The sequence below is a fragment of the Primulina tabacum genome, chromosome 2, assembly GCF_025594145.1.
Source record: "Primulina tabacum isolate GXHZ01 chromosome 2, ASM2559414v2, whole genome shotgun sequence".
In the NCBI taxonomy this organism is placed as follows: Eukaryota; Viridiplantae; Streptophyta; class Magnoliopsida; order Lamiales; family Gesneriaceae; genus Primulina; species Primulina tabacum.
The window spans coordinates 1,564,337-1,625,284 of NC_134551.1; the positions used below are offsets into that span (position 1 = coordinate 1,564,337).

The 60,948-nt window shown below is 34.2% G+C and overlaps 8 protein-coding genes across 18 annotated transcripts in view; 2 read left to right on the top strand and 6 right to left on the bottom strand.

Annotated features, from left to right (window-relative positions):
• Positions 1-1,751, bottom strand: part of LOC142537232 (putative indole-3-pyruvate monooxygenase YUCCA10) — a 2,740-nt gene extending 989 nt beyond the window's left edge. The window contains exon 1 of the mRNA XM_075642781.1: positions 1,088-1,751. Coding sequence (XP_075498896.1) covers positions 1,088-1,516 — 429 coding nt within the window. The 5' untranslated portion in view covers positions 1,517-1,751. The remainder of the gene's footprint in view (positions 1-1,087) is intronic.
• Positions 1,752-17,299: 15,548 nt separating this feature from the next.
• On the top strand, positions 17,300-20,661 carry LOC142523547 (protein TRANSPORT INHIBITOR RESPONSE 1-like). Its single transcript, XM_075627300.1, has 3 exons — positions 17,300-17,858; positions 18,839-19,331; positions 19,597-20,661. Exons 1-3 carry the CDS (start codon positions 17,404-17,406, stop codon positions 20,383-20,385), a joined length of 1,737 nt encoding a protein of 578 aa, XP_075483415.1. The 5' UTR covers positions 17,300-17,403; the 3' UTR covers positions 20,386-20,661.
• Positions 20,662-23,928: 3,267 nt separating this feature from the next.
• Positions 23,929-26,231, bottom strand: LOC142523563 (uncharacterized). Its single transcript, XM_075627301.1, has 3 exons — positions 25,898-26,231; positions 24,632-24,741; positions 23,929-24,391 (listed from the first exon to the last, which is right to left on the bottom strand). Exons 1-3 carry the CDS (start codon positions 26,085-26,087, stop codon positions 24,104-24,106), a joined length of 588 nt encoding a protein of 195 aa, XP_075483416.1. The 5' UTR covers positions 26,088-26,231; the 3' UTR covers positions 23,929-24,103.
• Positions 26,232-29,309: 3,078 nt separating this feature from the next.
• LOC142537233 (bidirectional sugar transporter NEC1-like) lies at positions 29,310-30,781 on the bottom strand. The gene is made up of 6 exons (XM_075642783.1): positions 30,651-30,781; positions 30,507-30,543; positions 30,191-30,401; positions 29,962-30,123; positions 29,745-29,864; positions 29,310-29,622 (listed from the first exon to the last, which is right to left on the bottom strand). Exons 1-6 carry the CDS (start codon positions 30,697-30,699, stop codon positions 29,356-29,358), a joined length of 846 nt encoding a protein of 281 aa, XP_075498898.1. The 5' UTR covers positions 30,700-30,781; the 3' UTR covers positions 29,310-29,355.
• A 2,739-nt stretch (positions 30,782-33,520) lies between these two features.
• On the bottom strand, positions 33,521-36,870 carry LOC142523579 (BTB/POZ domain-containing protein At1g03010-like). The gene is made up of 4 exons (XM_075627302.1): positions 36,506-36,870; positions 35,791-35,857; positions 34,498-35,688; positions 33,521-34,396 (listed from the first exon to the last, which is right to left on the bottom strand). The coding sequence occupies exons 1-4, from the start codon at positions 36,595-36,597 to the stop codon at positions 33,860-33,862; spliced, it is 1,887 nt and encodes a 628-aa protein (XP_075483417.1). The 5' UTR covers positions 36,598-36,870; the 3' UTR covers positions 33,521-33,859.
• Positions 36,871-40,812: 3,942 nt separating this feature from the next.
• LOC142523595 (cysteine-tryptophan domain-containing zinc finger protein 3-like) lies at positions 40,813-49,080 on the top strand. Of its 9 annotated transcripts, none has more exons than XM_075627321.1 (15): positions 40,813-41,388; positions 41,838-41,910; positions 42,013-42,143; positions 42,273-42,641; positions 42,724-43,856; positions 44,139-44,554; positions 44,644-46,112; positions 46,191-46,348; positions 46,555-46,715; positions 47,048-47,208; positions 47,387-47,576; positions 47,743-47,870; positions 47,954-48,020; positions 48,119-48,418; positions 48,870-49,080. In XM_075627321.1, the coding sequence occupies exons 1-11, from the start codon at positions 41,293-41,295 to the stop codon at positions 47,567-47,569; spliced, it is 4,350 nt and encodes a 1,449-aa protein (XP_075483436.1). In that variant the 5' UTR covers positions 40,813-41,292; the 3' UTR covers positions 47,570-47,576; positions 47,743-47,870; positions 47,954-48,020; positions 48,119-48,418; positions 48,870-49,080. The 9 variants fall into 9 exon arrangements, with proteins under 9 accessions (XP_075483436.1, XP_075483448.1, XP_075483429.1 ...); XM_075627333.1 differs by having other exon boundaries at positions 48,257-48,418; XM_075627314.1 differs by having other exon boundaries at positions 47,743-48,020.
• A 1,106-nt stretch (positions 49,081-50,186) lies between these two features.
• On the bottom strand, positions 50,187-56,413 carry LOC142523648 (cullin-1-like). 3 transcript variants are annotated; one of them, XM_075627368.1, is made up of 20 exons: positions 56,230-56,409; positions 55,725-55,876; positions 55,333-55,432; positions 54,662-54,847; positions 54,461-54,508; positions 54,180-54,383; positions 54,020-54,097; positions 53,292-53,381; positions 53,111-53,191; positions 52,961-53,020; positions 52,598-52,627; positions 52,435-52,521; positions 52,188-52,337; positions 52,052-52,107; positions 51,833-51,953; positions 51,598-51,759; positions 51,344-51,487; positions 51,008-51,226; positions 50,748-50,915; positions 50,187-50,555 (listed from the first exon to the last, which is right to left on the bottom strand). In XM_075627368.1, the coding sequence occupies exons 2-20, from the start codon at positions 55,856-55,858 to the stop codon at positions 50,454-50,456; spliced, it is 2,220 nt and encodes a 739-aa protein (XP_075483483.1). In that variant the 5' UTR covers positions 55,859-55,876; positions 56,230-56,409; the 3' UTR covers positions 50,187-50,453. The 3 variants fall into 3 exon arrangements, with proteins under 3 accessions (XP_075483483.1, XP_075483477.1, XP_075483491.1); XM_075627362.1 differs by having other exon boundaries at positions 55,725-55,887; positions 56,246-56,408; XM_075627376.1 differs by lacking the exons at positions 50,187-50,555; positions 50,748-50,915 and having other exon boundaries at positions 51,090-51,226; positions 51,387-51,487; positions 55,725-55,887; positions 56,246-56,413.
• A 481-nt stretch (positions 56,414-56,894) lies between these two features.
• LOC142523663 (zinc finger protein GAI-ASSOCIATED FACTOR 1-like) lies at positions 56,895-60,370 on the bottom strand. Its single transcript, XM_075627388.1, has 3 exons — positions 59,992-60,370; positions 58,503-58,899; positions 56,895-58,102 (listed from the first exon to the last, which is right to left on the bottom strand). Exons 1-3 carry the CDS (start codon positions 60,158-60,160, stop codon positions 57,067-57,069), a joined length of 1,602 nt encoding a protein of 533 aa, XP_075483503.1. The 5' UTR covers positions 60,161-60,370; the 3' UTR covers positions 56,895-57,066.
• Between the last annotated feature and the right edge of the window lie 578 nt (positions 60,371-60,948).

Consider the following 60,948-nt stretch of genomic DNA (forward strand, 5'->3'; position numbering starts at 1 on the left):
ATGCTAGATAAATATATAATAATGTTGTTGGATCTCACACACACATGTAACGTATTGCCTACTCAAATAGTCAAAAAATTTATGCGAGAATATACATCATATCCCATATTCTTGTGAATTAAAAAAAGTATTTTGGTCTAGATATATATAATTTATCAATACTACGAGCATTCATTCTTATAGACTATCTCAGGATACAAGGAAATCAAATTTCCTTCCAATACAAACTGACATAATCAAGGATGACAATGAGTCAGCGAAATAAAAGGACATCGTACGTGGTGGCATCAGATTTTCTGACACAAGAAATGCAAAAATAAAGGTTGTTTTCTGCTGCCTATCTCCAAGTCTTGGCATTTTATGATGTGGAAGCACAAGAATATGTAAAGATAAATAAGTGAAAAATAGTCTCAGATAATATATCAAATTTTGGTGTATATTTTACACTAAAATAATGTGATTTTTGCACCAAATACAACGTACATTTTCATCTCATTTACTTCAAATTTTATACTAATTTTTTTATATTATTTATGAATCATTAAATCAAATTATTATTTAATTAATAATAATTAACATAAATAAATATTTAAAAAATCAATAGTTATTATTTTAACTTTTTATGGTTAGTATCTCAATAAATATTTTATTATTATTTAAATACTATTTATATTTAAAAATAAATAATAAAATTAGTACGTTCTATAATAATGGTAAAAACTTGTGTGAGACGATCTCACATGTTATATTTTGTGGAACAGATCTCTTGTTTGGGTCATCTATGAAAAAATATTACTTTTTATGCTAAGAGTATTACTTTTTATCGTGAGCATCGATAAGATTGACTTGTCTCATAGATAAAGATTCGTGAAACCGTCTCATAAAATATCCACTATGTAATAATTAAAACAAAAAAATAATAAATAAAAAAATAGGTGGAGGCTACGCTATTTTTGCCTCCGTTGGAGCCAATGTTTGCACCCAAAGATTGGAGATGCCTAAAGAGGACATCCCGTTTATACACGTGGATTGCGTAGCAGTATCAAAATGAACAAAGATGAGTAAAATTAATAAGCATTGATCTCACCGGGCTTCGGACAACGATGGAGGTTGTCGCTCCAGAGTTAGCAAGATCCAAGGAAATCTCCATGCCAGAGTTTCCACTCCCCACAACCAAGACACTTTTATCCTTAAACTTCTTCCCGTTCTTATACTGCGTCGAATGCAAAACCTCACCATTAAAGCTCCGCAAACCCTCGATCTCAGGCCAGGAAGCGTCGCAGGATTCACCAGTGGCCACAACAAGAAACCTGGACCTGTACTCCTTTACTTCAGCGGACCCCATGCCACAATCTCTGGCCTTCACTTTCCACTTTCCCGCAACTTCATCGTACGCCGCCGCTTCCACCGCATGGTGGAGAATGGGGAGGATCCCGAAATGCGAAGCGTAGTCGTTCAAGTACTGTATGAACTCCGCTTTTGATAAGTAGGCGGAGTAAGCTTTGGGGATGGGCATCAGGGGCAGCTCGGAGTAGGCTTTTCGCAGGTGCAGGTGGACACGGTCGTAGGTGTATTTCTTTCAGAGTGAAGCCACACAGTCTTCTCTTTCCAGAAGTATGTATGGGATTGAGAGTTGGCTTAAACACGCCGCCGTGGCCAGGCCGGATGGGCCGCCGCCGACTACTATCACCGCCGTTTCTTCCGCTTTCTGCTCCGCCATGTGATAGCATAAAACTTTGTCCTGATCGATTGATCTATGTTTATATATATATATATATATATATATATATATAACACGACTGGTTCACGCATTTCTTGAATTATTGTTATTATATATAGAGAATGACCCTTCGCCATTTCCTTTTTTTCCTTATTTTTTTATTTATTTATTATGAATTAGATATGTTACAATTGTTTTTTTAAATTATATATGTTAAATTTTGTTATATTAGTTTATATTTTATTGTATGTGCTGCAAATGCCCCCGACACTTATTGAATATCACCGGACCTCAGCGTAAAACTGTAAATGCTATTGTATATTTCGTTTTCGGAACGAGAGAATAATTTATTTGATAAGTTCGGTTTAAATTGAATTTTTTAAAAATTTATAACTGGCTGCCTTTATTTTTATGGTATACTTAAGATAAACTCAAATAACAATACAATAATATGTAAATCACGCTCATCAGATATAACACACTGGACAAGTCTTGTGTGACAAGTCTGGTGTGATAAGTTCAAATTAAGAAGTCAAAAAACAACGAAGAATTGAAGATATTCGTTATACTCTATCATTTTATCGTTACGACGTGACGACTAAATTGGATCTTGATCATTAACTAATCAAGAAACATTTGTGTAATAATTTGCTTCCTTTGACTTTTTTATTGAGGTGCTATGTGACACGAAATATTGTTAACTAACATTTTTTTTTGGGTTAGGGTGCTTAAGTGAATCGAAACTTTTTCGCCAAGATAATTAAAACATGTTAAAATACTGTAAAACAATATTGACACGCATATCGTTTACCAAGTTTTGTTGTCGGTTTCGTTGAATATCCCAAATTTTCAAATAAATTTGACGAAAATTGTTTGTTACCAAATTAAAAAATATGTCATTTAACATTATTATATAATCGCTAATTTTTATGATTTTAAAAATAACCTGTTTGTATCCTTATAGTTTTAATTGACTGGTACGAGTAGATATGACCGACAAGTTTCCATAAAAAAAAATGTCGGGTAGGTGGTAGTCTAACTGAAGCATATTAATAATAGAACTATGTCTTTTGTGAGACGATCTCACGAATCTTTATTTTTGAGACGGATCAACTGTGAGAACCCGAAATTCCAGCAGTAGCTAACAAAATTCAGCAGCAAGACAAAGAGTTCAGCAGAAGCTTCCAGCAGCAACTGATATTTCAGAAGCTGGTATTTTTCCAGCAGATATAATACAGCAGCAGAAGAATTCAGTAGCGTGAAATTCCAGCAGACAGCTACTGATTCTGCTTATGACTTGTAACTGAAGCATTTATCATGGATTAAAGGCAAGTAATGACACATAATGGCAGATTATGACCATTAGTTGGGAGGCTACCAGTCAGAATTTTACCTATAAATAACACCCTCAAATCTCTGAATTGGTGTTATACAAATCTTGAGTTATCACTTGAAAATTCGAGTTAAGAGAGTGTCTTTGTTCAAGCAGTAAAATCCAGTAGCGAGAGCAAACATATTTCCAGACTTCGACCAAAACTTCTAGCAAATACAGTAAGTGACTTTACGTATAAATATCTTGAAATCAGTTTGATAATTCCTGTTTTGAATCAAAGTATATGTATTTTTGATTTCTGATATCTAATTTTTGAAGTACTGAAACCTAGTGAACTAATGGTAGGAATATATTCTGAACATTACTGAATTCTGATTACTGATTACTGGCCTCACACCTTAGAGTAAAGAACATATAGGGGACTGATATCAGTTTAGCCATGAAATTCACAAACGTGCTCAGTGCTTACTTGCTAAATTTTAAGTTCTGATTTTTGTCCTGAATACTGATTTCTGTTCTGAAAATAAGAATTTCTGTATATCATTTGTATTACTGTTTCTGTTGAAAATGATTTCGAAAACTTGGAATTATTCTCACTCCCGCTTATTGAGTGACGATCATATCACTCACCCACCACACCCATCTCAGATAAAAACGAGGAAGAAATGTTAGAAGAAGAAGAGCAGATTCAGTTTTGGGGCTAGTGAAGAAGACTGTTATTTCTCAGTTCTGATTTATGTTTCCCGCTGCATCTGTTAAGACGTTATTATATTTGGTTTTACATTTTCGCTGTAAACCAATAGTCATTTGACTTTGTATCAGACAATCAATATTCAGTATTTTGAATAAAAGATTGGTTTATGAATTTTAGTACTTCTGAGGCTTGTTGTTTTCGAATGTAAATCTGAAAGCAACGTCGGTGTCGACCAACCCCGTCCCTGGGACGTGACATCAACCCTATCGATATTCACAATAAAAAGTAATATTCTTATCATAAAAAGTAATATTTTTGCAATAGATGACACAAATAAGATATGTGTCTCACAAGTGAGACCGTCTCATGCAAGTTTTTGCTTTAATTTAACAAAAACAAATTCAATTGAGAATATTAACTTATTATTTATCATTTATTGTGAAATTTTATGCAATATTTGATAAAATCTTTACTTTCTTCATATATAGTCTTAATCAATTAACTTAGTATTTATCAAGGTAATGTTAGGTAAGCCTAATTAGTTCTCGTATCTCATGTCCCGCGTTTTATCTCATCCCCTAATTAAATGGTGTGGTAACCTTGCCAAATTTTATTAGATTTAGCATCGACAATTATAAATGTTAATTTATTTTTAAAAATATCATGCTAGCTACTAAATTTTGTCACATTTAAATTTCGTGGAATATCGATAAAATATTTTAAAAAAAATATCGTCTTTTATTATATTACTTACAAGTTACAAATAGTGTGAATTGGTCAACAATGTATATAATGAAATGTTATAATATTTACGAGATTTGGCCTAATAATATAATAAAGGGAAATTACAATTATTCGACTTTCCATTTATAAGCGACCATATCTTATTATTCTGATTATGTAATTGCCACATTTAATTTACGAAATCAAGAAATTTTGACCATGCTCCAAGCGGATGCTAGTCCTTTACAATTCCTATATAAAGAGACCTTCTGTAAGGGCTAATGAACAACAATGGCGACTTGAGAACACTGTATCATATGTAGCCGGGATGGAGACTTTCCGGTCCAGACTCCGGCCGACCTGGAAACAAATATATCCAAGTTACTACAATCTGGTCTTGTTCATGGCATTTTGTCATTAAGTTTAGTGTAAAACTTTAGTGAAAAAATGTCATGAACAAAGACTTGTTTGTAAAAACTTTCACTTGAAGATTACCCGCTGCAACACATGGAAGTGTTCGTAGAGGGCCAAAAAACATCGATGACACATATATCAATCAAATCACAAATAGTTAATTACAGGTACGCTTCGAAGCTCCCAATCCATCTGCCAGCATCAACGTCGGTGGATCTAATGCGGTTGAATACGGAAGCAAAGATTGAAAAAAGCTATTTCCAGAGCCGAGCAGGATTTTATTTGTAAACATACACAACTTTAATTGTTTCTAATGGAAATTTGTATGTTAAATAGACAAACACCGTATGTGTCTCATTGCAATGCATGTGTTTCCTGAACAGATACCCTCGGACAATTCTTGTCCCTTAGTTCAACAAATCATATCTGTTTACTCATATCACAGTCCAATCACTCACTTCCACCTTCTCCCACAACATGACACGATGGCTCCATTTCATAAATTATTCATTCATCCATCATCAATCCAATATCAAGTGAACTGCATTTATTTTAGTACCCAATTAATCCGATTTTCGGCCCAAAAATATCAGCAAAACTTTGCATTAATGGGTCTCTCAACAAGTAAAATATTCTTGCTGTTGAGCGTGACAATCTTTATGGAATTGTCATCTGCGTTTGGAAAGAATCAGCCTGTGTCTGCTGCGCCTACTTTGTTACCTGGTTCAGGTTCTCAACTCTCTACTCCTGTCGTGGCGGCGCCACCTGCACTGTCTCCGGATATCTATCCACTTCTGCCTTCACCTGGTGGCTCTGGCTTTTCTCCGAGCGAATCCTCGCTGCCCATTATTCCTTCTAATCGTAGCCCGCCAAATCCCGGTCCAGTGGCGCTTCCGCCAGCCCCTGGCACAGCCTTTGCGCAGCTGGAATCTTCTTCTCTGAGGTTGAGCGTGCCTGGATTCTTAGGTTCGATTCTGGTTTCCGGTTTGGTGGTGTTGATGTATTAGGGATAATGCAGATGTATTTGGTTAATTTGTGTGTGCTGCTCAATTTATATGTCAAGACTTTCCAATTTTTTTCTATGTTGTGATGTTTATTATAATATAATTTGTTGTTTTTATGTTGAGCACAGGTTGCCTGTAAGAATTGATTTACTGGTGTTTACGCAATTATTCTTGTTTCTTGTTCTTCTGAGTTTGCGCGGTTCTTGTTTAACCCACAAACGCAAGTTCCTGTCACTTTGATATATATTCGGTTGCTGATGTGGAATTTTGACTTTTTACTCATTTGTAATCAAATTTGATTTTGGATAGAGTATTTATGTCATCTATTTGTACAATTACCTATAAAATATATGATTTTGCGGATCTGAGACGTGGCCTAAGATGTCTTTGGCTCTTTGCCCCAGGCCAGACGGTCTAGAGGCACTGAAATAAAATTTAAGAATTAATTTTGGCTTTTCACAAGCCCAAAATAGTTATTTTCAATGTCATAAACTTTATTCCAAAACATATACAAAGGCCCAAAACAATTATTTTTAATGTGATAAACAAACACCCTTTCCACCGATAATACAAAAGAGAGACAACAGTGCATAAGTGCTTTCATTTAGGAGTGTAATTTAGGTTATGGAGGAGCAAATTTAAGAGAGGGTTTGGTTTTTGGATAAAGGTTGTCTCATCATACAGTCGAGGATACGACTAGTGAATCCCTTGGATGGTCTAAAGGTAGAGTTGTTGGTTGAATACGAACTCTTAAGAGACTTCCTAGTCGAGATCGACCAGCTCTGGTTTTCTTTAATTGGTATTTCCTTTGTGTTGTGTTTTCTCAGATGACTTTTAGGGATCAAGGTCGAATTATGACTTGTGGTTGTGTTTTAACTATAAAATGTGAAGTTCGCAAAAATAACAAAAAGCATAATAAATATCTGAGTTCCATTCCGTTGGCAAAAAACCAAGATACCGTCTATCAGCAAAGTGACCAAGAGCGGTCTGACCGGGGATTAAAACTTCCAATTCATGCATTATTATTGAATTGTTTGTCAAAGAACAACATAATACAGCATAAAACATATTCAAGTAAAATTTATCAACTAGAACAATAAGATACAGATTGACAGTCCTGGGTTCCATATTAAAGAGGAGGTGGAATGGGAGGTCCGCAAGTATGAGGTCCACCGAAACAGCAAGTCAGCAGCCAACAACAGCTGAGACAGGATAAGCTGCAAAATTAAACTCAGAGTCATTGACCAGAAATGATCGATAAAAAGAGAAATGATCAGGATATGTGCACGCGCATAGAAACATTGTGGACGGTAGCCATTCTTGATAATGTATCTACACAAGTAAAGGGGTTAATACATCCAATGATGCCAAGAATTCATGAATTTGCTTACCATGAAGTAACGATGTTGCAAATTCCATTAAAGCATCCACCGAAGAATCCCCAGCCCGGTCCTCCAGGTCCAGGACCCCAGCCTGGTCCCCCAGGCCCCAATCCCCAGCCAGGTCCAGGAGGCCCCCCTGGTCTCATTGCCCGATCTCAATCAAGTTTGTTATGAACAATTTGTAGATTGCACAGATAAAGTGATATTGATAGAGAATACAAATTCAAGCAGCCAAACAATTCTCAAAAATCGCATAATGCTTAACATTAGAGTTTGGTACGCATATATAAGAAGCCAGTAGGCATGGTGTAACCAGAATTAGCTGGGAAATAGTAGTGCACAAACGACTGACCTATAAACCATTCGGTCAAGCTTCACACTATACCTAACGTTCCAAGGATCTGCACCTCTCCAAAACCAAACTTTCAAACAACATTACTCTAGTGTAAAAACCTGAGAAATAAAGAAAAACAGAAAGTGTATGCCACTAGTATAAAATGCGACAATATGAATAAAATATAAACCTGATCGCAATTTTAATTAGATGCACAAACAATGCAATTAAGATCAGGCCTCTGTGTTACCAATACAAGCAAATGTAAGATAATGCCACTCTTGAAGTAATTTTCCATAATCTCCAAAGGAAGTTCAATCAAAACTTTGAACCCGAAACAATTCCTTTCATCCAGACTCGAATTAAGTGTTATAGACGCTATCAAAGTCGGAAAATTGGAGACCAGTGAATTAAGACAATATAGTTATTTAAAAAATATCGGGATCTACAGATCGAGTCACGACGCCTCCCGAAAAAATTGGGACGAAAATCACAAAAATTCGAAACCACGAATCTCAAATGATAAGTTAATTCGAACACAACTCCATAAAGATGTAATGATAGGTAATTTTATCGTCAAAAAAACAACCTTTTTCCCGTATTTCATAAAACAGCATCAAATATAATAAAAAGCCCATCACAATTTCCACATGCAAGATTAAAAATAAACTATAACTGGCCTCAGATTAGCATATTGGCACATTCACCATAGCCACAACGACCCCACGGAAAAGTACCGTGATTGCGCAGTTAGGTCATTGTAGCTTCTGCCAATAATCTTGTCATCGCCGGCGGTAGTTTAATTTCAACCCAATAAATAAAAAATCGCAATCTCGGAGTTGCAGAAAACTCCATAAACACTCGGCGATTCCAATATGTAAACTAAGATTGCGTGAAAATAATAAGGGCAGCACCCCAGTTTGAAATCAGGGTTTCGTTAACCACGCGATCTTGAAAGGACATTGCTAAATTGGGCTGGGGTCAATGGAAGAAAGCCCATCTTGTCTAAATATTCGGTCCATAAAACATTTTCTAAAATTCTCAACAACTATTTGAAATTCACTCGACTTTATATAAACATATAATTTATAATATTTTTAAAATATAATAAATTATTTAAAAATAATCTATTAAAATATTTAATTAAACGTGTTAAGTAGGAGCAAAAACTTTAATAATAGTAATGACAGTATTTTTATTTTCATGCGTTCTTTAATTTGTTGGGCCATAGTGCAGATTTTAATGAAATAATCTATAAAATTTTATTTAATTTTTGATTTATATATCGAAATTATATTGTAGTTCATCGCTATTTATTATAATTATATTTTGATTCTCATTTAAATATAAATCAAACGAATTATAAAAAATATTATACAAGCACGCAACAGGTGAGTCGGTGCACTAGTATACACATATGTGTGTATATATATGTAAATATATAAAAGTGACGAGCTTGGAACTCAATGATTGAATTAGGGAGGTGGATTTTGATTTAGGACCACTCTATTGCTTAATTAAAAAGTATTTATTTTTTAGAAAAGAAAAAGATATAAAATATTTAGGCCCATCGTCATTACCCGTCAAACTTTCTAATATAACTCATCGTAACAATTTGTTCCTGTTTTTCCTCAAGAGCTAAATAATTAATTTTATGTTTATTATTATTCCCTTTACTACGATTTGTACTCATTAAACTAATTGATTCTTGTCAGGTTACGAGTGGAAATTTAATTCTGGGATTTAATTTTTCCTAAATTTCTTGTATATATTTTGATTCAATATTAAATATATCATATATAACACACACACACACAAATATATAAAAATAGAAACATATATTATAACAGTTAGTGATCTATCAATGTCGCTTATCTTATACGACATCGTGAAATCACATGGCAACTTCTTTTGACTTTGGGAATTTCCAATGGTCGTCACACATTTGATACATAGGACAAAGTTTACTAACATTGGGGTTTTCTTCCCCACATTAAACACTGTTTTTTAAGTGTGAAACATGTTTTTTTTTTAAAATGTGTAATTTTATATGACAAAAACTTGTGTGAGACGGTCTAATGTGTCGTATTTTGTAAGACGGGTTTCTTATTTGGGTCATCTATGAAAAAGTATTACTTTTATGCTAAAAGTATTATTTTTTATTGTGAATTTTGGCGGGTTGACACGTCTCACAGATAAAGATTCGTGAGAACGTCTCAGAAGAAACATACTCATCTTAGATAAGTGATTATCCAAATTCTCAAGATTATGATATTCTCACTCTGTGTTCACGTATATTTTATTAAATGATTTCGAATAATAAACACATAAATTTCATATTTATTTATCACATTCAAGTGGATCTTAATGAGTAAATTTAAGAAATAATTATTGATGTTGGTGAAATCCGAGATGGTAGATGAGATGTTAGATCTTCATTTGAGAAGCTTGGATCAGACCTTCGAAATCCGCAAGCACGAACAAGAACGTTAGAATGAGATCGGAAGGTTGTTCCGGCGTAGTCCATCCGATGCTCAAGTCAAAGAATAGAAAACTGATAGAGTAATGTGTGCTGATAAAATGTGAATATATGAATGAATAAACAATGAATGAAACATGATATTTATATGAGAAAAATAGAGTCCTTATTTAGTAGATTTAGATCCTTGGAATCTTGTGCAAGATTTGGTTATATCTTGATGGACTTTTACCTCATTGAGCTTGATTTCTGTGGACTATTCATTAATATCTATGTAAGGGCTCTCATAGGCATGAACCCTGCCTATCATCTTGGTCTCATGAGAGCTCGGCTCGGGAGGTCGGCCCATACATTACCAATCGGCGCGATAACCCCATCTGGGAGGTCGGCTAAGGGAGGTCGACCCAGTCTTTTCTGTCACGATTACGGACGTTTGGGAGGTCGGTCGAGAGGACCTCCCGCCAACTTCGCGGTAGATGACCTCCCAGATGTTTTTGAACGCTGGGCCACTAACTATCTAGAATATCGAGAGTGGGCTGAACCCATCCTTGGTTTGAGGTATCAATTATCATTATATTTTAATATCATCATATCACGTAGATTTCTCACATTTTAATAGAAATAGATATCATATGTCGATAATCAAAACGTTAAAATTTCATCACTGTCACAAGGAATAAACATTTAAGGCCATAGTATATAAAAATCGATTTTTAACAAATTATATGACGAATACTTCGGGAAATTAGTATATAGATAGTTATATCATAAAATCTAAGTGATATTTATATTTTCGTTGACACGTTCCCATGCGCATAACAACTCCAAATAAAGACGAAGAAGATCGTGTCTATCTATTATGTATGAAATCGAACTATCTTATTTGTCCGATGATTTTATCAATAAATCTGGTCTATTCATTGTGAAATCTGTTCAATAAAAGTTGAATTTAGGTTGAGAAGTGTGAAAAGACAACGGCCCATGAATCTCTCAAGTTATGCATTTTTTTTTTAAATAATTAATCTCTATATTTAATGTGTAAAAGAGATGTATTCGAGTCATTGGAGATCAATATTAAGTTGTTTGAGATATGGGATTGAATTATATTTGATTATTTCGATAAATTTAATTAGAAAATCGTCTAATTACGATATATTTCAAATATACTAGATATTGAAATCGTCTTAAATCCATACTTCGAAATAAACATTATGGTAAAAAATTAACTGATAGAATACTTGTAAGGCCCGAGATTTTATTATCGTAATCCGAAATTAATCTGAAATGATTTATTTATTAATTGAGATGATTATGGAGGAAACGGATCAGACCGAGAGAGCCGAAAGAAGATTTGACATTTTGTGCAAGAAAAGTCCCCGCGCACATGCGCGACATGTATAGGCGCACATGCGCGAGGAAGACAGAACCATGCGCGCACATGCGCGGCGGAATGCGCGCACATGCGCGGAACGTCCAGAGAGTTTGGCGCACATGCGCGGCAGAAGGCGCGCATATGCGCGAATGGTGAAGGCACGAGACAATAGGTCTCGCGCATTTGCGCGACTTATGTGCGCGCATATGCGCGAGCAGTCCGGTAGTACGGATAAGGCTTCCGACGCATATGCGCGCGACGTGCAGAACATGCAACAAGCCACTTGCCTTACATGCGTGAACGTGTATATATATATATATATATATATATATATATATATATATATATATGTACAAGCAATTGTTCTTCAGAAATGAAATAGGAGAGAAACCGAAGCTCCAATTCCTGATGTGCGAAAATTGAACGTCACGCAAAATCCGTCTGTCTGTTTTTGAATCCGAGTATAGTACCGAGTTCCTATCAACGCAGGCTACAACTGGACGTAAGTTTTGTTATGTTTAGACATGATTTGAATTATGATATTGTCAGAATTGAATATGAATCAGATATAGTGTTTCTGCTACAGTAGGCATTGTATAACTGAAGTCAGATTAAAGAATAGACTGTTTATGCAATTGTTATGATTTTTGAAAGATATTGATTGGGATTTGATATCAGAGTTCGTGTTGTTACTGATCTTAAGTGTACAGATATGGAGATTATGAATTGTACTGATACTGATTATGAATTCTGATATTATATCTGTGATGTTGAGATTGACGGGGATATCGAGATCGTATTGTTATGCCGTCGAAACATCAGTTGATTTAGAGTGATCAGATTCAGTAATGATTTCGATGATATCGTTGATATGAATTAGATTGTACCTTGTTCAGATATGGATCAGATTATATACTGATTTGAGTATTGATCAGAACAAGTCTTAAATTGATTTATATACTGATATTGTATTTATGCGATTGTCATTGCCAGACTGGGCATGGACAGATTGGAATACGAGACTTCGTCTTCATCAGACCGAGAAGAGAAAGGTATAAATTGATGTGAATTGGGAGATCGACTTGAGTTAGATTTAACTCGAGTTTCTCTAAACCACATACTTGTATGGTATTGTTTCTATACCTTTGTGTCTTAATGATTATGTTTATTCTATTGAATTAGAAGTAGAAAGCAGAGAGCTATTGAATGAGAGTTACTGACAGAGGGGTTAGATTTTGACAGTATAGTCACTGACCCATTGCACATTGTCAGACTAGGCTTAGTCTTGGTAGATACGCCAAGACACTGGACGTTTGGTGTATCGATATGCTTAAGATACAGACATTGTTCTTATTGTAGATTATTCGATACAGCTAGACCAAAGTCCAGAAATAAGAACGTACCGCCACCGCGACTGGTAGTAGTAGGTAGGAGACTTGTTACGTTCTTATTCACCGGGATCCCTAGATTAGAATGAGAGATGAGTCGAGTCTTAAATATCGAGACTAGAACTTGATTACAGAATTGTATTGATTTATGTTTCGTAGATTACGATTCAGATATTATTTACAGATTGGTATTGATACATGTTGTTTGATTATGCTACATGTGATAAGATATAATTCATGCTTTTATGTTAATTCAGTTAACTGCATGTATACATTATTTATACTGGGATTTATTCTCACCGGAGTTATCCGGCTGTTGTCTTGTTTGTATGTGTGCATGACAACAGGTGGGACAGGATCGGGGTCAAGAAGACGATGAGAGGAGACAGATTAGAGTGGTGATTCCGGACTTATTGTAGATATGGTTTTAACACTTGGAATCTAGTAGTTGAACCTTAGTCTAGTTTCATGATTATTGTACATTATTGTACTTCTATACTGAGATGTATATAAGTAAATTTCATTACGTTCCGCACTTGCATTTTAAAAAAGAAAATTTTTTAGACCCTGTTTATCTGAATTGATAATTAAATCCCAAAAATTATTAAGAAAATGATTAGCGTCCGGGTCCCCACAATACTTTCATTACGGTATTTTTTTCTTACAAATTTTGTATATTTTCGTATATGATTTGAGAAAAATTACAATAAAATCATGCGAAGATGTAATAAAAACACCATCAATTTGATTAATTAATAAATCTTATTCAATATCAGCCAATTAGACGGTCGAGGGAGGCAAGCTTTTGAAAAGTCGGGCACTATAAATGTGAAAACTGCAGGATTAAGTGAGAAAAATAGGAATGGTTAGGCAAAAAGTATTCAGGTCCAAGGCCGGCAGTGAGCGGATTCAAGGCCAGGGCCCATTTCTCTTTCCATTTCTACTATTGGGCCCCCACTGAATTTTGAATTTTTGACTTACGTTTGCATATTTATATCTTCCACCTTTTTTGCAGAAGCACTTCTTGGATTCAGTATGTGCATGCTATAGTTTGTACTTCCCTTTTTGACTCTTGCAAACTTTTTCCTTTTATTATTATTTTTAAATTTTTTGATTGGATGGATTGGATTTATAACGATAATTAGGCTGAAAATGAAATTGATCATATAATAGTTTTGTTCTAACTGCTTATTGGTATGAAGACTTACGATTCATGTAACCTAAATGTTCAGGTGAACTTTTATTTAAATACAGTGGTCCTTGAGATTTTAATCTTTTCGTGGGTGCATCCTCAGTCAACTTCAACTTTACTAATTTTAAATCGGATTAGACCTACGTGATTCGAGAGTTTTTTGAGAAGATGGAAACTCACCACCTCATATGTGCGAAGAGTAGATCTTCTGTAAGACGGTCTCACATATATATATCCATGAGACAACTCGATCCGGTCCATATAAGTAATATATAGATCGGGTTGGATATAAGATTCGTCTCATAAAATTGATCTGTCATACGAATTTTTTTGGGCATCAAAATTATTAATTTTATAGACTAGGTTGAATATAAGATTTGTTTCATAAAATTAATCTGCTAAACGATCCCATATGATTTTTTTTGTGAAATGTGATAATTGACATGGCATATTATATTACTAAAGAGATAAAACGTATAATCAAACGTTTGTGGTATACGTGTTGTTAACAATTGACTCAACAAAATCTTACAAAGTGTAATGACAAATTTAAACTTGTCACAAGCTATTGTTGCATAAAATATTGGTATATATGAATAGAAAAAAAAATTAGTTGGAAAAATAACCTTTTGTTTAAATGAAATTTCTAATAAAAAAAAACTGCACAGTACAAAAACACTAGCATAGATTATTTAAATTTAATAATTATACAATATTTATAACAAGTTCACTGTATTCTTACCAAGAAAATGAAAAGATGCATTAATAACAACAATCGACGTAATATCATTTATTAATTTCAAGAATTTAATGTTAATGTACGTGCAATATTATTTTCATACGTAAACCTAAAATTCATTTTAAACACACATATATATATATATATATATATTTATAACGAGGACCCCATCATTAAGGTTGAGCAAGTTTAGTTGAAGACTTGAAGTCCACTTTTTGAGCAGTTATTACGAGGTAATTAATTAACGTTAATAATTAATATAATTACATTTAACTTTTCAATCACATGTTCGGGTTTTCTTTTTCCTATCAAAATGAATGGCTAATAGCTGGGATTAACAGTTGCATAATTGGGAATATAATGTTAATTAAGTGATGATTATACATTCAGTTTAAAGTGAGCCACAACCTTTTATTTGTCGTTTACTGGAATATCATGTACAATAAAATAAAATAAAGAAATGCACTTATTTGCATGTACAAATTAAATAATTTTTTTATATATTTTTATAATCTCATTAAATAATAATTATATATCATGGTTGAAATTGGTAATTATCCTAATAATTTCCATATAATGAATATATTAGTCTCAAGGATCTCAAGAGAGATTCCCGGAGAGCCATGCGTGGGCATATCAATCAAATCTAATTATTTTATTTATGATGATTCTCAAATAATTCTCAATGTTAAAATAAAAATAATAAATTCTAATTTTTTTTAAAGTCTCAAATTCATAAACAATCAATTCTCGTGCAATACACCTCTGCACATATACATACATATATATATAAACTGTGTAAAATGATTATTGAAATATTTTGTAAAACATTTGAAGATTTTTGCTTTCAGAGAAACGTAAAAGGGACAGGTCCATGCTGAGACTGTGCCAACCCATGATACCATGTCCCTTTCATTGTTCTGACAATACTAACCTTGATTCACTCCGACGAGACCTTATTAGGGTCAAGGGTGATTTCGTCATTAAGAACTCTGTACTTAATTATACAACTCCAGTGGTTGCATCTGCTGCAGTGTCGATCTGTTCCAGTTCAACCCGAGTACGTAGGGACACGCCTTTTATTTTATTTATATACATATATATTTAATAAACAACTTTTTTTAATTAAAAAATATCTATATTATATTATAATATTTTATTTTACGTGTGACATCCTACAATACATAACTATTTGCGGTAAATCATGTCATATACGTACACACACACACACACATATATATATTATATGATTTGTAAATTTCTCAATGACCTTGTGATTGTTGATACAAAATCATGGTTAATATGTAGTACGAATATTTATCTATTATCATATGATAATATATCAATAACTTAAGAGTAATTATTTTAATAAAATTATGTATTTTGTGAGAACATCTAACAGATTTATATCCGTGAGACGAGTTGATTTGTTCCATAATTACCATAATAAGTAATATTTTTAATACAAAAATTAACTTTTTTATGAATTGAGTTGAATCGGAAGAATCTTTAATACGTTGTTAAAAAAGTTTTTGTGTTTTAATAAATAGTAAAAAATGTCTATTCTTTCATATTTCAATAAAATTATTATTCACGAGTTCTAGCTATCATTTGTAGATATATTTTTTAATATAAAAATAATTAAAATATTTTTTTAGATACAATATAAATTATTTATTCATACCATACATATTAAAATATTACATCAACTCATTCTTCTGAGCCACAAGTAGTAGTTTGTAATTACTAATTTTGTATTGCCTGGGGGACCCTCCATTCCACCACCCTCCTCGTTAAATCGCTTATCGACTTTCATGTTTTACCAACTAAATTTGGACTATATAAAATATTATGTCCTATTGATTAAAATACTTAAATGTTTTAAATAATAAGTTAGAAGACCTAACTTTTTTTACAGTTCTTATTTTTTAAGCTATCAAACAAGATTTTAATTTTTTTATATATTATTTTGTTTTTGGATTATCACATACTTTTTCAAATTTTATTAACTAATTCTAAATATGTTAAAAATTCAATCAATCAGCCTCTTACTTTTTTTTTAACTTTTGAAATACAATTTAATTATAAAAAATAATATACAAATATCTGAATCTAAATCAAATTATTTCCTAAAAGGGAATTAATTTTAATTAAATAAGTGGACGTTATAATTGAAAACATAATTGTCTGTACATATAATTGGCCTTCAGTCCCCGACCGTCGATTTTTTTTGTGTTCAGTCCTGGATATTTTTTTAGTACCACATTTCCACATGAAATGTACCACATTTCCACATGAAGTGTACCACATTTTGTATGACATAATACCACAATTTTATGGATAGAAAGTGAACCCCAAAAAATATTTTGATTGAGGATTTTTCACCATCTTCTCCCAATAAATCCAAAGGTTAAAAAACGATTCAGCCAACACACGTGTGAACTCCCACGCCTCAAATGAATCCTAGTTAAATGCAAACCTCACCCGCAGGTTAAGTACTTTTGAACGAAACCTTATCTTCTACAATTGGCCTCCCAATCCATTTCCACCTCACAGTAGACCCTCTCTTCTCTCTCTCTCTCTCTCTCTAGCTTTCCGGACACTGGAAAATTACCATTGTACCCCTCCCATGGCGTACTCTTTCCCGGAGGAGGTCCTGGAGCACGTCTTCTCGTTCCTAAACACCGACAGAGATCGGAACGCGGTTTCGCTGGTGTGCAAGTCTTGGTACGATATCGAGCGGTGGTGCCGCAGCCGTATCTTCTTAGGGAATTGCTACGCCGTCTCGCCGGAGGTTGTGATCCGGAGGTTTCCGGAGGTGAAAGCTCTGGAGATGAAGGGGAAGCCGCATTTTGCGGATTTCAACCTCGTCCCGGACGGTTGGGGTGCGTACTTCTATCCGTGGGTGGCGGCGATGTCCGTGGCTTACCCGTTACTCGAGGAGATCAAGCTGAAGCGTATGGTAGTGACGGATGAGTGTTTGGAGCTGATCTCCAAATCGTTTAAGAATTTCAAAGTCTTGGTGCTCTCGTCGTGTGAGGGGTTTTCGACCGAAGGTCTCGCTTCGATTGCAGCTAGTTGCAGGTTATTATTTGGGAAATGAAGTGCTGTTTTTTTGTTTGTTTTGTCGTACTTTGTTTATTTTCTGATGTAACAGTCAGCGAGTTATTTGTTGTTTTTGAGCTGAAATGGTGGATGAAGTTTGGATTTTTGATCTCCGTTGAACTTAAGCTTATGATTTTCTGCTGTGTCGTTGAGTTGAATCTGAGATTTGTGTACTTTTCATGAAGTTCAGAGTGCATTTGTTTCCCCTTCTTTTGCTAAGCCTGGTTGTGGACTTACTATTGATTTTACTGTTCGCTCTACTTGATTGTAGACCGTGGGGTTGATTTTGGAATTTTTTTTCTTTTTTACTCGGGGAATGTGTCAGAAATGACTGAATGCCTCTGTATGGTTTGTTCTGTGGCTTTACATTAGCAATTTTTTGATAGGATCCCATCTTGATTTGAGTTCTCTGCTGGAAGTCCACCGCTCTGTTATAAGAAACTTGTTACACTTGTGAATCTGGCAACCATTTTTGTGTTCCATGTTTGATTTTCTACTCCGGAGGATATTTTGTAGTTCTTTTCCTCTGAAATATTGTGACTTGTATTGTTCTTTGGTAGACTGTCTGTTCTTTTCATCATTGAGAAGACTGTCTTTTCCTGCAATGTTTCAGTGCTGCTGGATAAAGAAGTATATATATTTTTTCTCTATAGGTTTTACTCACTATGTTGAGTTTATTTGGCTAAAACTTTGTGGTTGTATAATTATGATGATGGGGTAGAGAAACTGAGTCTGCCCTTGGATCTTAGATCCCACAGAAGAAAAGTAGAATACTGATTTTCTTGGTTTTTTGTTGCAGATAATGGTGAAGGAAATATTTCTGTGAAAAATGTGATTTTTGTCGTATTTTTGCTAATTTATCTTTTATTAATTTCTTTATTTCAGTTTGTTTATCGAGTCTAATAATTTATTTTACTTCTGGTCTCCATATTTTGATTCCTTGTGTTATTTCAATGCAGGAATCTCAGAGAACTTGACTTGAGGGAAAGCGAAGTAGAGGACCTGAGTGGGCTTTGGCTTAGTCAGTTTCCAAAAAACTACACCTCATTGGTGTCTCTTAACATGTCTTGCTTGCATTCTGAGGTGAATTTCTCGACCTTGGAGCATTTGGTTGAACGGTCTCCTAATCTAAGGACACTACGGCTGAATCGTGCTGTACCCCTTGAGAAGCTTCCTAATCTACTTCGCCGTGCACCTCAGTTGGTTGAATTGGGCACTGGCATCTATTCAGCTGAAATACGCTCTGATGTCTTTTGTAACATGCGAGAAGTATTCTCTGCATGTAAGAATATTAAAGGCTTGTCTGGTTTTTGGGATGTGGCACCAGCTTATCTTCCAGCTATATATTCTACCTGCGCAGGAATAACATCTCTGAATTTAAGCTATGCAACAATTCAAAGTTCTGATCTTCTCAAGCTTGTTAGCCATTGTCGAAATTTACAGCGTCTATGGGTATGTAATTCTACCTGCTTCAGGTCGTGCTATTATGTTTGTAAGCTTTAATTTCCCGATTATGAAATCTTAAATGATTACATTTTTAGTTGTGTTGGTAGGAAACACAAATGAAACTACTTCTTTAGTTGCAATAATTTGCATCAGTAACTGAATATAAATATTTCGAAGGTTGCGTAATTCTCAACTGCCAGAGGCTATTAGCTTGTACAATTTGAAATTTTATTCGCATTGTTCAAATCTTGAGTGTATTTGTCATGCTCAGGTTCTGGATTACATTGAAGACTGTGGTCTCGAAGCCCTTGCTTCATCTTGCAAGGATTTGCAGGAACTTCGGGTGTTCCCTTCAGACCCTTTTGGGGGAGAACCTAATGTTTCTTTGACAGAACAGGGGCTCGTCTTTGTCTCAGAGGGCTGCCCAAAGCTTCAATCTGTTCTTTACTTCTGTCGCCAGATGTCTAATGCTGCATTAGTTTCTATAGCAAGAAATTGTCCCAAGATGATACGCTTCCGATTGTGCATAATTGAGCCCCGAGCTCCCGATTACTTAACCCACGAACCCCTTGATACTGGTTTTGGAGCCATAGTGGGGAGATGTAAGGAATTGCGACGCCTATCCCTGTCGGGCCTCCTTACGGATCGAGTTTTTGAATATATTGGAACCCATGCCAAGAAATTAGAGATGCTTTCTATAGCTTTTGCTGGGGATAGTGACTTGGGCCTCCATCATATATTATCAGGGTGCGACAGCCTCCGGAAACTGGAGATTCGAGACTGTCCGTTTGGGGACAATGCACTTTTGGCTAATGCCTCCAAGCTGGAGACAATGCGATCCCTTTGGATGTCTTCTTGCTTGGTAAGTTTTGGAGCATGCAAACTTCTCGGTCAAAAGATGTCGAAGCTCAATGTTGAAGTTATAGATGAAAGAGGTCCCCCTGATTCAAGGCCCGAAACCTGCCCTGTCGAAAAACTTTACATATACCGGACTGTTACTGGACAAAGATTCGACATGCCTGGTTTTATTTGGACGATGAAGGAAGATTCAAAGTTTTAATCAGCGAAGCTTGTGGAAAAAGGAAATTCTTGGGTACGAATGAAGCCAGGTACATGCAAAATCATCTGCTATTGACCCGCACCCTCAAGTTAACTAATAAAAACTGAGAAGTTTACTTAATTTGTCTCCCAACTTCATCAATGTACAATGAGGGCAGACTTGTGCAATTTTTTAGTACACTGATTTACATTTGTTTAGAACCAAAAAAGCTGTAATTTTTTACCGGGTTTTCATCAATTTCTCTTATTAATTTCATAAGGTTTACTTTTATTTATAGATGATCCCACGGTAATTCTGTTATTTAGTTAATTTCGACATTTTCAAACTTGGAATCTCGAAGACTGAGAGAAAATGGCATCCTCTGCGGTTATTATGTGGACTGATACTGAATAGAAGAGAGTTGATATAATAAAATTAATTATAATTATTTCTACAACACCTGAAGACCACTTTGGTCCATACCACACTACCAGCAAGTGATGGCGCACTCGAACTGGCACGTTTTTAGATTTTTAAATAAGAATAAAGTCAATTGAATGAATCTCTATAATAATTATATTTATAATCACCACGCATTATTCAATCTATTGCATTACCTTTGACGGTGAATCAGATAGGGAAAAAGTCAGATACGGACAGATTGACAGTAACATGACAATACCCCACACACGTGTTATATATCTATATATATATATATGTGTGTGTGTGTGTGTGTGTGTTTGTGTGTGAGAGAGAAAATTTAAGAAAAGGAAAAGCTGAACTCTGCCTATTCCGATACAGACGTTTCGTTGGCTCGTGATTTCTTTCAACATACAACTTTAATAAATCGTATGGCAGTTTTGCAGAGCCAATTCAGTTCTCTTTTTGTTAATTTGATCAACTGAATTAGCGTTATGAAAGAAAACGAAACAGAATTTAAGAAATGGTTGGGTTTTTTTTTTTTTACACCATTTTTTGTTACGGTTCTATTTTTAAAAGAAAAATACTGTCTTGGTTGTGACATTGGGGATGAATTAGGTAAATAGGAGCAATACTAAATTCAGTTATCCTCGAAACTAAACTGAACACCCTCCTACCTATCTCAAGATTTTCGTAAGATTTTTGCTGTTTACATTGATAATTTTTTATCATGATTTGTATTGTAACTCGAGATTTACTGACGTGGTGTTATGAATGTTTACTTTTCAAACAAAATGTTAAATGGTTTATTAAAAATCAATTTTATTTCTGGTTTTAAAATTATAATAGCTTTCTTTGTTTTGGGAAATTGGGTGAACAAGAGCGAGTTGTCTTGTCAATAACTGGTTTTTGTAGACCATATTTCAACAATGCTGTTTTTCTTGTTCAAACTTGAAAGACTTTCTCCAACTACATTTGTTTTCATTCGAATTAGTTGATTGTAGTCTTGTTGCATTATTTTATTACAGTTCCATGTCCGAATGCGGTAGCAGCAACAAGAAATATGGAATTTTATTTCAATACTTTTCAAAAAGTGTTGAATTTTTCAAAAAGATGAAGTTATTTGTCATAAATATATTTTGGAAAATAAATCATTTACACCATTGTGTGATTTTTAATTTTTAAATTTAAAAATGAGGTTTCAATTCATGGAAATTTTTCGAGGAAGATTGAAAGAGGTGAGCATATATATTTGTGATATTAGGTATACAAATTAAATTTTAAATTCTTAGATTAAGTATAAATAGTTGATTTGATATATAAGCTCAGTCAAGTATTCTTTTTATTCACGCCATTCTTTAATTTTATTATTCATTTTCACAAACCAACCTTCAAGCACCTAATAAAAACAAAAATAAAATAATAAACGTTGCAAATTGAGAATGTTATATATGCATCTCGTCAAACAAAAGTCGAGTCTTAATTTTGCCCTAAACGTAATATTAATACTATTTTTAAATTTTTTTTAACCAAGATAATGTATTTCAAAATAATTAATTAATAAATCATTGAAGCCACTTCTTCCAACTCTATTTTTCAAATCAAATTATTCAATTTCACAAAGTGAATCATCTCCAAATATATCCAACATTCAAATGTTTGCTGTTGCTCACCAATTTGATAATAAATTTTCTTTTTAATTTTTTAACTATACATATACATGTGTATATAGTCAGGTGTGGTACTGACACTGTAATATCCATCACAATACAATTTGGTGCTGAAAGTGCTCTCCAACCCTCGATTTCGTGGAATTCCTTATTTTAAGATTGCTCCTGCCCCTCCAAACATATTTCTTAGGGTACATCGAGAAAGTAAATTTGAAATTTATGAATTTTAATTATAGTTCTATTGTTCGATAAAATAATACATCAAATCTTAAATTTATATATTAATTATTTAACATTAGTTATACAAAATAAAATTGATTTCAAAAAACAATTATCAATTTTTGGGTGAACTTGAAATCAACATAATTAACGTTAAATAATATATAAACATGCAATAGATGAATTTTGAACTTTAGAGTCTTATTACTCTAAACAATAAAAATACATTTGAAATCCGTGAATCCAGACACAACATAACTTTCAAGGCAAAAACTTGTGTGAGACGGTCTCACGGGTTGTATTTTGTGGGACGGATATCTTATTTGGGTCATCCATGAAAAAATATTACTCTTTATGCTAAGAGTTTTACTTTTTATTGTGAATATCGGTAAAATTGACCTATCTCACTGATAAAGATTCATGAGACCGGCTCACAGGAGACATGCTAAACTTTCAAATGGAAAACACACAGCTAATTATCATCTTATTTATCACAATAATACGTGGACGGAATCTAAACTCAAGAGGGTTTCGGTCTTATTGAACAGTAAAAACATGAAAATCAAAAAAGATATATTTTCCTTTCGCTTAACATTAAATTTGAAATACAAATGTAGAAAGAAATAGATATGGTCGAGGAAGAAAGAAAGGGTCAAAGATAAATAAAAAGCAGTGAAATTTTGCAAGATTTGATTCTGACAACACGCGAGGCTTTTGGTATGTAATAATGTTTATGAAAGAAGCCAACAACAGGTGAGTCCTTGTCATACCAAAATTAGATCTCTATTTCACTTGAAAATAAAAAATACGAAATTCATCAATATATATTTTTATTCTGAAATGAGATTATCAGTAGAAATACATGGAGAGTAGAACTCCCGTGATAACATAAACTCACCAACCAACGATATTTTCGAGAATATATATAGCTTGAAGTAGTAGTTGCACTGCATCTATATATGGTCTTTGAGTTATTAATGTCGAATCACACTTTGCACCAATTTGGGGACAATGAAATCTAAGGGCCCCAAAAGTAATATAGACTTTTTACTTAGACAACAAGGCCAAATCTATGTCAGGCTTTGGGGAGCGGAGCGCGTGCCTGAGGAAAAAAGCGCAAATAGAATTAAAAATGTACTCATTTCTACTATAAAGCTACAAATACAATCGACTAAAACAAGGAAATTTATTTATAGCAGTTTAGTTTGATGAACGTTATGTTATATTTTAGAAAACATTTACATGCAAATGCTGATTTATCAATTAGAAGCCAAATTCCATTGTATTGAACACAACATTTCCAGTGGGGGGATTCATCACAGCCGGCATAAAATATCATGTTTCAGCAATAAAACTACAACATTTTGACTGCCTAAGCGAAATTCATATAGAAAATAAATAAGAGATAAAAAGGGTTCAAAGTTCAAATACTAGCTTGTGGAACCTTGAATTGTTTCCAGAAGATGCTCGATTCGATATTTCATCACGGGTTGGCCTGACTTCGTTTTCTTATACATTTTCTCCTTTAGAGCTCTTCTTCGTGCTTCAACTTGCTGTATCTCTTGCTTCCTTACCTGAATCACTGCATCCCGCTCTGCCCTGGCTTTCTCGTCCTCCCCACGCTTCTGTTCATACAGTTGTTGAAGACTTTGTGCACAACGAGTGTTTTTCTTCTTCTGCCGGTTAACATTATCACCTTCCTCGGCTTCCTTTCCTCCCTGTGAGGAAAATCATAAATAATGACAAGAGCAGATGGACTACCAATCAAATATGTTTGGGTCTGAGTAGCAAAAGCAACAACAGATATGAAGTATTCTAGTTCTCTTGCCCACTAGGATTCCGCAGTTTACATTTCGGCACTGGCTTAGAAAAATTGAGGCATTCCCGATGGCTCAACCCTGGAACATAACACAAACTCCAAAAGAAAAAGGAGATGTATGACTAAACCAAATTCATACCTCAAATGGTCTTATGGTGGTGGAAGGAACATTCTCCTGCTCTAGCTGCTTTAAGGACTTCTTGAATTTTCTCAAGTGTTTAGCATTCTTATAGAATTCTCTTTGTTTTTCTGATAAAAGAAAAGGCAGAAGAAGAAATTGGAATATCAAGATATAGTGACAAGCTAATAATCAAACACAATTTTCAGTAATTGAAGAATCAAGACCCGACTACTGAAAGTTCAACAAATACCCATATCATGAATCAACAAAAAAGTAGTCTAGTCAAAGTAACGGAGATGAATATTTCATTGCTTCAAAAGTCTATTGGATTCAACCCTTCCCTCCCGTATAATAAAGACTTCCAAGCCCATATTTTTTATAGTTCTTAGCCACTTATTTTGTCCTAAACAATCGTCTCTCCCAGCCACTCTGCCGCCCATTAAATCTCAGCTCAGGTTACGCTTGGATCGATGTATTTGATTTGGAAGAGAAACAATTTGAACAATGAATTTCAAATGACACCCGTCTTATGTGTATTTTAAATCAACCACAACTACTACTGAAAATGCATACATCAAGTATGGTGGATTTGAAATTCATTCGAATTTTGTCCACCCAAACAAGTGGAATTTGAAATCAAAATCTGTCAATCAAAGAACAACCTCACAGAATTTTGCACGCCAAGCTTTAGCACTTCATGGAACTAATTTAATTGCACATATCTCATAACTTATTCTAAAAGATTTGACCACCACAACTGTACGACAATCTAATTGTGCCAATACACACTGTTCATGATGATTTAATAACTAGATCGTACCCAATTGTTGATGTGACATTATGGATGGAATGATCGGATGCTTCCATTAAGAGCTTTCACTGGAACTTGCTTTTAGACCTCAGCACTTAAAAAGAAAGAGTTTTCATTTGTACACACTTCAAATCGAACGTTATTCTATAACAACTTGTTTGGACTAATATGATTCACTAAACCATTCATCAACAAGAACAACCCCAGTTCCTAGACCCAGATACTCACCAAACAAATCAAGGAGAAGAATAATCTCACAAACAACTCTGCCCCAAAAAAATGAGTTCAATATGCATCAACGATAAAGATTTCAGCCACAATAAAAATTCATCAACCCAAGTGAAAATCTGAGCACAAAATTATTCAATGCGAGGACGCACTAGCACTCCATAGTTACCATGACATTCACATAATATCACGACAAAAAATAAGAAATTAACATAGCCATAAAGGAAGAGAAAAGTGCAGCATACTGATCAAGGAAGGATTGTAGCTGCCGCTTCTAGTTTTAGCATTCGCAAATGATTCCAACGACAGACCGCCCCCATTGCCACCCAATCTCTGCATATTCTTCTTCATCTTCTGGTTTTTTATCGACTCATGACCCCCAAATTTCCTGCTTCTACCTTCACTGCGCTCCGAATTACCTCCACCTTTCTTCATCACGATTGCCAAACCAGATATTAGTGCAATATGGATCCGAAACCTAATTCAGATGAGCCCAAATAGGTTTTGGTTAGCCACAATTTAGTTTCTAAATCGAGAATCCCCCTTTTTTTCTAGGGTTCACTGACTAGGGCATACGAATAAGAACGAAGATTCCATTTTCTTCGTAATTTTGGTCTTGGGCCTCTGCAAAATAGGCCCAAATAATATTGGGCCGAAATTTTTATTTGGAAGCACCTACCCATTTCATTAACGTTTGTCAGGTGCCGTGTATAAAATTCCACGGCGGAAAAAAAATAAAGTATTAGGTATAATTAAAATTTAGATCACATAGAAGGATGAGTCAAATAATTTTTTGTCGTTCATTATATATATATATATATATATATATATATTTATCACATAGAAGGATGAGTCAAATAATTTTTTGTCGTTCATTATATATATATATATATATATATATATATATATATATATTCTGTTTTATTAAGAGTGAGGACATGATAGTAACCACCTAGTGGACACCAACATTTTCTTCCAATTTTACCCTTATATGATACTAATATTACACTTTTGTTTTTTGTTTTAATTTCAACACACACTTTTATTTTTATTTTTTTATTTCAACAATTCAAATATCAATTTAGTCCCTCCATAATTTGTCAAATTTCACTTTAGTACATCGATAATGATAAAAAAGATTGTACACATATACATCGGGTGTGCAGAGTAACTAGTATATATTATAAATACGCACAATTTTACAAGGGAGAAGAATAATGGGTTGGTCAAATATTTGATCATTTATGTTATTTTGGTAGACAAAAAAGACACACGCCCAAGTTTTGAATAAAATTTAAAGCTCTCAGTTTTCCAAAGAATGATATTTTTATGTTGCCCTCCCACTCCAATAGCGTATCGATCGTTGCTATAAAAGATAGTTGAGGATTCGACTCTCCGCATATTTTGATTGGTAAGATAAGAAAATAATTCTATCTGAAAGAAAGAGTTCTTAAAATAAACATTTGATGATAATTAACTACCTAAAGCAGAAACCTTAGCCTTTGAACAGATTTGAGACAAAAAGGAAAAATGATTGAAAGATGGATCTCTAATTATTGAATTCGGTTAAGTACTATTTTCACCTTTCCTCTAGGCAGGATTTTCAAGCATAAGACGTAACTCGCTCCCAATTTATGCAACTTTTCTAATCTTTTTCTATATATTTTTATAATGCGTGAGACTGACTCACATATTTATTTTTTATTCATAAGATAAATAAATATATTCATCCAATTATGATCGTTTTTACATTATCTTCAAGTATCTTTACTAACTGATTTCGTACGTTTTCGTTACGTCAAAGTGGAAAATACATTTATAATCCTTCTATCCTAGAGACAACAAAAAAGAGAGAAAAAAACACTATTTTCCCCACCTCCTAAGTGGAGAAATGGGCAAAAAAAAAAAACCCAACAAATTGAATTGTTTTTCTTTAATATATCCTATGGTGGTTTAATTTCCTAAACTCGAAAACTTTATTTCAATCCCTTCTTCCTATCAGCCACTATTTAGGGACATATTCTCCTAAAGTAGCAATTTCACTCTCTCCCTCAATTTCCTATATGTGAGAAAATGGGAACCGCGTACGGCAGCCACTAAGTTAGATATCCATGTTTCCTTTTATGTGAAACACATATATTGTTGATCTTTCTTCCTACCTTTTTTTCCCCTATGTTTTTCATTATTGTTTTGTAATTGTTGAATCATAATCTATACTATATTATTAAACTTGTATTATCTCATACTAACTAATTTTGGTACGTCAATATGACACCAAATTTTCTTTACAGCTTTACCTTTCATAATATTTGTTAACTGACTTTGTTGGTGTGAGTTTATTAATAGTTTTGTACATCTCTCTATAATTTTTCGATTTTTTTGGTCAGCTTATCTATAATTTATCTAAAAATACAAACTATCTCAGTAAATCTCATCTAATTTATAAGTATCATATCATAGTAAAATAATTATATTTTCGTACACAAAAATCATCTAACACAAAAAATTTTAAGCATGTCATGGAACGCTAGTGTTAATTATGGCTTAGTGATTAGGGGGAAATACCTAATTCCAAACAAATCGAGCATCACACAAATACAACTATAGCTAGTGATTTTAGGCGCCTGATGCATGCATGCATGTATATTAAATTTCAATACAAAACATGGTTATTTGAAACATTTTGTGCAAAACAAATTTTGTTATAAAGTATAATTATTTTGCGCTATGATTTTTTATTATTTTAATTTTTTTTTCAGTTTTTATTTTTTGTTATATTTTTTCTACGGTAATATAAAATATATACATAATAATTAAATATTTTATTAATTTTAAATATTAAAAATTATTTTGATATATTATTAATTGAACGAGATATGTGTTCTAGAAAATTGGTAAAAAAAGATAAAAATATCAAATATGGTTATTTATGTAGGGGTATTTTAGGAAAAATGATAAAAATACAAGAGATATATGTAATTTTTTTTTGAATATAGATATATGTGATTATTAGGAGGTGCTTTTTCTTAATAATAAAATATATATTAGCATACCTGTTCACGTATTGCTTATCTGTATATTCATTTTTTATGCTAATATTTTTTGAACCGAAGGCAAAAAATTCATTTTCTTTTAATAATATGTGGTAGTAATAATTATAATTTTTTTTTTACAATTACCGACTATTGTAATAAAGTACAATAATGATTAAATTTTAGAAGTAGAATAGTTTATTTCGTTTAAATGTAATATATGATCACAAATTTTTTGTGAAACAGTATAATGAGTTAGTTTTGTGAGACATATATTTTATTTAGGTCCACCTATGAAAAAATGTTATTTTTTATGTCTAAAAAATTATTTATTATTGTAATTAAATATGTGTACGGTTGACCCGTCTCACGGAGACCGTCTTACAAAAGACCTAATAATATATTATTAACAAGCTGAAACAATGAAAACTGTTCCAATATAAACGTAAATACTAAATTATTATTTGTACCGGCGTTAATGAATTCGGTCGTGCATATATTTACTTTTACTATTTTAAAACTTAAATTTATTATATATAAATCTAAGCAGGTCTTAGGTATTAGAGGATTTTAAACTTGCATAATTTAAATATAATTAACCAATCAACATCTCACTAATATAACTATAGTTATAATAATCTCTAGATCTTATATAATTAAGATTCATTACATTATATTATGGCATTGGATTCTTTAGATTGGACTACAATTATCCCAGGGACTTGTTCATAATAATCAATAACAACGATCTCGAGTTCTTGAACGTCGGATTCGGATTTCGAATCCTGTTGAAGTTGATCAAGCTGTTTAAATTCCATGGTTATGTTTAAATCTTGAAGCTTAGGCTCGTGAGGTAAAATATGCTGTTTTGGATTCTTGTACACCATGTACAAAATCATCTGAGTGATTCCAAATGTAAACCCTAAAATGTTTGGTGCCTGTTTATGAAATCATACAAAAAAAAAATAAAAAATAAATATATAGCTAGCTTAATAAATAATATAAATGTAAAGTATACATGAAGGTATTTTATGTAAGGAATTTTAATTTCTCCACTTACGGCAATGTAGTAATCCTTGATTAAAAGACCATAAAAGAACCACATCACGGCACATAGCGTGAGGAAAAAAGAGAGCGAAAATGGCATGAACTCCACGCTTTTTGTTCTTATAACTTGTCTCTGCATGAAAAATATGAAGCCGATCCTCAGAAACTTTTTGGGGAAAGATCGAAAAAATCGAACATTTTTAGGAGTTACTGTAGATGTTTATAATTACCATGATGCCAAGAGGAGCAGCAAAAACACTAACAGAGAAGGCAGCACAGATCCAACCAACAATCTCCACTCTATGTTGACCATGATAAAACATATGTGTGCATGCAATGATCAATCCAAATACCATTGTATTGAACAGAAGGAGAAGTTTTGTGGTGAAAATCTGCAAGAATTTCAAGAACATTATATCAAGAACTAGGGGTGAAGGGAAATTTATTTAGATGAATTACTTTGGATTCCTTTGTTGCATATATCATGAAGATCGTGAGATACGAAAGTTCGAAAACGCATCCGACACTGTTTATGGTGATGAGAATGATCGCATGTTTCTTGAGAAATGCATAGTATAAATACAGCATGGCACTGAATAATGCCACTGCATAAGGGATTGATTGGAATCCCTCCGTCGATTTCTTCTTCTTTATTCTGTAAAACGTCCAGCTGCAAATAAACAGCTAAGAATTAAATCTCATGTATAGAATCCCATGCCAAGAAACACGAAAACAAATGATCGAACCAGGATTATGCATGTGTTCGGGTTCTTACATCGGTGCCAAGTAAACCAAGAACGACACAACGTTGCCTCGAAAAATCGAAAAAAAAAAAAGAGTTACTAAGTCAGTATAAATTTGTTTTAGACACAACATAACTTGATAAACCAACCAAAAGAAGAAAAAAAAAAACTGATACCAAGAATGCCAAAAGCGCATGCCAGATGATCGGCAGATACAACTGCCATTCTTGGATGTGAAGTTCTTGGTTCTTGGCTCCTTAATTAATTGGTTTTTAGCTTCTGAGCAAAATGATTCATCTCGTTGAGCATTATATAGGCGTAAAATAGTGGGAATTGGTGTGTGCGCGTGTTACATTTTGGCTTTGAGCTGTCTCATTGATATTTTGTAGTTAGAAAATAAGGGAAACTAATTTTTTTATCCATTTTTCAATTTTTAGTTTTAGTCCATTAAATTTTTTAAATTTGAATTTGATACATTGATTTTTAATTTATATATATTTGATAAAATTATTGACGTGACATCGATATTACATCAGAACAAGAAATTCGAAGGTTGAAGCATTTAAAACTTAGCCTCATTAATTATTGTTTTCACTTTTGAAGAGTAAAATAATGTATTTGTTATTCGAATTAGTTTCTTGGATTGAAAGAATCAATTTTGTCCAAATTTAAGAATTACATGTCTCATTTTACTTGTGATACTAAAATAATATTATAAATATTTTATTAATTCCGACATGGTTAAACCAATATTATATTTGAAAAAAAAAATTGGTTCTTTGTGGCATTGAGAATGGAGAGCCATTCAATTTCGTGAAGAAACAAAATTGGAGAGATATAATAAGGACAAGAGGCGAATGGACGGCCAGAAATATTTGTTGAGCGGAGGATGGAGGGCTGTGATTCGGGATGTGGGACCCTGCTTCCGTTACGCTTCTTGATTTTATCTTTAGAACTGACTCCGCTTTTCGCACGGCTCGCCTTTTGCTTTTAATATGGCCTTTTCCTTTATTCATGCAACCAAAGCCATTAAACCCTCATTTGCTCACATTTATTTTCATATCATCCCGCTGATATCTAGCGGATCGTGGAACACGCGATGTGTATATTTTATATAAATATTATAAAATGAAATAATTATCAGCACACTGTTCTAAAAATTAATTACATTTTTTTTTTGAATCAAACTTGAAATGTCATATATAGAAGATAAGTGAGTATTTGAAAATAAAATTTTAAAGCTAATACAAACTAAAATTTGATTGTTTGGAGAAAAATTGTTTCCAAACGTTTTTTTTTTGTAGGATTACAAATAAACCTACATAACATTTACTTTTTTAATTATCTAAATTTTGATAATCACATCATCAACAATGTATTTACATAATTATTATTAAAATTTGAATATTTTATATCGAATTTATTTATCTTTTTATAATACGAATGCTTGAAAATTTATATAATATTTAATAAAATAAAATAATAAACGAAAAAATTTATATAAATGCACAAAATATGTAAAAAAATATCTTGAAATGTAAATAATAAAAAAATGACTTTTAAAATATAAAATGCTTGTAATAAAATATGAGTTTGAATTTTATGACTTTAATACGAAACTTTTAAAAACTCATTTATAAATAAAATTTAACATTTTAAAAAATCTCCAAAATTATTAATAAAAATTGAGAGTAGTTATGAAATATGATAAATTTTTTAAGGATCCAAAAGTCAAATCGTAACTTTAAATCACTAACAAAAAGACAGAAGCAGAAAAAAAAAATATTTCAGTCTTATTTATAGCTTTTCATTAAAAATTATAGATATTGAAACAGACGTTTGTTTTCACACACACCCAAAACACTTCCACCTAGCTAAAATTTAAGAAGTGCTTTTTAGAAAGAACATTCTCTTAGGTTATTAGGCACTCAAAAATCTTAAAACACATCATATGTTGTGTCGAATAATCTTGATCATATAATTACAACAATGAATTATATAGATATGATTACAAGGATTAACGAATAATTAGATCCAATGAATATATATACACCACAAAAAAATGGGGAGACTAAGAAGGAACCTTCCGTGGCTAAACATATTCAATATCGATAGTAAAAAGTTTTTAAAGACGATTCTAATTATTAATTTTTAAGGAACAAAAGATTTCTTATGATATGTTTGTCTGTTCGCGATATGCGACATTCTATTATCTGTTTGGAACACACCATCACGATAATCTGAATTGAACCGTCTCAAATAGGCTGTATAATATATATCTATATATGGTTGTGTGTACGTTAGTCGAGTCGACCAAAAATGTTAGTGCCAACGTAAGAGAAAAAAGAGTCGATCAACAACTTATTTTTGTAAATTTCCTTAGGTGGACTCTTTCACAACTATGGTCACATTTTGTCTATATGTATACACTTGTGATATATCACTGGCTTCTTTATGGACCAATTTTAAAAAATATATCCTTACTAATTTTATTGTTTTTATCTTTAATAGAGTCACTTAATTATAATTCAATGCTAAATATGACAATACTATATTTCTAGTTATTATTGCTAATTAAAATTGGAATATTACGTACGCGTGACCTGCTAACGAATTTTCTTTTATTTTTCGACGGAAATTTATTCAAATTTATTTAGTTTTATTGTTGTTAAACGTTATATTTTAGTATATCATGTTATTAGTATGAAATAATTGTGGAAGAAAACCGATAATTAAAATAAAATTACTTAAAAAGGAAATCAGTTATTTTAGAGAATATTTTAGGATTTTTTATATCTTAGCTATTTTTTGTGCAATTTTTTTATATAATAATAATAATAATAATAATAAATTTTTAAAAGAGAAATCGTTTTATATACCAACCATGTTAAAGCTTTCAAATAATATTTTTGAGTAACCTGAGGTAGACCAACATCTGATGAACATAATAATTATAAGAATGAAAGAAATAAAAACAATGAAAAAGGATATTATTAATTCTGAATTTAACTATTATATTCATCAAATTAAGCTACAACCATGTTTAAAGGGCATAATTTTCAGAAAACTAATAGACATAAAAAACACATTCAGAATTGAATTTCAGATTTTCTAAATCGATTGATTAATCACAAAAACAAACAAAAATAAATAGGACAAGACGCTGATTCACGGATGGCCTGAAAAATGCTGCAAATCGTGGCAAAGCAACGAGTTTTGTTCGATGGCTCACCCAAAAAAACTATATTTTTTTGTCCAAATCCGACATCTCAAGTTTGATTTCTGCTTTCAAGTATCAAACAAATAGAGAAGCAAAAAACTTGAACCTGAAAATCACACAAACCATAGCAATCATGTACACTCATCTATTTACAAGAAAACAAAGTTATGAAATCGAATGGCACCTTCTTTTCTGAAAAACAAACCGACTTTCGGAACTTGCCTTGCCCTCTATAGGCTTTACTGTAGCCCGAAACAATGAATTAATCTTGCTCAATTTTTTTGTAAAAGACTTGAATAATCTGTTGGCAGGGTGCGGTTTCACGAGCTCTTGTTTGATCGATACGTGGTCTTTTTCGAGATCAGTTAGCCTCATTCTCATTCTGGCAACTTCAAGCTTCAGCTCACGGTTTTCCCTTCTAACCGATGCATAGTTATCTCTTGGCGATATGCATCCACTCGCTGTCCCTGAACGGAGGGGGAATTGTCCGGCCATAGAGCCAAAGAGGAAATGGTTTTGCCCCCCAACCCCATTCATAGCATTCCTCAACCTCGTTTGTTCAAAGTACAGAACTTGAACCGCCATTTGCACTGGTAACCGTTCATTTTGAGCTGCATGACTGCAGGCTTCTTGACTGAGTTTTTGACAGTCTATCCCCTTGCAAATTCGGTACCGTTCCGAGTCCTTAATGTTGGGATGAGCCTGTTGGTTCATTCAGAAAATGGTGATCATTAAAAAGTGAACTTGATTGATCATTATACAAGATTCTCGTCGCTTCTTTTTATGTTGTAAGAGTGGCTCACCTTGAGAAACATATCTGAGGCTCGGTATAGTCCATCATGCACCGTACGGGAATGGCCCGGAAGTAGTTCCATGAGGGCTATGAATTTTGATGGGGTTAAGTTTGTATCTAGTGCAACTTCTGCAAGATAATTGTCCAAAAGCTTTGAGACTTTAATGATCGAGCTTTGATTCGGCGATCCAGGGCTGTCAAAGCCAAAGACCATCTCACTTTCATCCCGAAATTGCTTATCACCATCATCATCCTCATCCTCGTCGCGATTCAAGAAAATGGAAAAAATACGAAGTATCGAATCTATATCATAGGAATGACTGTGATTGTTTCCATTTGAATTTACAGGAATCAGAATATCTTCAAGAATCGCTTGGTCTAATTGCAGACCCATCCTTCTTTCGAGATCGGTCCTGCAAGATGTGGAAGCTTCTGCTGCTGCAGCTGATTTCAACAAACTTGAAAGAAAGGCCATTGGAACTCTGCTCTTTCTTGTCTGAGTTGGTAGTAAGCCTACAGCCGTTTCAATAACCACCCTTTGTTTCTTCTGCAAATCAAAATTCGAGACGTTCCCTTTTACTGGTTGAGAATCTTTTAACACAAGGCCATGGAGTGAGTTCTGAGCATATTTTATCAGAATTCTACATATGGTATCCTGTTTCAAGCCCTTAGTTTTGACAGCAGACAGAAGCCTTTGAAAGAAATCGAGATTCAGTATTGTGAGCGACTTTCCCCACCAATCTATGGTATTTTCTGGATCAGAATTTGAAGGAAAATTATACTCCAGCTTCGACAACCCTGAAGCCAGCTGCTCTTTACATGCATTATTTGAAATCGAGTCGATTATCCTGCTAACAAGATTGATCTCCTCGGATATTGGCAACAGACTTTCACAGTTATGAAGAACGGATATTGAATTCGGTATGTTCGGGAGGACTACATCCCTGAGGTAGCCTTCAGTCCTGGCTTCAAGATTCTTCTCGGAAAACTCTTCAGTCATTTCAAGAAAATGCGCTGCACACCGAAGCATAGCAACATTTGATGTTGTAATCTCAAAACTCACTCCATAACTGAACTTTGCAGCAAGCTCAAATGCCTGTGATCCACCGGGAACACTTGAGAGATTGAGCCTTGATATCTTGGAATCTTTCGCCTCCACCAATAATTTTCGTATTCTTCCGCTTCTAGAAACTAGAGGGAGCTGCAAAAAGATAACACAATGCATGATCAAGGTTTGTTTTTAATGGCTATATCAAAAATCTGTCTGGTAATCAAGATCATGACGTACATATGAAGTTCTTACTTTGTGAAGCGCAAAACTCATCGTTCCAACTTCAATGGTTAGATCACTGGAAACTTCAGATATTGGCCTGGAACGCGAAATATGATCAGATTTACACCTTTAATTCACGACAAAAAACCCATAAAAGCAAAATAAATTACATCTTTTCCTACAAATCCATCCAGATATTTGAATCCAATGAAGCTGGAGCACAAATATCCATCGGTTTCTTGGACTTGTGCAGAGAGAACCCCTGGACTCTGCGCACTAACTTACTCATCTTTGTCCTAAATGTCCTTCGAAATGCATATAAATTTCTGAATTGATATGCATTGAACTAAAACTACTGGTGTAACGTGAAAATTTATTGCCCCATTACCTGTATCATGAGATTGAACCTGGGGTGTTTTGTCTCCAGAGGAACTGTATGTGATTTATTGGGGTTTAAACAGAGAACATGCGCTTTCTTACCATTAATTAGTAACAATTCTCGTGTAAACAATGCACATGCATTTAGAAATTAATCTACACAAGTGAAAATATACAAGTCAATACCTATTCTTGGTTATTCAAGAAAAGCAGGAAACAGTCATCCGACATGAGCAACAAGAACTCTACACAGCGAGGATCCCACAAACACAACGACACACATCAATCCACACACACACACACACACACACACACACACATATATATATAAATGTGATTTAGAAAGCAAGGCATTTGTTTTTTTTACCATTCATTAGCATGTTTAGAACTTGAATTGGGACGAAAGTATCTCTTTCCCGACATGCTTGGCTTCATTTCGGCAACTGTAGCAATACCCATTAACTAAACAAGCTGAAAATCCCGGAAAAATTCCCCGTGTTTTTTTTTATTTCTACTGCACCCACTGTGAAAATGTTCTTCAACCTTATATTAATCAATCTTTCAAGAACAAATGCACAAACCCCTTCATGGCTTTTTAATTACACAGTGCTTGCAAACTCCGTCTCCCGATTCGAGAACTCGTGTAAGACTAAAGATTTCCGAAAGCTAAACTTTTTAACGACCTTTTTTTTTCTTGTGTGTGAAAAAATATAAACTAAAGTCAAGAATATATTTGCGTTGGTGGAAACTTTTCGGTTAAAGGTGCGACCTTTTCTGCATCACTATTATTTTGGTGTGTTGTGTTATTTAAAAAAATGGCAAGAGTCCGGAAGAATGTGGTGCTTTTGGGGGTTGTAATCATGGCTGGTGAAAGATTGCCACTAACACGGATTAGTTTGAAAATTACATTAATTGTGTGTAAAGCTAATTAAAGTGGCTGGAAAAGATGAGTTGGGACTATATAGAAACAAATAATTTCCATCACTTTTCTGTCTTGATATGACATTATAGTTCAAATAGTTATTTCAATTATATAAATACGTGTAAATAAAAATTAATATAAATAATGTGTATCTATATTTGAGCGTAATATGTTTTATTTATGAAAGCTGGCATTAAGTTAATTGCCTAAAACTATCACGATTTTGAAACATGATTAGCACCTAAATGCTCGAATTTAGAGTGCCTGGAATCATGATTAATCTAATATTAATTAATTTATTACAAAATGACGTACGGCCTAGTGAAACATGTAACCAACCGTGGCTTCAGCCAAGAACACGTAGCGTCGTATGATTCATCTTCCTTAATTAGCATAGACTGTAAATATAACAATCCATATGTACGTATAATAACATTATGGTATTTTCACATAAATTTTAATAAAAATATGGTTGTAATAAATAATTTTATTACATAAGTGTTAATATCGAAACAATCATGATTCGAGTCACCTAAAATTGAAGACATCAGTGTTAATAATGTTTCATGATTGTGATTTCTTTGGGCTCATGAGTACGAAGAGGAAAAGTCGTGCAAGACAAATTTTTAGTATATGTATATAATCCATAAGAAAATTGTATGGTCTTCTCTCAAATATAATTTTTTAGAATCACATATTTTTCTCGTAGAAATATATAATCCGTGGCATAATGAAATTTTTTTAATCTCCTCGATTACAAAATTATTTTTTTAAAAAATATATATATTAAAGATTGAGGAGGGCTTCTTGTAATTAAATGTGTGAGAGGAAAATGACAAATACCACAATAGGAATATTTTTCGCACACACACCAGACAAATTTTGTGTAAGCATACCCCACGAATCGAAGTTTATGGTCCTAATGAAGATTGCAGGAAAACATATGCACCCACTTCCTAAATATTTTATAAACATCGCCAGAAAAATTCAAAATTGGATGACTATTGATATAAATTTAGACATCATATTGTTAACTGACTAATTGTCTCGTAAATTTTAATCCGAATTAATAAACGACAGCATTTTCACATATTTTATGTGTTAGCAACGAATTTTTCTATGTTACATTGAAGCCTTCTTCTCTTTATAATATATTGAAATTTTAGTTTTTTATCATTAATATATGATGTCAACTTTCATTAAAATATAAGAGACTCGCATGCTTTGATTATGATAAAATATGATGAGAATTACAACGGATGAAGCATATAATAACCTGTTAAGGAGATGCGTTTTTAATCATTAAAATTATTTTATTGTCATAATATTTAGTAAGTTGATAGGATTAATGGCAGTGAAGTTAAAGAGGTTATGAAATGTTAGAGTGAAATTATCATGGGAGGTAAAATGTGTAGAAGATAGAAAATAATAATATAACTAAGCTATTTTTAAGTATATGTATTTAAAAAATGAAAAAATCGAGAAAAAAATAGAAAATTGGAAACATCTTGATATAAACATCTTGAAATTTCATGTAAGATTAATGATTTCGAAATAAAATAATTTTTAGTCGATTATAATTTTTCTATAAATAAAAAAAAAATCAATTTCAGCCTCCAAATAAATTTTTTTCAGGCTTTTAGTTGTGCGAGGTTTAAGAAAAATTCAAGGCTCTTCGATTTTTTTTTTCCCATGGTGCTTAAGGTTAGGAAGTTAGGATGCTATAGTGTACATACCATGTATATTTGCAATGGTTTACACGGGCTTTTTGTAGCCCAAACTCGAAGTTCTGCTAGACAAGGCAATGGCTTTACACTCTAAATGGCTAAACCCAAGGCCCGAGATTAAAAACCGGGCTTCATTTAACACCAATATGCACACCCAGGAGCCCGCAAACCGAGCCGAGCCGAGCCGAGCCCCGTGTATTTGAGTCTGGCAGGGAAATTTTGATCAAAAATGATTTTGTAATATCCGGCAACTAAATATTAGGCTCCACCTGTTGTGATGCTGTCCAATGGCCTATCATCTTTTCTTGAAGCTTTCAGCCCAATGTCTCACTTAGAAGATCGGGTTTTCTGTTCTATTCTCTCTTAGGAGATATCGAATTAACCCGCAACACATCCCATAACGACAAAGGTGTTCTATTACAAAACCAACATTATGTTTTCGGTTTTTTATTCATCTTGTTGATTTTCTTTGTTTCGTGCCTAATGTCTCACGTCGGCCATTCTTACCTCTTAAGCTAATTTTTTGTCGAGTTGGGTCTAAGCCTCGATCTAAACATTATATCAAAGTCAAGACTCACCGTTATGTGTTGAACTGTCACAGATACCGACTAGTTATTCAACGAAGTTTCCAGAACATGTATATATACATAATACACATTGTACATAATGGTCTTTTTGACAAGCTGAAGTCCATGACAAGATCTTAACATATACGATACTTGAACAAACATTCTTCGTTGAGTTACATTTTTTATTTGAGTTAACTCAGAATGTCAAACTTTAAAGCATAATCTCTTATGTGAGTAATTTGTTTTGAGTTCTTAATAATAAATTTAATCTCAACAAAATATATTTATATTATGATCAAATATTACGTATTATGTCATATTTGTAATGGGATGGTCAAATATTCCGTTAAAGGGCATATGCAAGTTTCAAAGGTACAATTTGACGCATATTCTTTGCCAACTGAATATTTTACCAAAAAGTTTGGCTTCCTTGGTTAAACCACTTCTTATACATTTATTTTATATAAAATTTACGAACTAGTTAATTAATATATGTATACATATAACAAATAGTTTTCTTCCAAAATAATAAATTATTTTAAATATTATTGTGTCTGCATAATGGATTTTATTTAAATAGCTAAGAAATAAGTCGAACATGATATTATTTGATATGCAAAAACTAGTAAAATCAGTACATATTTGGTGTCAAGACTCGAGTGTATAGGCATGAGTTTCATATAGCACAAATGATTGTACGTGTGATTTAATCACCGGAATATGTTTTAAATTCTCAGATTATTTCTAATTCAACTCAATTCCATCGCAAGATCGATTAATGTATGTGTCGTACCACTCGAGATGGTTCGTTTTTTTAATTAAAAAGTGCGATCAAAATTATTTTGTTAACTATTCTTGAAATTCACCGGATAGAGGATCGCAAATTCCGTACTTGACAATTTGATAAAATTTTGATATGTTTTAGACATTGGAATTAATAATCACAAATATATCTCATTTGATACGTGGAATATGATAAAAACTTGTGTGAGCCGGTTTCATGGGTCGTATTTTGTGAGACATATCTCTTATTTGGGTAATCCATGAAAAAGTATTACTTTTTATGCTAAGAAATCACTTTTTATTGTGAATATCGGTAGGGTTGATCTGTCTCACAGATAAAGTTTCGTAAGACAATCTCACAAGAAACCTACTCATGAAATATAGAAATGCATGTTGCTGGCACTTAAATTAATTTTTAAAATGAAATAATAACAGGTATTAAAAGAATTATTAAAGAAAACGAACAATAACTGAAGAAGATAGAAATCTAGCTCTTAATGGGGAAACATTTATTTCCGAATATTTATTCAAATAGCTGCCTTAATTCAGAATCTTCCTATAATTTAATTTTCATTTTTTCAATTTTATTATATTGGTGAATATTTTCTGAGTAAATATATTTTTAAATTCCTAGTTAAATCAAATAAAATATTAAATAAAAGAAAAAGAGAATTCGAGGCCGCTGGGCACCTTAACCGGAGTCTTTCCTCTTTCTCGTCTCTTTCTCTCTCCATAAATTTTCTCTCTCTTCATTTCTTCTGCTCATCGGATTGAGCTTCAGAGATCGCGTGACACGATCCATTTCCACGATCCTAAATTAAATAGAGCTCTCGAATTTTGAGACGATTCCCAGTGTCGTGCATTTTTTTTCCGAGTGTTATAATAATCTTTTGATATACGCTTCTGTGAATTATTGGAAGCTTCTCCTGATAGGTGAGGATATCTCGGAGTATAAATCTGATCAGGAAGATCACTTGGTGGTTTTTTCTGGGTCTTCGATTTTATGAAATGGGTGGTTGAAAGTTTCAGAGAAAAGTAAAAGGAGAGAAAAAAGATTTCTTTTTTGGGTATATTTAATATTTAATTAATACTTCTTTCGATATTTGTGTCGGAAGCAGAGATGGGAGGAAGGGGTTAGCGTTAGGGGTTTGAGATGGAAGAGACTGAGGTTGAAGAAGGTGAAGCTCTTTCTTACCATGGACAGGATGAAGATTCCACCATTGACCCTGATATTACTCTCTCTTACATTGTACGCATATTGAATTCCCTTCTCTTTAAATCTTTATTTCGTGTTGTAGTGTAATTATTCTGTTTGCAGTGTTACGTTGAATTGCAATTAAGTAGTATGGTTGAATTGTACCTTGTTTTTTGTTGTAAGAAATCTATATTGCACTCTGATTGCTGATACGTGGTGTATTGGTGTTTTTCCTTCCTGGTGTATAATTATTTTGTTTTCAATCGCATTTTAAAAGTGAATTTGTTGCTAGTTTATATAGTTTAAGATGGTGGTTAGTGTTCTTTATCTTGAATTGATGCATGTTCTGCTATTGGTTAAGAGACTAACATGGGTGTTGATGCATGAAGGTGTCTCGTTTCCATCTTTTTGTTGCAGATCGATAGAATAAATTTGTTCCTGGGATTATAACACAGTTTAGTTGAATGTAACTCTAATATTTCTTAATCTGCACTCTTTTGAAGGGAGAGAAACTTGAAAGTGTTTTGGGTCATTTCCAGAAAGACTTTGAGGGTGGTGTTTCGGCTGAGAATTTGGGTAAGTTCGAGAAAGAATGTGGCTGATCACATAAAGTTAGTGCAAGGTGAATGTGGGTTCAGAATGTGATGTTTTTGATCAGAAATTCAAATTCTTAAACAGGGGCAAAATTTGGAGGATATGGTTCATTTTTACCTACTTATCAGCGGTCTCCATCTTGGTCTCGTACGAAGAGTCCACCGAAAGTTAATAACTATGATACTCCAGCATCCCCAAGAAAGCTGTGGACAGAGGTAGATACTCGTAGATCTAAATCTACGTACTTTTCAATTTGCTATCTTCCACTCCAAAATAGAACTAGAATTTCTATTCAACATGATATCCAGGTTCACTTGAGCTATTTGACTTGTTCTCTGATTTAGGATCAGAGACAAAACTCATTAGCTTCATCAAGCACTTCGCCAACAGAAAGATTACCTGATGCTTCAGGAAAGACTCTGTCAATTGAAAATTTGTTGAAGGGCTTACCATCTAGACGTGTTGATGAATCAGGTTTTAAACGTGGAGTCATCAAGAAATCTGTCAATCCTTCTGAACAGAAAACTCTGAAGGTTCGGATCAAAGTTGGCTCTGATAATTTGTCCACACAAAAGAATACTGAAATCTATGGTGGACTCGGTCTGGTGGTCTCTCCATCCTCTTCATTGGATGACAGTCAGGAAGCAACTGTTGAAAAGCTGAGTGGTAACCATTTGGATGTGCCAGAGAAATCTCCAACAAGTATTCTTCAGGTATTTGTAATCGCGTCTGATTTTTGGGGATCATACGGCCTTTAGCTTTCTTAAACTTCACATTTCTACTCTGTTGGATCAGATGATGACATCCTTCGCCACGGTTCACCTTTTATCCCCTCTATCAGAAGATCTAATTTGTTTGATCGAAAAAAGAAAGATTGGTGGTGATAATGAATCTAAATTCATGGACAAGGCACACATAGAAACATCTGGGATGTTAGAAAATGGATCTCTTCCTGGCAGGAGTGATCAGAAAGTTGTAGAACAAAATAAATGGAAGTCTTCTGAAAAATCTTTGGTCTCCACTGAATTAACAGATTGGAAGAACATTGCTGGTCAGAGTAATTCTGCTTCAGCTATAACGAAGGAAAAAGAAATTGATAATGACACATTACACTGTGATGAAATGGTTTCTAATATTTTGAAACTCCAACTTATATCTGGGGTGAAGGGAGAAGCGGGCAGAGTTGTTATTAAGAAAATTTTGGACAGTGAATCTTCCCTAGAAATTGGCAGGATTGAGAAGTTGGGTGAAAGGCTGGGTTCATCAGGCAAGGATTTAGAAAATAAAAAAGAAAATTGTAGCAGCGCTGCAGCTTTCTCTCTGAAGAATGTTATCAAGGAAGAAAAATATCATGCTTCGGATCAATCTGATTCAAATGTCTCCAAAGCAAGAAATGAGCCTAGTGTTGGACCTTCAGATCTTCGGAAGAAATTTGTGGGAGCGCACATACAAAAAGTTGATTCTTCTTTGATTTCTAAAAGTGGAAAGAACTCTCATATATCTAAAAATGATTCACGGGATCATCAAAAGGACGCTGAAAAATCCCGGGAGATGCATCTTAAGGACTTTTTTGGAGACTTTGGATTTGAAGAAGAAGATGAGGAATCAACTTTAAGGGAAATGCCTTCCTCTGGAAGGCCAAAGGATCCTCAACTTTTGAAGAAAAAAAATTCGAGTGAATATATCAACACATCAAAAGAAAAATCTAATGATAAAAGTGCCGGAAAGCCTAATCCATCAGAAAGTTATCCTAGATTTCCTTCACACGTGGCACCGCCTCTGACATCTGAAGCTCAAACAGGAGTGGCTCCTATTGTTAAGGAAGACTGGGTCTTTTGTGATAAGTGTAAAAAATGGAGACTTCTTCCCCTGGGTACAAATCCTAAGAGTCTTCCTAAGAAATGGCTTTGTAGGATGCTTACATGGCTGTAAGTTTTATCGATGTTACAGTTTATGCTGTTACCTGGAATCTTATTCACATGATTTCTGATTGTCAACGTTACTGGTTTAGATGAGTGAAAAATTTATATTTGTATCCAAATTATCTGTCTAATGACTAATCAACTAACAAAAGGTTGATTGAAAACCATGGGCCTAATGCCTTTTTGTATGATTCCTTGTTAGCCTAAGCGTGATACTTCATAGACCTCTGTTTCTACTCGTGATAGTTCTTCAATCCAAAACATCTTATTGTTCTGCCATTACCACAGGCCTGGAATGAACCGTTGTAGTATACCTGAGGAGGAAACTACCAGTGCTTTAAGAGCCCTATACCAACCTGCTGCTGACTCAATTCTGGCCCCTTCTTCCGAGAGGCAGCATAACCAGCTTCACAATTCTGTTTCTGCTACTGTGGGGGTACCATTGCTTGATGCTGGGTGTCCTGTTCGAGAGCACCAAAATATTGCTGACCTCAATGAAACAACGGGGCAGAAAAAAAAACACAGGGCAGATCATTCATCAAGTTTATTTGATATCGATGGTTCCACTCACTCTGAAAACTCAAGGAAGAGCGTCCCAACGTCTTCCAAAAATGGTACATTAAACATAGGAAATCACTCTCCTCTAGATACCCGTGGATTTCAGAGTAATAGAAAAGAATCACTTGTCTATTGTTCTAAAACAGGTACTGTGATACGACACTTTCCTTAATTGCTATCAAATTTAATATATTAGCTCCATTATTTAGCTTCTTGGGTTTATTTACACGCACAGGTACAAATCTGAAGATAAATAACAAGCTAGAGTCCGATGCAGATGATTCTAGGGCATCTAAAAGAATGAAGGTGGAATCTCATTTTGATAATGGAAAGTGGAGTTCTGAAAATGGCGGGCCTTCCTTAAATGCAGGCACTGTATTGGTCAAAAGTTTGTCAGATAAATCATCGAGGCACAAGGATACAAGGGGCAACATGAAGAAGGATACAGGTTTTAACCAAGAAATAAAAGTTCCAGATGATGGTTTGATGCACGAGAGAAAATTTGATATCAAGGACCCTGTTCAAAAAAGGAAAGGGAAAGATTGCCATGGTTCTCGAAGTTGCCATCAAAATTCTGGTGATTTTGTTGATGGATGGAACAGTGACCAGCTGGAAAGAAAAAAAGCTAGAGTTTCCAAGTCTGGGGGAAAAGGTTCGAGTGGAAGCAAATCCAGAGCAGGAACCGACGAGAAGGGCAGGGGTATAGATAAGCCGAATAGCAATCAGTGTTTGAGCAATACTCAGGTAGAAGATTGTTTGAAAAATGATAGGGGTTTAGCACATCCATCTGTTGCTGCCAATTCAAGCTCTTCCAAGGTATCTGGCTCACATAAAAACCAAAGCAATGCCCAGGAAGTTAAAGGTTCCCCGGTTGAATCAGTTTCTTCATCTCCATTGAGACCTTATAATGCTGATAAGGTCCCTTCAACAAGAGCGAAGCTCTTTGAAAAAGATGATTTGAAGGATCCTTACTCTTCCACAGCTGTGAGTCCAAAAAGGATTTCAGGTAGTGAAATTGGAGGAAATGTTCGAAAAGAGATTATGAAAAAAGATGTCAGTCGCACTATCGATGATAGTTTATCGAACATGAAGTCGGAAAAGGTGTCTTCACATGCGAAAGACAAAACTCGTACTTCTGTACCTGAAATGGATAAAGACAAAATCAAGGAAAAGACCAAGAGTAGAAAAAACAAGTTTGACCATAGGTCTGGCACTCCTGCTAAGACTGACAAGTTTGTTTGCAAGAACGATAATGCTGTAGGAACATTAAGCGAGAGAAGTAAAGCATTGGATCAGTCAAAGTTTGGAGGTCATGATGGCCAAGATGTGATCAAAAGCCAAGATAATAAGCCTAATCTGGAGGAGAAATTACTCAAGAGAAGTAACCTGCTTGAAGCAAATGGAAATTGGATATCACATTCACTTCCACCTGTAGGGAGAGTTGAGACTGAAACAGTTGCTAGTCTTCAGCCTGTCACTGGATCTCAGAAAGAAAATGTGGTGAAACTTTTGTCATCAAATCAGAGTAAGAAAGCTGAACAGGAAAATGGTCGACCTATTAAAATTAGACATCCCACCCCAAATTCCCACAAGGGTCAGAATGTTGAAGCCTCTAGTCCTGTCCGAAGGGAGTCCTCCAGTCATGGTGCTAACAATGCTTTGAAAGAGGCCAAGGACCTCAAACACTTGGCTGATCGCCTTAAGGTTTGTTCATCTCATATCGATTCTGACATGGATATTAAGTTGTTTCTAGCTCTTCGTAACACGGGTTCGTTCTTACAGAATTCTGGATCACCTGAAAGCAATGGACTTTACTTCCAAGCCGCCCTCAAATTTCTCCATGGAGCGTCTCTGTTGGAATTTGGAAGCACTGAAGGCTCTAAGCATAATGAGATGATGCACTCAATGCATATATACAGTAGCACTGCGAAGCTCTGCGAGTGAGTGTTTACTACATTGTGGTTAGACCTTTATGGTGTCCTAACGTGTGATTATTAAAAAGCGTTAATAAATTATGGTCTCTAAGCCAGTAACTTGGCCTAAAGCATGTACATGTCATTCTTTTGATAATGACTAATTTGTTGTAGGGAAATTGTGGTTCTTACATAGCATTTCTTCTTGGTATTAACTAAATAATTATTGGTAGGTTTTGTGCCCATGAATTTGAAAAGTCAAAAGAGATGGCTGCTGCTGCATTGGCTTATAAATGCATGGAGGTTGCTTATATGCGAGTCGTTTATTATTCACATTCCAGTGTAAATAGGGACAGGAATGAGTTGCAAACTGCTCTGCAAATTGTTGCTCCAGGTATTTATCCATATTAATGGAAAAAAAAACTTACAATTAGTGATGGAGGTCATTTGCAATTCAACCTGTAATACTTTGGACAGTGCCTCTGTAATTTTTGTTATTTCTTTCTCAGTAATCAGCAATATTATCTCCTCCTCGTATCCAAGCCAAATTCGGACAGTGACGATTATTATTGCGCTCTCGCTCCTCTAATCTTTTCTTAATGAATGGATGTGATATAAGCATGTTTCACTGAGCAGATAAAAAGTTGACTGTTGTTGGCTGATATAATCGAGCAGAACTTTTACCTTCTGATTGCAGTTTTTGTCTGTTTCATAATTACCATTCAGGTGAATCTCCTTTCTCTTCCACCTCTGATGTTGACAACTTGAACCAAGTAACTACAGATAAGGGCAATGTGGTAGCCAAAGTTGTAGGTTCTCCTCAAGTTTCTGGAAACCATTCTATCACTTCTCAGAATCGTTCTGGTTTCATCAGGCTTCTAAACTTTGTAAGTGCAGTTACATTTTCAACGAATAACATAATCGGAGCACTGGATAGTGTTAATCTATTTAGTTTTTCATCTGTGTACTTGCAAATTGTTGGCTATTGCTCTATGACATCATTCAATCCGTTACTCGTTTTCTGGATTATAGTTTGTGTAAGTTATCGTGTTTGTACTCCTTTAGGCACAAGATGTTAACTTTGCAATGGAAGCCTCAAGGAAATCAAGAAACGCTTTCACAGCTGCTATATCAAAACTTGGAGAATCAAACATCTGTTCTCTCAAAACAGCACTCGATTCCAACTTCCAAGATGTAGAGGGTTTATTGCGCCTTGTTCGAGTTTCAATGGAAGCGATCAATCGTTGAACTACCTGTAATGTTTCTAAAGCACTCCCTTTCATAGTTTTCTCCTGGTATACGAGGAAGAAAACTGGAGAGGCCTCTCGCTTTTCAAATTCCATATTGAATCTTTCCCTTGTAGCAGTTTCTTTTATCTTTTTATGAAGAAGACTAAAGGCAGAAATTTTTTATCAAGTCAGGTTAATGATATTGATAAAGCCTTGAATGGGTTCATACCGTGATGCGAGAACAATAGAAAGATAATCTTGAGATGGTAAAAGTCGGCAAGTTTAGGCTCCAATGGTCGTTACCAGCGGTTGGTGATTCTGTCCCCTCGTTTGTCTACAAATTCAATCTTAAAGAGGACTTATGGTTGAGGCTTCTGTAAACCCATTGCGGGCACATGTTAAGATAAGTTGATCCTGCTGACCGCACTAGATTCAGCAGATTTATTCAAGAAAAGTGGATTATATCACAGGTTAATTGAATTTTGATATTATGTTCTTGTGCGATTAGAATTTGTACTCTTTTCTTTTGGCTCTTGTACCATTGTTTTTAAATGTTCTGCATGTGCAGGTTTGCTCATAACGGTTCCACTCTAACTCTTCAGAGATTTTACCTTGTATTTCATCTGGACATATGGAATAAATTATGGAAACGTGCATAGTTAAATTTAAGAAATAAAATATTAATGGCGGTTTCTGCTGCCCTTAGTGAAAGGATTAAGAACAACAATCCCTCCAGAAGGTGTACGGATAAATTTGATATCATCTTGATTTTTCAAGCAATAAAGGCTGTCTAAAGCAACCAGTCTTGATGTCAATGTCTCATTCTTCGCCGATCTTGATCTTGATCTTGACGTGCTGCAATTGGCAGGTATTCTATAATATTCATATTTTCAAGTAGCAGACAGCTTAAAAATTGATTACATTTTGGATTATTTCTGTGTACCATACCTGGTGTCGAGTTTTTTTTATCTTCCTCTCTCGCAAACGTTTGTGAAGTCCATCGAAGTAAGAAATAGTGGCGGTCGCATGCGGAGAGAAAAAATTCAAAACTTATACTTGCATGATTTTTCTAAATTTTTGTTGCTCGTGTGTTCAATCCCATTCCCTGTAGAAGGCGGATTTGATCTTTTCACTAGATTTGATTTTATTCATATTTCATGCATCTAGATGATGATTTTCGAGTTCTAAATACATTCAAGGCATGCCACTTGTTATGTAATTGGAAAAGAATTAGTTAAGCTACTCTTTTGACTGCAATCTGCAATCTGCTCTCTCTCCCATATCCTTTTGGTGCTAATTAGATGACCATTTGTGTGCAGGTGAATCTGCGAGTGGGAAGCATCCCATGAAGAAGAGACCAAATTATTCCAGCCCTATTTAAAGTTCAGAGAATGTCTTCTCGTGTTCATTAATTGTTTGTAGTATATATGTACACACACTACTTCCCTTTGATATCTCTCATATCTGGTGAAGTTGTATGAATAATTTTCTCACAAGAAGGGTAGGTACTAAAAATATCTATATCTTGAATTTGTGCAAAATTCTAAAAAACTGAACGATTGCCACCCCACTATGTCACGTTATTTGAGGTATCAAGTTCTGATATATGTTATTAGTTCAGAAAAATATGATTAATTAGAGACGTTGAATTTATTATGAAGTACATGAAATGAAATTTATGTCAGGTGCAAGTCACCCTCAAATTATTTTATTGTGCGACAAATTGAAAAAATGTGATAGTTTAATTTAGATGAAAACTTAAATGAGAGAAGATTTAATTAAATTTGTAATATATTTTGTTTTAAAAATAAAGGGAATAGCTTAAGCAACATACCAAAGTCAGTTACTTTGGTTTTACTTTAATTAATAGGGTTTTTATGTACACATTGTGTACTTCTACCTTCTTTTTTAATGATTAATTTGATTTATATTCAAACAAGGTAATATCATAATGATAAAAGTAATGAAAAGTCATACTGTAATTTGAAAATATTATATTTAAATGAGATCATATTATAATTATAAAAATTAACGAGAAACTAAACTATAATTTGAATAATGCAATAAAAAAGGAAAAAGACCGAACTAAACTGCAATTTTAAATAATGAAATTAAACAACACAAAAATAAGAAATGACACTATTTTTTTCTATCACAAAGATTTTTAATAAATAGTAATATATATATATATATATATAATTAAAAAATTAAATCACTTTATTTATACAAACTAAATTTAATCCTTGTTTTTAAATTTAATCCTTGTTTTTATTCTTTCTTAATAAAAATTAAATATTATGAGATAATTATTACATAATTGATTATAATTAGTTTGATGACCAAAATTTAAAACATAAAGTTCTATTTAAGTCTGCTCAAACAGTAGCCAAATCGGAATCGAAACCGGAATCATATCGACGTGGATCAGTTCCAGTTTCACCTTTTATTGAAACCGGAACCATTAGTTTCAGATTTGTAGTCAGGTTTATCTACAAGTGCCAAAACCCAATTGAAGCAGAATAAGGAGCCTAAGTTTTCATGGCAATTTTAACAACAAATCAAGATTCACATGTATTACTTGGTGATTTATCAATATTATCAAAGGCATAAAAGGATCGGACCAAACACCGAGTCACTGGCTAAAAAGATTGTGAATATATTGCACGGTCTAAGAATCATGATCACTTTTCACTCTGCCTAAGGTTGTTTGCAAAATATATACACAAAGCTACTCCCACAGCAGAGTTCAAAGTAGATATGCCTACTCTAGTTCTGGTCTATAATATGACAATATTGAATTGGAGATGAGATGCGCCTGAAAGAAAACGACCAAATCAACTTCAGAGCCAAGCCAAGCACTGTTAAAATAGCAGTTCCACTGTATCTGTCCCCCTAAATCAAGATCAGGCCAAGTACTTGAACAAGTTCGGGTTCTCTTTGTCCCTCTCCAGGTAGTCTCGAGTTATGAGATCTTCAATTCGCTTCTTAATCGCCTTAAAATCAGGCTGCATCAATAAACATTGTTAATAATAAATCCAAATTCTTCACAAGGAATCAGGAGGTCATAGCAAAGAAAGAATCAGCGAGATTTAGAAGAATATATAAAAATCCAGCCTAAAAATCATTATCACATATTCCAAAGATAACCTAGGAGTCAAGGTCAACCTAAGGTGGTAAAAGAACTTCTAAGATCGCACCTTAAACATGCGGCCCAACTGTTCGACACACTCCAGGACTAGCTGTTGATGGCCCAAAACTTTACGACTTTTCATTATGCGCACAATTGAGGCATCGATTGCATAGCGCCTATCCTTGTCAACATCTTCAACCACCTTTTTTCTTTCATCCACAGGGGGAAGAGGAATCTGAAACACCAAAAAGGAAATAAAGTGTTCAAAGTGACAGATAAAAATATTGCGATGAGACTAAAAGAGAAGACAAGAAACAAACTGCTAACCCTGATCCTTCTCATCCTGTCAGTGAACTTCGAATTGAATGTGAAATAATCATTAGACGAAACGGTTTTATTATTTGGTTCCTTGTTTAAGATTTTGTACTTTGCACACGAAAGTGATTGAAGCAATCTAACCAAATCATCATCAGCCAAATTTAACTGAGCCGAGATGTCGCCATAACTCAGCCTATCTGCAGAATTGAATAGCAGTAGTACAGCAGCCTGATAAAAAAAGAAAGAAAAAATAGCATTCCAGATCAATTATCCAGCTTTGTTACTCCATAAGCCCCTTTTTTTGAGGGCCGTTTTCCATCCCATAATATTTTATAAATAATTAACCTGATATGTTCCCACGATTAGTTCAATTGGTTTCTGCTCAAACCTTGCATTTATGTTACAGGTTCCCAAAGAATAAATCCATGTCAATTTCCTGTGTTTTGTTTTGGTTTGATAAAACTCCTTGAAAACCTCAACACACTTTACCTGAAACAAGAGTTGTTCAAAAAAAGATCATTCATGAGTTATCCAAACCAAAACATCACGGCTAAATAGGTGGGAAGAAAGGGAATCCGTTAACAGACAAAGGATCACACCATCTCTGCAGGAAGACTCAGATCTGAAGATTTGTAACTTGGCCAAAATCCAGTCGTGAGAACGGTGACAGTCAAATCTATCCCAGGATTGGTAGATTGGTTGTTGCCGAGATATTCTTGAAAGTGGTTCTGGTTTTCCTTTGCAAGTGTCAAATCAGTAACCTGAAAGTAAAAAACTCCAAACTTTAAGTCTCAGTTGTATGCATGATACTTGAAGTAACAAAGCTTGATTTACCATTCCCTCCATCTTTGAAGTGAACTGACCACCACACTGCTGCTTTAACTTTGTTAAAATAACCCTCTCATGATCATCATTAGCACTCTTGTCAAAAAGCAGCCGACGAGACAGCTTCTTCCTACAAAAAGGCAATGCAATGCACATAAATAAGAACGTTAAACATTAAATGATAAAAACTCGAGTAATGTGAAAAATGCAAGTACAACATGATATCACCTGTAGAACTCAGCAAAGAGGTCCTTATCACTAATATAGGCCAGGAGCTTGACCACCTACAAAACGTGCGATAAGACATTTCTTCTTAAGAGAAAGTCTCCATAAGAATGTCTAACATGAAGGGAAATAATGTTACCTTGTCTAGTGTTTCCTCAATGGCTTCATCACTTAGTTTTTCACTCCCACCTTTCTTAAGAATATTGTCACAGTACGATGCCAATAGCTCAGCACTTGAGACACCAGCGACAACTTTATTGCAGAAGACCTCAAAAGCTTCCTTGAGAGACTATATAATCAACAACAAATTCAGTAGTAAATCACAGAAATAAATGTAATTGATTCCACATTGAATACAAAGTTATAATTCTACACTTCCGTTAAACCTTGTGAAACAGGGTGTTATTGGAGAAACAATCCTTTACATATGCAAAATACTTGTCGTGAAGCTCGATTACTTTCCTCACAAACGCCTGCAAAGGTAAATAAAAGTTATACCTTCCTGAAACAAATAGACTGCCGAATGATAGCCACAGACGAAACATTTACCTGCTCTTGTGTTCCACCAGCATTCTCTGACTATAAAAAGCAGGTATTGGTTCCCATTACAACATAAATATGATAAACAAAGAAATAGATTAGTTTGAAAATACCACCGAATCAAATTTTTAACATTAAGTAAGAAGCAAGATATGACAGATTATTAAACCAACAAGCATGGTGAAGTCAATTGTGGATCATAGAACAACAATCTCGTATAATAATCTTAATGTTACCACATTATGCAGGGTAAATATGTACAAAACCACTCACAGAACCTTGATAGTCCAAATGTGTTTACTTCACATATAAATTACAAATACGATTCCAAAGAGACTTAGAACGTCAAATATAAACAATCAATATACCGACCTTATTACTAGCAGCTTCTTCAGCCTGCTGAACCAAAACCATGCCTTCAGAGGCAACATGCTACACCAAGCAAACATCATACGTACAAGGGGATTAGGAACTGATGATAAATACCAACAGATAATTCAGAACTATCTAAATATCACATACCTGCTTGAACATATTGCCAACAGGTTCCAGTCCCTTTGGAATTTTGTGAAAGAGCCTATACATCCTAGAAAGATCATCTACCTGTTACCCATCAAGAGGGAAAAGAGTGCAACAGTCAAATTTCTCTTTAAAGCCAGTCAAATGGAGAATTTCTTCAAATAATTGACAAAAGCTTAAACACCTTGTCATCTCTGAGTAAAGCACGGCATCCAGAATGTTCTTTTTCCAATAATTGATTGGTGTATACAACCAACAATTCATTTTGTACTTTCTGCATCATACAGCGAGCATATATGAGAATCAGATGAAATGGATTGGACCAATTTCTAAACCATCAACAATTACGTACCACTTCCACAAACTTGTTCAGCTAAAAACTAAGATGTAAAGCTAAATTGATCAGAGCAACATCGAACTTGGAGTCTATTAAACATCACAAACTGAGACTACATATCCAGTTTACAGCCAACTAACTCTCATCAGATTCCTTTTTAACCACAGATTAGAACAAACATCCGGTCCATACAAGTCGACTATGCCAACCTCAGCACAATGCAGATCACAGAAATGTGAACCAACTGAAAACAACATAGTTGAAGTAGAAACAAACTTGGATAGTCTGGGATGGATTTTCAGAAACTTAGCCAACTTATAGCAGACCAAAATCAGCTCAATTATTTTAGTTTCAAGTCCAAGTTCAATTTTTTGAGCACTGGGTACTATTCATTATTTTGCTCATTTGAGTAGTAAAAAACCATATCAAACATAAATTCCTCAGATTAACTATTCTCAAATACAAATTAGAGGAAGATTGCAGGTTTGCGGACTTTTGAGGGCATGAGTCCAGTTTACTATGCTTTACATGCTAGAACTAGAAATTTTAACTATAAAATAGAATAAAACACCAACCTCCAAAAGTTTTGTCTCACTGCTTGAATGCAAATAATGAGAAACCCGGTCCTTTTCCTTTCTCAAGCACTCCTCTGCCTGTTATTTATCCATTGAAATAGGTCTTATAAACTAAAACAGAAATTTACCCCACTACGGTAAAGTTGCAAATGATATTTACCTTCAACATGTAATCAGGACAAGAATCTTCCACGATCCAGTTTGATGCTTTTCGAGAATAGTAAGCAGCAGTGTCATTAAGCATGGCATCTTCAAAGTCTTTCTCATAGTAATCCATCTGCCCCATCCCAATCTCCACAAATATATCTAGTATATTCTTCAGTAAAGCCCTGTCAATCTGTTCTCCTTCACGTTCTTGATCAATCTGCCATTTAAGCAAAATTATAAATCTTGAACAGCACTCAGAGCAAGATATATTGCTTGTTAAAGAAAAACCCTTGCCAAGGTAATGACTGCGTCTCTGGCTTTGTATCTCAACTCAAGGTACACCTATCATCGATATTCAAACAGTGAATAAGCAGATGCAAAAATATTGATAAAAATTTCAGGTCAGGCAGAAAAATTGTGTATGTGGTCGAACAATGAAAAAGAAATCCAGAGATCACTGAATAAAAGGAGGCGAGTAAAGAGATTGCAACCAACCAGATCTCGAAAGCAGGCCAGCCCAACTTCTTTCAGAGGAGGAAGTGACCTCCGAGCTATAAAATATCGATCAAGATAGTAAAAGAAGCGTGACAGCCACCTGACCATGACTTTATGATTAGCCCATCTGTTTACAAGCTCCCTCAGCATGAACTCATCGTGCTTTTCTCTCAAAGATGGCAGGACCTGGCAGAGAAGAGTGATTCATAAACATATCAATGATATCAGTTCCAAAAAATGGAATGACATCTTAATGGAAGGAAGATATTTAAGATATTCCACATTTCCACTCATGAATCAAACAACAGGGTAGGTAAAATCAAAGGTGGAAAAATGTTGTCGAATTCATCCATATGCTGAACGATGGAACATAATTGTTCTCAAATATAATCAGGCTCAAGTTGGCATCAAAATTTTTATATCTGAATGTATTCCAGTCTAGAGCTCTAAAAAGCAGAAGGGTAAACTCTAAAAATCATATACTAAATATATATCATCCAGAAGTCTTTCTGAAAAGTTATTAAAGGGGAGTGTGTGTGTGTGTGTGTATATATATATATATATATATGTATATATATATGCCTTGCTTATAAGCTAATGGATTATGAAATCAGCTAGAGTTCATCACAGAACAAAGATAAAATAGTAACTATGAACTTCAGATTCCTTACTGATGAAGTAATATATGCATCAAAAGATTCTTTGTACTTCTCATAGAGCTGCTGAGAATAATCATGAGGAGGCTTCTGGGTGCACATATCGTATATGGTACTGCGCTTCATGTCAAGGATAGTAACTAAAGTTGAAATAAATAACTCTGTTTTTCACTTGGAACACACAGAAGCACAAAGAACACCACGTAAACTGTGTTAACCAAAAAAATCAATAGATAGATAATATCGCGGTAAATTTTCTCTTTTTTAAAGTAATCGAATTTATGTAGCGAATTCACTGCAGTAGGAACCATGAATATATGGTTATACTGTTATAATTAACTTTGTGGAAAAGGGAAAAAAGAAAGACCGAATCAAAACATTATTCCTATCACAGAGAAATAGGATACGTGTAATGCATCATGTATTCTTCTGAACTGAACTGTGTTTCAGGATGGCCCTCCAAAATCTTCTTCAGTTTCGTAATGCCTTCTTGCATGAAATTCCATCCTTCATCCAACTCGATAATTTTCATCTGATTCATTCTGTCTTTATCAAAAAACTTTCCGCAATCTACAGCCATAGATATCAAGACCCTAATTTAAACAATGGCCCCCCAAATTCAAACTCTAAGTTCGATCAATTCCACCGATGATCAAGCAAGATATCAACGATCCTCCAGCCATAACAACCTCCACCCCCCCCCCCCCCCCCCCCCCCCCAAAAAAAGACAAAAAAAAAAAAGACAAAACCATAATTCAAAAGAAATAAGAAAATCCTCCCAAGTTAAACGATTGCAACAAAATAAAGTTTCACAAAACCTTAACCATCTTGCTTCCATTAAATACCAGAATCGCATAAATTCTTTAAGGAAAAAAATCTAAAAAAACACATAATTACACGCACATACTAAACAGTGATTCAAACATACCTAGTATGCCCACGAAAGTGAAGGAACTAGTAGGTTTATACAAGGAATCGGGACGAGGCGCTCGAAGACGATGAGTAAAAGTCCGCCAAACGCGCAAACGGTAGCGTTTGAGTGAGTAAATTGTGGGGCTTCAGCCTTTACCGTTCCCAGAAATAGCTTTTTATACCCAAACCTGACTGGGGAGAATCGATTAAGGTTGACTTCGTAGATTTTATAAGCACTTTTACGCGTGGAACGTGTTTTTTATCGTTATCGATGTAATAAAATAAAATTTGATAAATTATAAAAAAATTAAATTGATATTTGAATTATTAAAATAAAAAAAATAAAAATAAAAGTGTGTGTTGAAATTTAAAAATAAAAAAATAAAAGTATAATATTAGTATGGTAAAGCTGGAAAAAAAATTGATATCCTTCTTAAATTGTTACTATCATATTTCAACTTTAATAAAATAGAATAGATTTGATAAATAATTTATTAGAGTAGAGTCCTATTATAACAAGAGGTCTCGAGTTATCATAATATTCAAAATATTTCATCCTAATTTATTTTGTGTATTATCATAATCATGTCTCTATTTAAATATATAAAAAATATAAAGAAAAAAAAAAGAAATCACTAACAATAATATTTATTTGTAATAGTCAAGAAAGCATTACACCCCATTTATAAATCGCATGCAAGAATGGAACTCCAACGTGCATTAACCCAAAATCCTCCCGCTATTTTCAAGAGTGGCAATCTTTTTCCAATTTCCTTTACCGGATTATACGATTCGAATTTGAGATCTAAATGTAATTAAATCAACTGACTGCGTCCATCAGAATGTGTTGTACAATGGCTTTTCTACATCAGAATCTCCATGTTGATGGAAAGGGTTATGCATAGCTTGAATTCTCTGCTGATTCATGGCTTCCACGTGATCCATTCTCTGGTCATGCAGATTATTCCGTGCCCTTGATCCCCCAACCCCCAAGAAATCGACGGTTGTCATATCATTTCCCCCTCCCAATCTTGTGAGATTTCTCGCCATAACATTATTGTTATTATTATGTCTTCCGTGTTCAATGCCTGCAGAGCTTTGATCGCTCTGACCCTCTTGTATTTCTGCTAAAATTTTCAGGAATCCGGAGGCCGTCACTGAGTTTTGATCGTTTCCAATAAGCATTCCCCCGTACATCACCATATCATTCACGGCGGAGCCACAACCTCCGCCACCGCCTCCGCCGTTCTCAAATAGCTGACTGGCGAATCCACCATCCATAAATGCTGAGGGTGGTTGTTCGTTTTGAGGTTGAAAGTTGTCGTAATGGATATTAGTAATGGCTCTGGCCCCGGATATCTGGTCGGGACCCGCCATGCTGCTGACAAAGCTCTTCTGCATCATAGGGGAGTTGATACTATTACTTACCGTGGTGCCCATTTGAGCTGCTTTCTGCAGCAGAGCCGTGGCCGACATATGGGGGGCAGATCCCGGAATTTGGCCCAGGTTCTTGTTATCTTGGTGATAGTTGTAGCCTGATGGGGTCGAGTTTGAGCTGAGTTGAAGGCCGGATGAAGTCGAAGGCATGCTTCTTGGGCTGCCGAAGAGATTACCCGAACTGTTAGAGAACATGGCGCCTGCGGCACCGACATTCATCGGCTTGAAAGCGATCGGGACTAGCTCTTGTTGGAGTGATTTTAAAGGGTTGTTGAATTCCATAGATGTGTTTGAGTTGGAATTTATAGGCATAGTGGACAATAAGTCAGGCATTTGGGCTTGAAAATTCGGGCTCATCAAGCCATGGGTCATTACTTTGCTGTTTTCTTCAGCCAATGCATCACAAAATGCCCGGTGAGTTATGAAGCTGTCTCTCCTGAATGAAGCAAATCATTCTATAATTCACAAAAGATACGTTGAAAAATATATAAATTGACACCAAAAGTAGTTTTGAGGAAATTTCAGTTAAAAAATTCGGGGAAAAAAGAAAATTGGTTTATATAGATTTTTAGTCCTCCGGTCTTCGTTCATGAAGACCCCATAAGATCAATGGCCCATGTTTAGCCTTGCATGTGGGGAATGAACTCCACATGAAGATACAACTTGACTAAATATTCATAATTGATCTACTCTATCGAAGTTCCCATTGGTGTGTGTGTATAAATATATCTTTCACAGCATTACCGACCTGATGATGAACATAGCTTATATGAATGACACTTGAAATACCAATAGGATCAACGCACTTTATCCTGATAACTAAAAGCAAAGATTACCTTGAGAAAATGGTTCCACAATCACACTTATACTCCCTAGTGCCACAAGTCTTTTGATGAGCTTTCCAATCAGATTGAACTGCATATTTCTTCGAGCATTTGTCACATTTCCATTTCTTCTCTCCATGTTTCCTGCTATAGTGTTTCTTGATCCCGGTGAGATCGCCTAAGGCTCGAGCGGGATTATTGTGCACGCACGACGGTTCAGGGCAGATGTAAACGCGTTTTCGAGGTTCAGTGGTGGTTCTCTGCTTAAGCTTCCATGGAAGATTGTGACCTCTTCTGTGTAATTGCAGATTTTGATCCCTTTGGAACCCTTTGTTACAGATTTCACACACAAATCTGTTCGTTGCCATTAGGGTTGTTGGTGATAAAGCAACAATTTCAGCTGTGGGATCTGATTCATAATAAAAAGGAAAGTAATGTACATTTTTAGTATTTTTAAACTTCTAAAAATTGAAAAAAAAAATTCAAATATTGGCAGCCTAAAATACAATTTTATTCCATATTTATATAAGACTGGTTTATATGAAAATCTAAGATTTTATATATAGAAACATAATATTACTTTTTTTTGGCCTAGAGATATGTTCAATCCATTATATTGTGTACACAAATGTATGTTCGTGGGGAACTATATTAAAAATAAAAATATTATCTTTCACTTTATTTTGCTACATATCATTATATGCTACAGTGAACAAATATTTTGGGTAATTATTTTTTTACGTCACTATTATTTGGATATAAAACTATTTTGGTTTTTTTATATATATTTGTGATGATTCAAAAACATTGTTTAAGATATGAACTTAACATTTTTTTTAATTCTCGACATTAATTTATTGTTAAAAAATAAGGGAAAGTGGTGCATGCATCCCCTCCAAAATTGGATACTTATATTAACAGAGTAAACCCTTTTGGTTCACCAGATTTTTTTGGTCTTTCCTTCTTTAGTTTTTAACGATGATAAAATGAACCGAAACAGTTTTGACCCCAAATAAAAGTTCGTCATAAATATTATATCATATAAGATATATATTCCATACGAGATGTTTGCAGCATAAATGTAGGGGAAGAGCTAAAACCATGTATATGCATATGTCCAATAAGCACAATGGCAATTAATTATTGCAGTTTTCAAGCAATTATTGGAAATTTCACAAAAAAAAAAGAGGCAATTATTGGACCCTTTTTTAAATAATTATATCTCTTTCTTACGTATGACTTAAGGCAACACTAAAAGTATAGTAAATTATTATGTCTTGGAGCTGTCATCATTTTGAACAACAAATTTAGAAACAATTATATACCACAATGTTACATTTTTCTTCTTATTAACTTGGTGATCAATACTCCATCGATCTGCTTCAACTGTAACACACCATTCTGTTTGTGAAGTCATATAGTAACACAAAATCCATTACTTATTTCCAAGCACACAAAATAGAATGGGACAAGAAAAAGATATAAGAGTTATACGACTTGCCTGGTGTTCCCGGTAAATTTCGTTTCTTCTTAGCAGTTGAGATGGAGTCATTGCTGCTGTTCGTGGTCACCTGCGCGAGCAACTGGTTGTGCTGCTGCAGCTTCTGTTCTTGTCTCTGCTGAACTTCTCCAGAAGAGAAACTCCCTTCATCACCTGTGATATTTGACATTTAGATTTATAAAAAAATAATATTAATTAGTAATTATACAATAAGTTTCTTTTTAGTGCTATTTTTGGGCCCAAGATTGGATTTTCTGGTTTCTCGATGTTGGTGCAAGTGTAATCCAAAAAAGGGATTTGTTTTTTGGGAGAGCCTAAAATGAGGAATTTGGTTGAAGTGGAGGAGGACAAGAGGGCAGCGAAATCTCCTCAAGTCTTGCTAGCTTGCTCTTTGTTGGCTTAGGATGTCAACATATGAATATGGCCTACTTTGGCTTATGTGGTATATATATATAGTTGCGATAGGAGACAGCTGATGGAGAAAACCCCCTAGTTTAATTCCCAAAGTATAAATTTTTTGCTAGTTTCGGTATAGAGGAAAATAACTTAAACTTCCATACAAATGGCCATGTTTGAAGAATGTGGAATGATACAAAAGTGTGCGTAAAAAATGAAATAGAGAATATAGAAAAAAGGTGCTCATTTGGATGCAAAAACCCTAGGAAAATAAAATATGATCTCTACATATTCTGAGATAAATATTTTATTGCAGATCATGACCTATTATTGCTCTTATTTGATTTAAGTTGAAAGAGAATAAAACCAAATAAATTGGGATTGTTTCTTTCGATAAAGGATTTGAGAAAAAAAAAACATGAAGTTTAAGGACTTCATTATAAAGACTACTTTTGTATACTTTTTTGTAGATAGCTAATTAAACTAATTGATAATATTTAAATGCAGTATAATAAATAGATTTTTGAATAATACCAAGTAAAATGATAAAAAATGGAATTT

Bases quoted from the DNA above. Each gene is read 5' to 3' on its own strand.
- LOC142523579 (XM_075627302.1), bottom strand. From the start codon at position 36,597: ATGGGTATTGCTACAGTTGCCGAAATGAAGCCAAGCATGTCGGGAAAG. The intron at 35,858-36,505 runs GTAAAAAAAACA...TTCGCGTTCCAG, and splicing joins TCTAAACATGCTAATGAATG to GCCAATATCTGAAGTTTCCA. The intron at 34,397-34,497 runs GTGAGCCACTCT...ATGAACCAACAG, and splicing joins CCTCAGATATGTTTCTCAAG to GCTCATCCCAACATTAAGGA.
- LOC142523595 (XM_075627304.1), top strand. From the start codon at position 41,293: ATGGAAGAGACTGAGGTTGAAGAAGGTGAAGCTCTTTCTTACCATGGA. The intron at 44,555-44,643 runs GTACTGTGATAC...TTACACGCACAG, and splicing joins TGTCTATTGTTCTAAAACAG to GTACAAATCTGAAGATAAAT. The intron at 46,113-46,190 runs GTTTGTTCATCT...TCGTTCTTACAG, and splicing joins ACTTGGCTGATCGCCTTAAG to AATTCTGGATCACCTGAAAG.
- LOC142523648 (XM_075627368.1), bottom strand. From the start codon at position 55,858: ATGAATCAGATGAAAATTATCGAGTTGGATGAAGGATGGAATTTCATG. The intron at 54,848-55,332 runs GTAAGGAATCTG...CTTCTCTGCCAG, and splicing joins ATGCATATATTACTTCATCA to GTCCTGCCATCTTTGAGAGA. The intron at 50,556-50,747 runs GTGCGATCTTAG...TTATTGATGCAG, and splicing joins AGTTGGGCCGCATGTTTAAG to CCTGATTTTAAGGCGATTAA.
- LOC142537233 (XM_075642783.1), bottom strand. From the start codon at position 30,699: ATGGCAGTTGTATCTGCCGATCATCTGGCATGCGCTTTTGGCATTCTT. The intron at 29,865-29,961 runs GTAATTATAAAC...TTTTTCATGCAG, and splicing joins CTGCTCCTCTTGGCATCATG to AGACAAGTTATAAGAACAAA. The intron at 29,623-29,744 runs GTAAGTGGAGAA...TTTCATAAACAG, and splicing joins TCAAGGATTACTACATTGCC to GCACCAAACATTTTAGGGTT.
- LOC142523563 (XM_075627301.1), bottom strand. From the start codon at position 26,087: ATGAAGAAAGGTGGAGGTAATTCGGAGCGCAGTGAAGGTAGAAGCAGG. The intron at 24,742-25,897 runs GTATGCTGCACT...TTCTTTTATCAG, and splicing joins CTACAATCCTTCCTTGATCA to AAAAACAAAGAGAATTCTAT. The intron at 24,392-24,631 runs GTATGAATTTGG...TTTTCCTCACAG, and splicing joins CCACCATAAGACCATTTGAG to GGAGGAAAGGAAGCCGAGGA.
- LOC142523547 (XM_075627300.1), top strand. From the start codon at position 17,404: ATGGCGTACTCTTTCCCGGAGGAGGTCCTGGAGCACGTCTTCTCGTTC. The intron at 17,859-18,838 runs GTTATTATTTGG...ATTTCAATGCAG, and splicing joins TCGATTGCAGCTAGTTGCAG to GAATCTCAGAGAACTTGACT. The intron at 19,332-19,596 runs GTATGTAATTCT...TGTCATGCTCAG, and splicing joins GAAATTTACAGCGTCTATGG to GTTCTGGATTACATTGAAGA.
- LOC142523663 (XM_075627388.1), bottom strand. From the start codon at position 60,160: ATGTCAAATATCACAGGTGATGAAGGGAGTTTCTCTTCTGGAGAAGTT. The intron at 58,900-59,991 runs GCAAGTCGTATA...ATTATGAATCAG, and splicing joins AAATTTACCGGGAACACCAG to ATCCCACAGCTGAAATTGTT. The intron at 58,103-58,502 runs GTAATCTTTGCT...TGCTTCATTCAG, and splicing joins TGTGGAACCATTTTCTCAAG to GAGAGACAGCTTCATAACTC.